This window comes from Sceloporus occidentalis, unplaced genomic scaffold (assembly GCF_023333645.1).
Source record: "Sceloporus occidentalis isolate IW3139 unplaced genomic scaffold, rSceOcc1.0.p SCAF_48, whole genome shotgun sequence".
In the NCBI taxonomy this organism is placed as follows: Eukaryota; Metazoa; Chordata; class Lepidosauria; order Squamata; family Phrynosomatidae; genus Sceloporus; species Sceloporus occidentalis.
In genome coordinates, this window is record NW_028317028.1 from 3,057,169 (window position 1) to 3,129,257 (window position 72,089).

At 38.7% G+C, this 72,089-nt stretch overlaps 2 protein-coding genes across 2 annotated transcripts in view; both read right to left on the reverse strand.

Moving 5' to 3' along the window:
• Positions 1 to 2,841: 2,841 nt before the first annotated feature.
• On the reverse strand, positions 2,842 to 43,663 carry LOC149289107 (CAP-Gly domain-containing linker protein 1-like). Its single transcript, XM_089491020.1, has 24 exons — positions 43,573 to 43,663; positions 42,748 to 43,289; positions 40,880 to 41,004; positions 40,106 to 40,331; positions 39,621 to 39,818; positions 39,363 to 39,466; positions 39,079 to 39,139; positions 35,800 to 35,904; positions 33,294 to 34,238; positions 32,174 to 32,290; positions 31,980 to 32,037; positions 31,463 to 31,546; positions 31,227 to 31,383; positions 29,989 to 30,151; positions 28,979 to 29,194; positions 23,935 to 24,072; positions 20,705 to 20,811; positions 18,660 to 18,780; positions 16,071 to 16,123; positions 12,342 to 12,459; positions 5,500 to 5,659; positions 4,570 to 4,625; positions 3,952 to 4,079; positions 2,842 to 3,070 (listed from the first exon to the last, which is right to left on the reverse strand). Exons 1-24 carry the CDS (start codon positions 43,661 to 43,663, stop codon positions 2,842 to 2,844), a joined length of 4,302 nt encoding a protein of 1,433 aa, XP_089347146.1.
• A 20,994-nt stretch (positions 43,664 to 64,657) lies between these two features.
• Positions 64,658 to 72,089, reverse strand: part of LOC149289108 (zinc finger CCHC domain-containing protein 8-like) — a 10,224-nt gene continuing 2,792 nt past the window's right edge. The window contains exons 7-14 of the mRNA XM_089491021.1: positions 71,264 to 71,329; positions 70,817 to 70,877; positions 69,631 to 69,767; positions 69,295 to 69,437; positions 69,026 to 69,147; positions 66,758 to 66,844; positions 65,909 to 66,032; positions 64,658 to 65,499 (exon numbers count right to left, since the gene is read on the reverse strand). Of these exons, the coding sequence (XP_089347147.1) occupies positions 64,658 to 65,499; positions 65,909 to 66,032; positions 66,758 to 66,844; positions 69,026 to 69,147; positions 69,295 to 69,437; positions 69,631 to 69,767; positions 70,817 to 70,877; positions 71,264 to 71,329 (1,582 nt within the window). The remainder of the gene's footprint in view (positions 65,500 to 65,908; positions 66,033 to 66,757; positions 66,845 to 69,025; positions 69,148 to 69,294; positions 69,438 to 69,630; positions 69,768 to 70,816; positions 70,878 to 71,263; positions 71,330 to 72,089) is intronic.

Sequence of the window (72,089 nt, forward strand, 5' to 3'; positions counted from 1 at the left end):
TGTAATCAGGATGTTGAAACTGTATGACTTCATTTGTCACTGTTATCTTGGCACTCTGACATCACGTTATAATAGCAGAATCCAAGGAATCCATGATTGATTCTTTTAGCTATGCCCTTCATCACATTTTTTATATAGCGCTTTACAATCAGAGTCGGTAGGATAATTTTAAAATCGCAAACCTTCCTGTTGTGTATATATAAAAAAAACCAAACCCTTGAAAACCCCAAAATTTATTTATAAATTTGCTCAAAATACATAACCTTGTATGTCAACATTAAATCTCATCTGCCACTTGGTTGCCCAGTCCTATCAGTCTCTTAGCGGTTCCATTTATGATAACCGCCATCACCCAATAAGAGATATCTTGGACATTTCACGTCAACTGCCTGTCCACTAATGAAATATAGATCATAGTTTTAAACCAAGTGCCTGTTTGATGATCTACAGTTTTAACAGCTTTTTGAGTGATTCTGACTGCACTCTCACACTGGAGAGTTCTGAAAAAAGTGCACTTTATTTTACACCTGGCAAACCTATCGGCTGATCACAGTGGCACAATTTCTTTAAGTTACAAATCCAGTAGTTATTCTGGTATTCAGCGATACCTGAACAACCCAAACGGCAAATCTGTGGCTCTAAGGGTAGAAGTACCATTTTGTATAGGATTTAAAAAAAAAATTAAAAAAATATATATATATATAAAAAAAATTCAACAGCAATTTGCTGGCAAAAACACACATGAACATATGTGCCCTAAGCACATGAAAGCGGCATGCAGGGCAATCAGATGTCCATTTGTTATATTGCCCCTGGTTTGTAATATTGCCCCTGGTTTGTAATATGACACAGAGTATCAGCATATGTGTTTATTAAATATAGCTTTTTATTACTAATTACAAAGTCATCCATGGAAAGCCAGGTACATAATTCTCAATATAAGAAAACCCACTTACAACATACATATTACAAGAACACCTAATATGTAGTGGATAACAATACATTATGCTGATCAGAAGGTTTTTCATGACTCATTTTAAACTTTATTTGGAGAATATGTATATTTACAATCATCCATTCTTACATCTACTATACATTTAATATGCATCACCCAATTCATATACATATTCAAATTAGTTCAAGTGTATCTAATTCAAATTAACTTGGGAACGTCCTCTATAAATATATTTTGTACAGTAATAGCATAAATTGTTAAGTACACCATTGGTATGATAAATATTGATATCTGTTACATAAGGGTTCGGGGGACATTGGTAAATTCAAGTTAAAAAGGGGAACCATTTACTGATACAAGTATGTAGCATTTCAATTCCAGTTACAAATGATACGGGGTTTAAAAATGTGGATTTTCTTTTTGTGGGGTCATAGGCACAAATGGAACTGGATTTTAGTGATTTTCCAGACAATTCAGGCGTTGGAACCCACTATGCACCCTGTAATTCCACTAGCTGATTGGAACGCAGAGTTGGAAGATTATGTATTTCGGGTAATGTGAGGCCTCAGAGGTAAGATGCTGATTGCTGATCTCGTAGTTACTAGGTTTCTTTCAAAGTTAATACTCATTTACCCCCTTAATAGGACACTAATGTGAAGTGACAGACATGCAGCGATTGTGAAAATCTATTATCCTAGAACATACATTTTCACCATTTTTATTCGCTTTTTCATAAGCTTGGAGTAAAATTCATGGCAGTCTGAACATTTAACTGCGGTATATGCAGATGGTTTATGGGAGAACTGAGTAACTGTATTGGTTTTCTTTTCATTAATACATACTATTGTCCTTTTAATCTATATATATTACAAAACTAGTTTTGTAAGCACCCAATATTGCTTTGCTAGAATTTTATCTTTAGAGCACCAGGCTGGCAAATAATGCAGAATGTCACGCTTGACATTCAGTCGTTGAATGAAGGTCTTCATGATACATGTGTTAACACGGGATAGAATACAGTTAAAACAAATATGTACATAGATTCCCAGGGAGATCTTACCCAGGACACTGGGATATTTAAATGAAAAAATAATACATTGTGGCTAAGTGTGTTGTCTGGCACAGATGGGTGCGGTAACTTATACTGTGTTCAGCGGCATAAAATATAGTGGCAGCAGTACTTGATGAAGCCAATATATTTAATAAAGTCGCGTCTTATCGAATAAATACAGTTTACTATATCAATAAAAACACAAAAATGATACCGTATGGTAGAGATTTAGTCAGTTCACTTTGGTGCAAAGAAATTTCAGAAAACTTTGCCTTGGATATGCCACACCACTAAACGCTCATCATATTACATCAGAATCCTTCGGTTCTCTTTACCTTTCGCAGCACCATTAATCTTCAGAGGCGTGTTTGTATTATTTGGTGGTACGATAATTGTCTTTTACTGTAATCGTGGTTTTGTAGTAATGAAACGTAAAACTAAACTGATATGTATAGTACATCCAGTGTCATGTTATCAAAAGGCATTGAAATGCGTAATTGCTAATTTATGTGCGAATATGAACCTTATGCTTAACGCACCTGAACAGATATCTGTTTTTTGTACAATAAATGTTAAGTTGCACAAAATGTCACGCTACTTATATCTTATTTCCTTACAAGCCCTTAATGGAATAATGAAGCAGCAGTTAATGCACAAAAACATTTGACTATATGGATTTATAGGTCAAGTCTGAATTCAGCCAATCCAGGTAATAAATGCATATTTCTCACTGGATGTGTAAACCTTTTTCTACAGTTTTCTGAAGCACGTGCACACAATGCTGGTGAGAGTTCAGTCATAAAACATAATGAGACAGTTGTAGAGAGAGATTCATTTAGAAGGTCTCATCGTCATTGCAGCTACTTGTCCAGTGGCCAAACACCTCACAAATATCACAGTAGGGACGTTCCTCTTTTCTGTTCCCGTGGAAGTTGGAGTGAGGTGGAGAGTCAGGCAGTTGAGTCTGGGTTGGACAATCCTCTGTGTCATGGAGATCGAAACAGTCACAGATATCACAGAAAAGGCGAGGGGGGACCTTCTTCTTGGCCCGAGTGCCATTCAAGCTGAAATGGAATTGGGAGGGGGGGAGGGGTGGAATTTTATTAACAATCACAGATTTGACAATGTTTTAATATCAAGACAGAGAGCTGCATTTTCGGCAGCCATGGAGCTCCAGTTTTTAGTACTCGAAAGCCTTGCTAACCCCTCTGCAGCCAATAAGAACCTCGCAGTCATGTGCCGTCTTAAGAAGCCAACATTGGTAGAATTAACAATTTTATCATATGTTATCCAATTGTTATGGACTATAAAAAAAAGTATGGATTTTTGTTTTTGTATAGGTAAAGAGTTATGAATATGTTGCTCCTACATATAAAGTTTAATAAAATAGTATTCTAACCAGCTGAAGCATCATACATTTGTTTTTGGAAATGGAGTGACTCTATGACCCCGGTTTTTTTTTACACTGGTATTCTTTTGTTTGGAGTTTAGAATGATTGATGGGTATAACGGGTTCACAGTGCTTCACAATAATAAAGTCTCTTGGCAATGCATGTATAAGCTGCTGTAAATGTGTTTAACAATCCTGTATACAGAAATTAATTTGTATTCTAAATATTAAAAAAAAACAAAACTGAGTGAGTCTTCATTTTATCTACACATTACTTATAATGCTCAACCACCAGAACCCTTGAAAAGAGTATCCTTTCTTTCCCAAAGTGTTGGGAAGTATGCAAAATGGTTAATGAAAATGTAGCATTTCCAAGACATTGGTAAGGCATCCCAGAAGTCCTTTAAATACTGCAAATAATAATTAGCCTTAGTCTAAAAAGAGCCCAGAGAGCATACATGTATATGCAGCACAGCAAGACAAGACCTTTGTACTTCCTTGGCAGTTAGAGTCCTAGACAAGGAAATTGCATACCAAACTAAAACTTCTAAATACCTGTCATGATTATCCATTTCTTCCACTGTATTGCCATTCAGTGATGCTTCAATCATCTTCTCTAACTTGAGCTTTAAATCATCATTCTTTTTTTGAAGGTCTACAATGACTGAATTGAGGAAATCAACCTACGGATAAAACAAAGAGCAGTTTAACTGACCCCAAAATAGCTGTTTTTTTAAACATATATTAACATAGTATATATCTGCAGATTCCACTAGTTAGCAGGTCATTTCCATATCTCCTTTTTTCATAGACTATTTAATCATAACATTTTACATAAAACGTATACTCTGATAACTTTGAGACTGGTAACATTTAGTGGTATCTAACCTCTAAAATTTCAACTCTTAAATAGATTTTTTTTCTACATGCTTACACATAGGACAAGGGAAACACAAAGTGGGCACAAAGTGAAAACTTTGATAACACATGGCTGGCCTACAACACAATACTGTTTTGCCTCTCTGTCACTCAACTTGACATACTGTTATTTGTGACACGCATTACTATACAACATATTGGGCCACATATATATATATATATATATATATATATACATACATACATATACACACACACACACATACATATACACACATATATATCAATTTGTACCTGGCTTTCCAGCGAAGCCTTTTCTTCTTGGGATTGGCTGTTAAAAGACGCGTCACCTTTAAAGTATATTTAAATACAGATTAGGTCGAGCACTGAAGCTGCCGCGCTACATGACAAGCTACAGGAAATAAGGGAAGCCAATAACAACTGGGAAAGGGGATTGGACAGCACATTAAAGGTGGGAAATGATGTAATACAAGGCAAAGCAGGAAGTACATAAAAAACATAGAATTTGATGACAGATAGTAACCATTCGGCCCTTCTAGTCTGTCCATTTTTTAAGGGGTTTAAACCGCTATAAGTCTTTGGTCAGGTCCTATAGTGAGGAAAGCTTTATGTCTACCCCATGCTCCACCACTGCTGCTGGGCGACTGTTCCACTTATCTACCAGCCTCTGAGTAAAGCAGCACCTTCTTACATTATATCTAAGCCTCTGCCCTTCAAGTTTTAGAAAACGACCTCTTGTTCTAACATTTTCCACCTTTCAAATAAGCTTGTCTATTTAAATGTTCCTATTGGATTCCCCCCCTCTCGTCTTTCCTTCAAGCTATACATTTTAACCACTTACCATTTTTGTAGCTATCCTCTTAACTCTCTACAATGTGTTTATATCCTTCTGGATACTGGGTCTCCAGAACTGTATGCAATACAAGCCATCCTTCTTGCTTTTTCAGATGCTTTACCGTGTTTTCTGCTTACCGTTAAGTCATTAGAAATAATTACTCCTAAGTCCCTCTCTTCCACTGTTACAAAACCACAAATGCTGTGTTCTGCCTTAAGATTTTTTCATCCCAAGTGCATTATTTTACATTTATTAATATTAAACTACTGCTGCTCCCCCTCTCGACCATTCTTTTGATGTACTTAATTCGCCATTTGAGTACGTGAGCCTGTTTTCACAGGTTGTTAAGGTTCAGTATGTGGATTTACCTGAAGAGTTAGAAATACTTCTCAGTTGTCTCCTGTTTTTATTGAGTTCCTGTTCTAAATTTTGCACTTTTTTCTCCAACTTCTCTTTTTCAGACTGTAATGACCTTACAATTGACTGTAAATTTCTTGCAGATTCATTTTCTCCCCGCAGCTCTGTAACCTGTTACCAAATGGGAAGGCAATGTTAGCATACAACCAAGCTATTTTACCAGGGCAGCTACAATGTCATCGACATTTACCTAGAGGCATGAACCCAAATGGAAGGTACAAGGTTTTCATAATCATATACATCTTTCCAAAACAACGTCCATTACTGCAACATAATTTCCCTTTCCAAAAAAAACATACACTGATAGGAACATAGTATTTCACAGCAGATAAGAACCATTCCTCCATTCTAGTCTGCCCCTTTTTTCTTGATGTATACCTCAGACCACAACCTCAGGTCTCAAGGTCAAACAGGCCAACATTTGGGAGCAACCCGGAGTTAGCACAGGAAAGGCATCTCAATTAAACACAACAGCAGCTTTCAATTAGAAACCCAAAATATTTAATTAAAAAAATGGTTGGGGTACAATCTGCAAACATTTGTTATATTTATATTAGATACGAACCTTTGCGTTAATTGCCATCATTACAAGTCGCTGCGTGTGGTTTGAAATGAAGTTACCCGGCTATCTCCTCTCTGTCTTCTCTGAACAGTACAAGTATTGATGAATGTAACTAATGCTCAAAGAGATTCTATGTGATGCCAAGGAGGTGGCTACCAAATGAATTTCACGATAAACAAATCATTGTATCTGCAGAATCTAAGCTGGATGCAGGGACTAGCTCATAGTAGACATTTAAGAAGACAAACATTTAATTTACATACCCTTCTTGCAACGAATGCACAAGAAAATATAAAGAACAAAATGTGGGCAAAATTATAATACTGGATGAAAATAATGTGTTTTATATGTGTGGAAAATATATAAAGAACAATGATAATCAGAACACATGTTAAAATGATGCCTTATATTCCATATGTGCTTTTATAATATGTTAAGTATGACTCTAGCTAGTGGAAAGCTCTAAGACCATTTTTTTACTTTTGGCTACAGTTACAAAACATATTCTAAACAAGAACTTTTACAAATATTATAGATGATGATCCATTTGAAAAATTCAACATTGTATAGTTTTATAAACTAACTTGTACAAACAAAAGTGTTATGAAAATCAACCTCTTCATTGATAGCGTATTGGTCCCATTACTCAAAAATCCAAGCTGACATGAATAATGGGTAGATCTTCAGACAGTAAAGAGGAAGGAAGAACTGACTCTAAACAGTTACTCATTTTTGTTGCTTTACCCTAAAGGGGTATCTGGGTTTAATTTTCTGGAATATCTTGAATGATAAACAGCCTGCAATATTATTCTGTAAGTTGGCAAATGTAGAGCTTTCAGAAAGCCATGTTTGGTACTGACACAGTGGCTATAGTTATACTTGTGCATTTGCATTCATAAGAAATTTTGCCAATTTCATTAATTTGTGTAAAAGCCTAAAAATGATGAGTGACCCTAATGAAACACAAAACGAAGCAGAGAGCTCTAAATCTCTATCTGCATTTTGTTGCTTTGGCACTAAAGCTTCCTGTCTCCCTCAATGGCTCCTGCCTTCTCCTCCAATCACTTCCATGTCTCTTCTCCTCTGTATCAACGCTGTTAATTTGGCCTTCCAGAACACTTCCGGAAAAAGGCGAAGCCACCATCACACCCCGTCCCCTGTACGGAGGAACAGAAGTACTCCGAGAGGCCAGAATAATAAACAAAAGAGGTGGAGTAAGAGGTGGTAAAACTCCACTCTTTCACAGCCGATCAGTCTGTATTATTCGAGTCATGGAAGTAGTCAGAGAAGAAGTCAGGAAGACATTGAGAGAGAGGGTTAGAGAGTGTGAATGACAACAAATTTGTCATTTGTGCGGAATATGAAAGGGCAGGAAATGAAACTCGCTGTCTGAAAATGAAAAAACTTGTCTGAATCGCTTTTGGTATATTTGTGTAAGTCCACCTACAATAGTAATTCTCCAATGAATCTGCAAGATTTTTTACGTACTACCTTTACCCCTTCACAGTAATTATGTCCTAATTTAAGGACATGTACCCTACATAACAAAAAACAGAACATGCGTGGGTCTTTTTTTTTGTTTTACGAGTGTGTCATAGGTCAGCAGTTCCATTTTCCTATATGACAAATGCCTTTGGCTAATGAATGTCAAGAAATTGTGCGGTTTAAACCAAAATGAAGCCCAAGCAAACCTGCATACTTTGCTACAAGCCCTCACAACCTGCAATACCCACCTTCATGTTCCCCACAATCAACTGAAGCCCAAGCAAACCTGCATACTTTGCTACAAGGTATACAGAGTGGACCAAGAGATCTCCTTTATTATCTGTTATTGTTTTCTGTATTGTTATTATCATTTTCCTGTTTCTGTGCCTGAATTGTCTATTACCCTTTTTTCTGTCTATCTATGCTTTATGGCCTAGGAATGCCCTTACTGGGAGTTGCAGCATTTTTCCACTGATTGTTTTATTTGTTTTTATTTGGTAAAATTTATGTCATGCCTGTCACTACTTAAGTGTGTTATATTTTACTTTCTATCTTTCTGCTCCACTAACCCCCCTTATCTCCTATATCTGCCCTCTTACTGCCCCCGTCCACTTTAACACTATTTAACACTCTCTATTACAGCCCTCACAACCTGCAATACCCACCTTCATGTTCCCCACAATCAACTGGGGTTTTTCGCCCGCCCGCCCTCCCTCACCCGCCCCAGTGGTGTTCTAATATATAGACAGTTAAGTACCAGCTCTATTGGAACACGCCAGTAGAGGGCACCAAACTGTAGATCCCTTTACTACCCACTACTCCCCATTAAAGCATTCCAGATCCTATTCCTCCCCATCTCTCTGCCGTCAAAGCTATCCCAGTACCTCTACACTAAACCTTTATATGTGAAACCTACCTATACTTGCTCTACTACTCCTGTCCCCCACATAGTCTTCCCTATTCCCATCACTCTTAACCAGCAAACTCAATCAACATGTGCAACCTAACCAATCTTATTCCTATCATCTCCAACCTTAAGCTACCTCCCGTCTTTAACTGTGCCCTATGGAATGCCCGCTCGGTATGCAACAAACTTGCTTGTATACATGACCTTTTTCTATCCAATGCTTTTAACCTCCTAGCTCTTACTGAAACCTGGATCCCCTCCCATGACACTACTGCTTCTGCTGCACTCTCCTTCGGAGGACTACACTTCAGCCACACTCCTAGGCCTGATGGCAGAAAGGGTGGTGGTGTAGGCATCCTTCTCTCACCTCACTGCACCTTCCAGAATATACCAAGCCCTCCCTCCCTCTCATTCTGTTCCTTTGAAGCTCACACAATCCGTCTTTTCTCTCCACTCTCTCTTCAAATTGCTGTCATATATCGCCCTCCAGGTCCTACCTCGCAGTTCTTTGACCACCTTTCTGTCTGACTCCCTTTCTTCCTCTCTCCTAATATCCCCTGTCTTATTCTGGGTGACTTTAACATTCCTTTAGATATATCTAACAACTCTGCTAGCTCCAAACTCCTCTCCCTGACATCCTCCTCTGGTCTCTCTCAATGGACTAATTCCCCTACGCACACCGAGGGACACTCACTTGACCTGGTTTTCTCCAGATCATGCTCCCTTTCAGACTTCTCCATCTACCCGTTCCCTCTGTCTGACCACCACCTTCTATCCTTTTCTCCAGTGCTAACCCCTAACAAGACATACTTACAGCGCTCACCTCATACTTGTAGGCCATTACCAGACAATACCATTACCCAACTGTCAGCCTCACTTGAACCTCTCTTACCTTCCATGTAAACCCTTTCCTGCCCAGACACAGCAGCCTCTTTTTATAACAACACACTTGCTTCATCCCTCGACACCATAGCTCCAATTACTACAAGTTACCCCCGACTAGTTAAACGCCAACCATGGCATACCAAAACCACACGGTTTCTTCAGAAGTGCTGCCGCACGGCTGAGCGTTACTTCAGAAAATCCAAATCCAGCGAAGACTTTAATCACTATAAATTCATGCTCCACACCTACAACTCTGCCCTCTCTCTCACCAAACAGCTCTACTTCTCCACTCTCATATCCTCTCTTTCTTCCAACCCACGACGCCTTTTTTCTACTTTCAACTCCCTTCTCTGTCCCACCACACCCACACCACAAACCTCTCTCACTGCCCAAGATCTTGCTACCCACTTCAAAGAGAAGATCGAGACTATTAGAAAAGACCTCTCTTCCTTACAACTCCCTCCTACACCACTCAACACCACTCTCTCCACTCCTACTATACTAACTGCCTTTTCCCCTACAACCGAAGAAGAGATAGCCACTCTTCTTTCTTCCTCTCACCCAACAACCTGTCCCCTCGACCCCATCCCTTCACACCTCACAAAGTCTCTATATCCATCCCTTGGTCCATCACTTACCCACCTATTTAATCTTTCTCTATCATCTGGAACTGTACCATCTGCCTTCAAGCATGCGCTAATCACACCAATTCTAAAGAATCCTTCCTCAGATCCCGTCTGTTTGACTAACTACCGCCCTATCTCTCTGCTTCCTTTTATCTCTAAGCTGCTTGAACGGATTGTGTACAACCGCCTCATTAACTTCCTCTCCTCTAATTCCCTCCTTGACCCTCTACAGTCTGGTTTCAAACCCCTTCACTCTACTGAAACAGCTCTAACAAAAGTCTCCAATGACTTGCTCTCTGCCAAAGCAAAAGGTCACTTCTCTATTCTAATTCTACTGGATCGCTCTGCTGCTTTCGATACGGTTGATCACCACCTTCTTCTACACTCACTTGCTTCTATAGGCATTCGAGATACAGCTCTCTCCTGGATCTCCTCATATCTGTCTAACCGTTCCTTCTCTGTCAACTTCTCTGGCAAGACATCATCACCCCTTCCACTTTCGGTTGGTGTCCCCCAAGGTTCAGTCCTTGGCCCTCTGCTGTTCTCTCTTTATACTTCCTCTCTTGGCAAACTAATCAACTCATTTGGCCTCCAGTATCACCTATATGCAGATGATACCCAAATCTACCTGTCTTCTCCTGATCTCTCTTCATCTCTCCTGTCCCGTATTACCAATTGCTTGTCTGCTATTTCTTCATGGATGTCACAACACTACCTGAAACTTCCCTCCCTCCATCTCCACTCCACTACCTGAATTCTCTATCACCATTAACAACACGACTATCTCTCCTACTAACCAGGCCCGATGCCTTGGGGTCATCCTTGACTCAAACCTCTCCTTCATCCCTCACATTCAGTCCCTCGCCAAATCCTGCCGCTTGCACCTAAAAAACATCTCTCGTATCCGCCCATTCCTCACCCAAGAATCCACAAAAACCCTCGTTCATTCCCTTATCATTTCCCGTCTTGACTACTGCAACACTCTTCTGGTTGGCACTCCACTGTCTCGACTCTCTCCTTTACAGTCTATCCTAAATGCCGCTGCTAGGCTCATCTTCCTTGCACGTCGCTCCTCTTCTGCTTCCCCCCTCTGTGAAACCCTCCACTGGCTCCCAATTACCTTTAGAATTAAATTTAAGATCCTGGTACTGACATATAAGGCCATCCATAATACTGCTCCTCCGTACATTTCTGACCTCATTAGCATATACTCTCCTACTCGATCCCTACGTTCCTCCCATGGGCTAAAGGCTCTCCTCCTCACTCATCACCTCTTCCTTTTCCCGTCTACAAGATTTCACTCGAGCTTCCCCATATCTCTGGAATCTACTCCCAAGGAACCTTCAGCATTCTCCCTCCCTCCCAACTTTCAAGAAACATCTAAAAACCCACTTCTTCAGAGAAGCATACCATTTTAGCTGCTAGAACTTCCTTGTCATCGATACAACCCCCACAATACCTCTCACCCTTTCTCTATGCCTTATGTTTGTCACCCCATTTCCCTCTAGATTGTAAGCTTGCGAGCAGGGCTCTCTCCACCAAATGTATCGGTTTGTCTTAGTCTGTCAATTCTTGTCTTGTCATATCCCTTGAATTTATGTATTGTATTAAGCGCTGCGTAAACTGTTGGCGCTATATAAATAAAGGATAATAATAATAATAATAATAATAATGTGTAAAGAGTTTGAAGTCCATTCTTTCAGTGCATGCAGGAGAGTAGATGGGGCAGGTAGGCCAGACAAGTGCAGACTGGTTCAGTTATAGTCCTTAGTCTCATCACTGTCAGCCAGAGTGCACCCCATCACCACAAGTATTGTAAGAGGAAGCGAGTATGCCACCACATCGCCACAAGTATTGTAAAACGGAGTGAGCGTGGCACCCCATCGCCACAAGTATTGTAAGGGGGAGCGAGTATGGCACCACATCTCCACAGGTATTGTAAGATGGAGTGAGTATGGCACCACATCGCCACAGGTATTGTAAGAGGGAGTGAGTATGGCACCCCATCGCCACAAGTATTGTAAGAGGGAGTGAGTATGGCACCCCATCGCCACAAGTATTGTAAGAGGGAGTGAGTGTGGCACCCCATCGCCACAAGTATTGTAAGAGGGAGTGAGTGTGGCACCCCATCGCCACAAGTATTGTAAGAGGGAGTGAGTATGGCACCACATCAAAGCAAGAAGATCCCCCAATGAATACTAGTCTCACTAACTTTGTTGGTTGCCTGCAATGCTTTTCCTGTCATTGTCCATTGGGGTTGCATTTTATTTTTTTTAAATCAATGGCACACAGTTTGATAACTAAACAAATACATGTCAAAGTTCTTACCTCATTTCTAAGCCTTTGCAGCTCTTTGTCCTTTTCAATGATCAAGGCACTAGTAGTGGCAAGAGTTTTCTGTAGAGAGGCCTTCGCGTCATCAAATTCTTTCTTTTTTAAGGTTTCTCTGCACAGAAATAAAGTCAGAAACCAAACAGGAAAAAAAACAAAAACTGGAGAACATATTTGAATAATGTATGCCTGCAATTAGGTTCTAACCATGAGCCTATAATCTACAATGCAAGATTTACAATGGCCAGAATTATGGGAAATGAGCCAATTACACTGAAATGACAGTTTGACTACAACTAATACTATGTGGATAAACATATTTAACATTTTTCACACAAGGGGCAATTAAAGGTTAAACGCAATACACATTTACTTTCAGATTTACAGTGTTTTTTGAACAGTTAACAATTACATGCAATACTTTACAAAGTTAACAGTCATCATGCAAAGCATTGGTTATGTTGATGGAATTATCAGTTGGTCCTCAAACAATGTGAAAGGTATGTTTAGCGGTTCTATATCTTGTCACTGAGGTTACATGCATACTATGTAATGCTCATAAAGAAGGGGAATCAGTTAATAGTGCATTTTCTTCTGTCATATTGGCCCAAGATTTAAAAAAAGAAAAAAAAATGGAGTCTTTCCTATCCGAGGAGACTTTGGAGATCTGAAAGTCAATGCAACTGCAAGCTCTCCTGGCAGTGTAGCTGGAATGTAGACCATAGCATAGATCTGTAGTGGGGAAAAGCGATGTATTTTGTATGGAACTAAAGACTAGTCTTTATAACACAATCTCTCTATAAATTATTGTGTTTCAGACCTTGGTATTAGAATATAAAAAGCAAGACCTTTGACTTCCAACACATGTAACACAATGCGATACTAAAACAAGCAAAAACCAAGATACTGAGGTGTAAGCACATTTATACGCTATGTACCAGAGAAAAAGAGAAGCAAATGGAGAATCTAGCCATTACTAAGTATCAGGGAACACTCTACCATATCATGGGTCAGATATGGCAAACGGTGCAGGGAATGAAGGCAAAATGTTACTGCAAAACTATAACTTGTTACGCTATTAGCAAGTTTAACCATATTTTTTTAAAATATGTATTATATAAAATAGTGTGTCTTTTAGCGCTTCAAATACCAATGTATTATAGTACTCCAAAAGCCCAACTGTTCAATCGCTGGCAGACCTTATGTGCCAGACTACTTCCGTATGACTGCATCAGTTCTGCGTAGATGGAGTAGAACCCCAAGTAAAGTAGCTGATAATGGTTACATTCCCATTAGTATACTAGGAGGTTTACTATTCTTCAAGTATTATCCAAATAAATTAAACAAGTACCTTATTGTTTTACTGGGCAAGCTTAAAAATGTAAAATAACAAAGACCACATGTTAGAAAACGCGACAGAATATTTGTGAAACACGGAAGAAAGTAAAAGACAACTGTATTTTTTGGGTGAGAGGGGAATGCTAGCTTAAAAAAAAAAAATATATATATATATAGATATACAAAAAAAATGAAAGCAAGACAGTTTGGGACATAAGCAGCCAAAATACGTACAACAATGCTGTACTATAAACAAAAAATATACAGATATGGAAAAATTATTTGTTGTAACGTGGATAGACTTTCTTCAGTCTTACCATTAAAGACACACAGATATAGCAAAGGAAGCAAAAGTAGAGAGGGAGAGAGGAATGGAATGAGCATTGATTAGCAGCACAAGCTGGAACACAGCATGCCAGCTAGCAATACACAAACAAGAATCGTTCTGCAGTTACAGGGAAATTTCTATTTCTTTTTAAATACCAATAATTCATAATGCCAAAGGATGGGTAACAACATACTATACATAGTAACCGTTCCAAAATCAAGAGAAACTTTTACCTAGGACATGAAAGCCTTTTAACATCAGATGCATTCACTTTTGGATTATTTTGGAGAACACGTAGTTATCAAGTTCAAAGACCGACTACTGGCAGTATAATATACATTCCCCTGGATGTGTGACATTTGCATTGCATTATTATTGAGTGGAATTGATCTTCTGGAACAAAGCAGCCAGGATTGAAGGCATGAATGTAAAAGGATCTAATTAAAGTGTCATATTTAAGGTGCAGGTCCAAACAGACATTATTTGAGCACAGAGGAAAAAATCCACAAAAATGTTCAAGAAATGTTTTCAGTTTCTATAGCAACAACCTATCAGTGCCTACTTTTGCACGATATGGCAATGAAGCATTAAGGGTTTGGGCATTGAGCTCTACTAAGAATGTTCTTTTTTTATACATCATATAGTTACAAATATGTTACATTCAGCAGAGGATCTTCAATCCAACATTTCCCTGCCCTTTTGCAGGCATTTTTTTATGTTAAGCAAAAACTTAAATAAATATATACAAAATAGATGTTTAAAAAAACATGACAAAAATGAAGGACTGTCATAGCCATTATGTTCAAATTCATATTTCTCTTTCCTAACACATTGATAATCTAAGATCCAAGACAGAAAAATATCCACAGATATCTGGGACACCGGTCAAGGAGAAAACTGCCCATCTTGCATTTCTTTCTAAAACCATCAGCCAGCTCTGGTTTCAAAAGTTGTCAAAAATTAGGTCTTAGAGAATGCTTGCCACGTAAGAAGTTCCTTAAAAAAAAACTTGAGCTAAGCATATTGAGGATTAAGTAACTCTCAATTCTAATCCAGAAAAACATGCTTGTTTTAAAAGCAAAGGATAATCAGTTTAAGTGTTATCCTGCATGGATCAGTAGCTACCAGTGTAGTTTTATTCCAGGACTATGTAGAGTAAAAGTATGAGTGTGTGTGCCTATTTATAAAAGCCACTAGAACGTATTTGGGGCAATAAAAAAAGCCCCAAGCACCAGTTATTTACATCATATACCTAAATAAGATAAGCCGTTTATTACCACGTGAAGACACACAAAATATATAAATATATGATAAATTACTAGGAAGTACGCATAATGAATATTAAGATGTTCATTACGCTTTGTAAGATGCACAATGTGGCTGGCTTGGGTGATAAAACGTCTAATTAAGGCACAGTTACATAGTAATCAGTGCTTCTGTTCTAGAATCCTACACGCTATTTAAATGGTTTTATAAAACATTATTCTGCACACATTTCTTTCAGTTTTGCGAGGAAATAGAGTAAATGTAGCATAACATTTTGTGTAGTAATTCTTTTGTTCTTTTTTGCACCAATCCATAACCTACTACTAAACTGAACAAGAACTGTAGTCAAGGAAACACAATGGGATTGTGGTAAAGGAATGGCATGTTTAGAAGTACTGTGATTGTAGGTACCAAACAATCAAACCGCAAAAGCCCTCCAAACAACTCAGCAGAAACTACACACACACACTTATTGATCCAGAATGTTAGCCCATACGAAAAAGATCAAGAACATGGCAAGTGCTTTCATCTTTAGCTAAGCGTTCATGGGATGTTACTATAATTTAGTTACACTTCTAACTTTGTTCAAGAAGTATGGAAACATAGTGTGTTTATACCCACAAGATTAAAGGGTATATGATATGGAACATATAGTATATGTTTAGCAAAGAACTTAAGTGCCACTGATAAAATGCAAATCGACGGCAACGTATACGTGCTCTCACGCTCAAAGTTTTAGTAAGATGCAGGGTTTCTCACAGATTATAAACGTGTAAGAGGGAAGACAAACATACCTTTTTTTCATCTCTAGCAACTGATTATTCAATACTGATCTCTCCTCTTCAAGCTAAAAGAAACAAAAGTAAATTGTTTTCTTCAGTGTAGGGCATTTTAAAGCTTGTGTTACATTGACCATTTCAGAGAGCTTGCAGTTTCTTTATTCACAGAACAAGGATCACTAGGGGGCGCTCGTGTATACCGGTTAAAAAATGAAAAGCAGAAAAAAACAATAATGGTGTAGTATTGTGCGCGAGTGGTGACACTGTATGTCAATGCTATGCACTCACAATATATATGTATGTTCAAGCTTCATAACCATCAAATCCTCCGGGTGGATGTATAGCAGGTATATGTAAGGAAGCAGAAAAACAGATAGGGACCACAACAGTGTGGTATCAAACGGTTGTTTCAGTACGCAAACGTGGAAACTATTGTGGTCCCTATCTGTTTTTCTGCTTCCTTACATATACCTGCCATACATCCACCCGGAGGACTTGATGGTTACGAAGCTTGGTTTTTTTTCTGTTTTTCATTTTTTCACCGATATACACGAGCGCCCCCTAGTGATCCTTGTTCTAATTTCCAAACACCCGGAGAGTGTTGTTTACGGGTTGCAGCTGGGTATCCGGTCCAGTGACACAAAGGAAAGTATATTGACTATTCTTTCTCTATATACCTTATTTCACACTGGTTTTCATCACTTTCTTTTGATACAGTTTCTTTATTCATGCCAAGCGAATCAAATATAACCCTTAAATCAATACAATAGTTATACAAACACTGACAACACAGCTTTTTCTTCTTCTGGTAAGTTTTCTTCACATTTTACTTAGTTTAATAGTAAAAAAGAACTCATTGACTTGCATTTAATATACTTGATGGATAACAGGTGAGGGGAAAGAGAACATAAAACATTTTTCATAAATGCATGTGATGAAAAGTTAACTTGAAGATGGGGCGAGTCATTTCGAGTCACTGCCTTCACCATGTATGAGATGAAACCAGATCTGATAAATCTTTTGTTTCCTTAAATGAAATAAAATGTAAAAAATGCAGGAGAGCTGAACATTTGAACCCCGTCATATCATTACGCATTATCCAAGGCAAAACTCAATGAGCTCCTCCTTCAAGAAGGTCAGAGTTTGTCCTGCATAATACACAGGTCATGTGGGGATTTGTTATTGAGGAAGAAGTCCATCAGATATGTATACGAACAGTTTCCACATATACAAACTTGATATCTGCTTGTAGGCAAAATACGAGCATCTCTGCACAGAATCAAAAATCTTCTCCGTACATCTGGACCTATACTTCTACAAATTTATGACATTTGCAAGGCAAAGAAATAAAAGCTATGTAATCCCGTTCCCAATGTGGGGGATTTCTGAAAACTCTTCTCACTGATTTAGCTATGCATAGGACAGGGCCAGCTCAGCCCCTCTGCGGAATACACTACAAAGATTAACTGATTCTGAACAAACAAAAACACGTCAGCTGTAAGGGCAAACAAACTCTTGATATGTTGTATACTGTATGTATAACGTATAAAAAAAACAAAAACCTGTTGGATTCTTGAAATTGCTGTTGTCACCTTTGTGGAGCTTGTCACAAGCCAAAAATAGCAATTCCATTCCAACAGCGTACACCCACACACAGGAGGACTGTAGAACCTATTCCTGCTATTTTGCCATAAAAAATCATTTCCAACGTTTAATTACAGATTTATCTCAAAGCATTTCCAGCATTTTGCTGTTTCTTTAGATTGCTTTGTCTTTTTAAATACAGATCTCAATATAGTAACCGATATTTCTACATATAAATCTATGATATTTCACATGCTCACAATGTTAATACTAATAAGGACTTTATGCATGTTATTTAAGACAGAATATCTAATTTCTACCTTCTATGCCAATCACCAACGATTCAGAGGCTGGGTACCTCTGAATACCTTTATCATGAATATGTTATATACACACATGCATTCATATACACACATACACATAGTATTTCAGCTCAAAGTACACACCATGTACAAGAATAAATTGAGTTAAGGATGCAGTAGGTGAAAAAACAAAAACATTTGCAAAGAATATATTCAAAACTGACATTTAACAAGATATTGTGGTCTAATTAACTATAGTATAAGATACTGTCTGTGTGCCATGTCTTTAAAAGGGAATCTCTGCATCCTGGACATTCAAATAAAATGGGCAGTTGCCATAGCGACAAATATTACAAAACCTCACCAAATATATATAAATTATAGAAAAGTGTAAATACGTTTATAAAAAGATACTGACAGTTAAATCCATGAAATGAAGGTGTACATTAGGTGTATTTTACATATGACATACAAGATAACCTCTGAAAAAAACCATTAACACGCACCTCTAAACATATACCATAACATTAGCCCACAAAGCACTTGAAGATTTAGATACCAAAATATTTGAAACATTTGAATTACTGATGCATGGGTAAGTTAGAGGCATTTAACAACATATGGTACACATGATTAGATTGGATGTTCTCAAGCACATATACACTCAAGCCAAACTTCCTAGCCAGGACTGTCATTTTTTAAGTGTGGTCCTACGAACCTTTTGGTTACTTGTCACCTCCTCCTTGCTCCTTCCAAGCTCCTCTGCAAGTTTGAGGTTCTCCTCCTGCAGAGCTGATAACTGCTGGGACTTGTGCTCAGCTGCCAGCCTCAGTTCTTCCCTATGAGTACAATGAGAACAGAGTTACTATGGAAACATGTCAGGCAAGAAAAACTGTGGGATTGAATCATGTTCACAGCTCAAAAAACACATCATTCCTCTGAATGTGTAATTATATACACACACACATATATATATATATATATATATATATATATACACACACACACATACATACATTATACACACACACACACGATATACAATATCGATAACATGTATAAGGCATTCAGGCTAGGTCTACTATATATTAACAGTACACAGAAAATGGTAAGCAGGACTGAATGGTAAGTGGGCCGCCCACCTGCCCACCTCTTAAAGTCCTGTGGTTTTCAGTAATATCAGAGACGGATGTGTATATTTCAATGTACATGTGCGTACACCGATCATCAATAACATTATGACAACCTGTCTAATATTGCGACGTTCCCTTTTTTTGGCACCAAAACAGCCCTAACCTACTGAGGGATGGACTCCACAAGACCTGTAAGTTGTGAGGTGGGGCCTCAATGGATGAATCCTGGTGCCACGTTTTCTCCCAGTAAGCGACGCACACGCAACCGGCCATCCACGTGATGTAAAAGAAAACCAGACCACCTTCTCCCATTGCTCAGTGGTCCACTTCTTATGCTCACATGCCCATTGTAGGCACCTTCAGCACTGGACAGGGGTCAGCATGGGCACCCTGACTGCGGCTACGCATCCCCATACGCAACAGATGCGTATACGATGTACTGTGGGTTCTGACACCTTTCTATCAGAACCAGCATTAACTTTTTCAGCAATTTGCGCTTCAGTAGCTCGTCTGTTAGATTTCACCAGACGTTCCAGCCTTCACCCCCATGTGCATCAATGAGCCTTGGCCGCCCAAGACCCTGTCGTTGGTTCACCACTTGGAACACTTTTGATAGGTATTGACCATTGCAGACCGCGAACATCTCACAAGAGCTGCGGTTTTGTAGATGCTCTGACCCAGTCGTCTAGTCATCACAATTTGGCCCTTGTCAAAGTTGCTCGGATCCTTATGCTTCCCATTTTTCCTGCTTCTAACATCCACTTAGAAGATGAAATGTTCACTTGCTGCCTAATATATCCCTCCACTGACAGGTGCCATGAAAATAAGATTATCAGTGTTATTCACTTCACCTGTCAGTGTTCATAATGTTATGGTTAATCCGTGTATATTATAATTAACTGTATGCTCCAGCAAGTAGCATCCTGCACACTTTCTGTCCTGCTTACAAAACTACGAAAACTCTTCAAAGTGCGGTTACAGGCCAGTACACACAAGCTGAAACGGCATCCCACAGTGGCAAGCAGACTCAAGTCACCGTTAAAATGATGGTCCATAGACTAAACTATTACTTACATTTTAACCCCAAATTTGCCCATAGTGTTTTGTTTATTATAAAATAATCCACAGATACATTTAAGGGACAGATAACAGATAGGAAACAATGCCAAGTACTAAAGTTGTTAGAGATGAGGTATCATCGCTGATAATCAAGAATTCCTCAAACCCTCCTTTTTAAATCTTACTCCTGTATGTACTGTATACAGGCTCCCTGGCCTATTGGCTACTCATCACGATAAAATAACAAGCGGCATTAATAATCTTGGAGAATGCGATTACAAGTTACAAGCATATGCATTTTGCGGTGACTGACCTATGAAACAAAGAATGTTTGCAATAACCAAACCTCTGCTTTATTACACAAGAAAGGATCCCAATCCACTGGGATTCCATCAACGAATCGATGCAAGAATTAAAAAGTAAATCTGTTCATTCAATACAAGCAAGTCAAATATAGTCATGAGATGCTACATGTTGCACTATTTGCTACATTTTGCGCAAATGTCAGGTTATTGTAATTACATTTTTAACGAATTGCATTGTTCATGTCTAACAAAACATACATACTTACACTTCTTTTTTGAGAGTTTCCGTTTTACAGCATTCTCCTTTTAGAAGCTCATTCGTCCTAATCATTTGCTCGCCTGCTGATTTATGCCGCACTTTAAGATCATCCAACTGGAAAAATATATATGTCAGAAGAAATAACTAAACAGGAGATCCCGTGGTGTCTGTTTTAATTCTGTAGTACAAAGAATTATCCATCTGCTTTAATCACTTTGTAATGAGAGGATTACCTTATATACGTAACTGATAATCCTGCATCAGACTAATAATGTGTGTCCGCAATACAATTTAGTAAACAAGTAGTCTCGTAAACAATCCCCCTGCTGGGCCTAGAATACTTTATCCGGCTGAATATTTGCCCTGCTCTTTTTATTAATATTAAAAATATGTGCGTTTCATGATTGGAAGCTTAACAAGCTACGATAAAATAGTAATTTTATTTCCAAAATGTTAGGGTGCAGCCTATTTTTAGGCCACAAATAATGTATTGCTTTCTGACTTTAACCCCTTCGTGACAAAGGCTGATTTTACTTTTTGTACCCTTCGTAACATTTCTGCGCTGCTCGTGTTTAGCTGTAATTTTCTTCTTTCCCGTTTACTGAACCCACACACATTAGATATTGTTTTTTTCAGGACAAGAAGGGCTTTCTTTAGATGACATTGTTTTGATTGTATCATATTATTTACTATTAAAAAAAGTATAAAATATGGTGAAAAATGACTGTTTCTAACTTTTAGTTGAAAAATCTTTTACTCATCTATAAAAGGTAATGAAAAAACCTGCTAAATAGATTCTACTATTTGTCCTGAGTTTAGAAATACCCAATGTTTTTATGTTTTTTTGCTTTTTTCTACACATTATGGGGCAATAAGTACAGGTAGCGTTTTGCTATTTCAAAGCCATTTTTTCCAAATCTGGTAATTCTTCCCCCCATGTGCCATTTCGGGTATCTTTGAAGCCAGCCAATGCAATTTACCCCATCAAGTCATATTTTTTAAAACTAGACAGCCCAGGGTATTCCAAATGCTAGTATTTTAACCCTTTCCAAGCACTAATTCTACCATCAGCCTTTCTCAAACTTTATGGTAGTAATGTTTTTTGTATTTGTTTTTCCACACACATTTTACTTTAGGTATGAATAAACAGGTTCTGGTATATGTCACTATCATAAAACACCCCAATATGTGTTCAGCAACATCTCCTGAGTACAGCGATACCTCACATGAATGATTTTGCCTGGCTGTTTGGGGGCAAAAGGGCCACATTTGGGACATGCGCATTTTTCAATGTTGAACTTTGGCATTTGGGGATCCACTGCCCATGCCCTATTTGGTACATCTTTGAGCCGGGCCATTTCAGTGTGCCCAACAAAACCATATATTTTTGAAAACTAGACACCCCAGGGTATTTTAAATGCTGGTATTTTAACTCTTTGTATGCACACATTTTACCACCAGAATTTTTTCAAAGTTTGCAGTAGTATTTTTTTGTGTGTATTTTTCCCCCACACACCTACTTTATGTATGAATTTACAGCTCCTGGTTTATGCCGCTGTCACACGACACCCCAATATGTGTTCAGCAACATCTCCTGGGCGCAATGATACCCCACATGCATGGGTTTGTCATTTTTGGGGGGAAGTAAAAGGCCACATTTGGTACGTGTGCATTTTTCTAATTGGAAATTAGATGTGTGGCCATCCTTCCCCCCGTGTTATTTGGGACATTGTTGAACCCGGCCAATTCAATTTACCCCATCAAATCATACAGTTTTTAAAAGTAGACACCCCATATGCCAGTATTTTAACTCTTTCCATGCGAGAATTGTTTTAAGCTAATATGCTAATTTTAGGACTTGCTCACAAAAATATATTTTTTCTATATATATATTTTTTTTGCCTTTTTTTAAAAACTTTTTTCAACTTGAAGGTTCCCCTGATAGTGACATCAGTGGGAACTTATTTTTACATTTTACTGTTTTTTTTACAATTTTTTTCTAATTATTATTAATTTTATTTTATTTTTTAATTTTTTACTAATCACACTGTGATTAGAAAGCTGGGCTCCATTGACTTGCATGGTTGAATGCAGTACCTGTATTCAACCTGCAAGTGGAGCCAGAGTTCTCTAGAGGGTCTGGAGACAATCTAGCGAACTTTTTCGTCTTTATTGTTTTTTTTCCCGAGCCGCCGCCATCTTGCTGATGGCAAAGATCACCGGCAGCTGCAGCTGTGACCGCTCTCCGGAGCAGTCACAGTCCATCCAGAGGTAAGTGTTTGGTGTCGCTGGATGCCTCCTGATCGAGGCATTCCAGCGACACCATTTAAGTTTAGGAGGCGAACGTTGATCGCCTCCTAAACGCTTTTAAAACGGGCGTCCGCCACCATACAAAGTATGGCGGATGTTGACGCCCTGGGGAGGGGCCAGAGATGGCCCCTTTGTGCCGATCATGGCGTTGCTGAATGCCTCGAGGTCGAGGAATTACAGCAACGGCGTTTAGGTGCAGAAAGCGAAAATAGATCGCTTTCTGCACCCGTTTAAAGACGTGCCGGTCCTGGCACGTCAATTGTCGTTAACGACTTGATTTTCCGTGACGTGCCCGGACCGGCAATTGTCATCAAGGGGTTAAAAAGATAACGGATTCATTTGAAATAAAAAGCAAAAAACTAAACCCCTACACAAGCAGGGGCAAAGCAACTGCAACATGCCTTCATTCCACCAGATGTCATACTGAACGTGAAACTTTACTGTGATGATCAGAATGTATTAACTCTTAGTCAACGAGACAATTGCAGGATTAAAAATAAATAAAACTTAAAGTAGGGATTGATAAAAAAAAATACATAGATAAGGAATGCATAAACCAGTTTCTCTGAAATAGTCTTATGAGGGGTTATACCAGACCACATTGCTTCAAACTTTTATAAATGCCAGAAATGAATATATATCATATATTGTATACAGATAGAATAGCTGCTCAATTAGTTGCCGTTTATGATAACCTAGCCGTTAGGGACTTAAATAGGTAAATATGCAAATATATTTCTACAGTTCCCAGGCGATGTGCTAATCATGTACCACATCATATTAACAGTGAGAAAACACAATCGTTGCTACTTGTAAACGTGTGCTGGGTTGTGATTGGATACATTGTACTCGGACGAAACCTACCAAAAACAAAGTTATTGTACCAAGATGTATGGGCCATAACAATTATATAACGGCATTACTTACTTCCTTTTGTACTTCTTTCTGCAACTTCTTGAGTTCTTCTACTGCTGTTACAGCCTCTGCCTTTTCTTTGATTAGCGTCGTTTTCTCCGCGGTTAACTGCTGAACTATTTGCAATGATTCTTCTGCCATCTGACTCACCTGTATTGATCAATATTCATTATTTTATAAAATACAGCAGCAAGCAACGTGGAAACTTAAACTCTAATGAATCATTTTACATATAAAATGACTATTTGTCCAGGAGAAACGTTATATTTGGGGCAGTAGCATTCAAGCTTTTGAATAAAGGAGTTTCTTGAATAGAAAGTAAGTAATCCTTTATGATTTGGTTGTTAACATGCACAAATTGAAAAGTATGTTTAATAAAGCTAATGCACTAGGAAAAGATATAAATATTAAAAAATGACAAGGTAAACTTTTCCCTTAGTGTGTTAAAGTGCACAAGTAGTACATTAGCGATACATTTCCATGCATTGGGAACAATGTTTCTATTGTTATTTTATTTCAATAGCAACTAATTCTACTGAATTAAAAAGCTTGTTGCCATTACCCACAATACCTTAAATTCATCGGTATCAGTCCATTGGTTGTCTTAAAATTATTTTTTTGATTACATGTGCAATTAGAATAATAAAACAAAGAATCAAAATGAGATCACACAAAGACATGCTGTGAAGTGCAAGACATGCAAGTGGAAGTAAAAATCTCATTAGTCCTGGAAATTAGTGCGCAGTGTTAGTATCTTAGTTGGGACTCCCTTAACAAGTTTGATACCTCTTTATTTTTCTGTTCGGCGTTGCTGCGAAGAGTCCGGAGGTCATTTAATTTCATTACCAGGTCTTCCTTTTCACTCATCAAAACTTTATACTTGTTCTCTATATCCCGAGCAAAGGATGAAACTTCATTGTTTTTTTTGGTTAAAACATCAGTTTCAAGGGAAAGCTTTTCAAAATTATTATTTATGGATTCCTTTTCTTTTAAGATATTGGCATTTGATGCTATTAGATTATCATGAGCTGATATTAACTCCATTTTTTCTTCAAGTATTTTCTTCAGTTGTGACTCGGTCACTTCATGTTCGCCACGAAGATCTTCCAATGCTTTGCAAACGCTGTTATACGAGTCCTGGAGCACCGCTTTTGATTTTGCCAGTGACTCAAGCTCACACTTAACTTGATTAATGCTGTCTAACAGATTGTTATAGTTCACTTCTAGAACGGCCTTTTCTTCCATTATGGAGTGCAAACTGTTCTCGACGTTTTCTTTTTGTTGAGCAAGGTTATGCATCTCAGTTTGAAGCTTTTCCTTCTGGATCTCCACCTGTTCCTTCTCCTCCACAGTCACATCGAGACGCTTTTGGAGATCAGCATTTTTCAACTTTTCAGTCTCGAAGAGTTCTCGTTCTTGTATCAACCTTTGCTCGAAACCTTGAAATCCCTTATTAAGTTCTTTGCACTTCTCCTCTAGTCCTTCTCTATCTTTCATCACCTTATCCATATCAGAGCTACATTTACTGAATTCATCAAGCAACGTTTGCTTTTCTAACAGTATATTACTACGTTCCAATTCCAAAAGGGATTTTTCTTGTAGCATCTGCTCCAATAATGCTGATAAATCATCTTTAGCTTTTGTCAGTTCTTCAATTTTCTTTGTTGCTTCAACCATTTTGGTGTTTATAGACTCAATATTTTCTAAGAGACTGTTCTTCTCTTGAGCTAGTAACATATTTGAAGACTCTGAAAGCTCACATTTAACCTTAAGTTCATTCATGAGCAGCTTGTCTTGAGACTCAAGCTCAGAGAACTTTTCTTTCATTGTAATTTTCTCTTCAGCAGCAGACTGCAGTTGTTTTTCTAACTCTGCCACTTTTAAGCCCAATGACACATTCTGATTTTTTAGATGATTTATCGCTTCTTTCATTTCGTTTTGAACCAACTCGGCCTCTCCCAATGACTTTTGGAGATCTGCCTTTTCCGCTAACAATTTCCTCTCCGATGAAAGCAGTTTTTCTTTATCTTGCAGCAAACCGACACGTTCAGAGTCAGTGGCACTACTGCTAGTTTTGATCTCTTCAAGGCAGTTGGATAGCCTCTCCTTAGCAGTCTGCAGTTCTTCGTTGTCCCTGATTGACCTGTCAAGTTGAGTTTTAATGGCACTCATTTCCGATACTAAATTATTATAATCTATGTTTATTTTGTCCTTTTCCTTAAGTGCGTCCCCTAATATGGAATTTAGCTCACCATGTTTAAATAAGAGTTCCTCGTTTTTAGATGATAAGTCCTTGTTGACTATCACAAAACCATCTCGCTCACCAGTTAAAACAACCAACCTATTTTCAAGGTCTGAAATTTTTACTAACATAGTTTCCCTTTCAGTCTCCAGAGCAGATATTTTATTAGTAAGGTTAAGCTGCTCTTTTGCCATGTCCTCCTTAGAGCCTGTGAGCACTTGGATAATACCATCTTTTTCATTACAAATAAAGAGGTTTTCCTCTTTCAGCATCTTTTTACACTCTTCCAATTGCTGCTTTTCTTCTTCTATTTTACCACACATGATAAGCAATGCGTCTTTACTACTAGAAAGCTCTTTATTTTCTTTCATGGATCTGTCCAGTTGCGCCTGCACAGCAGATAGTTCTGTTTTTAGTGCAACGTGCTCAGACTTTAAGGTCTCTTTTTCTTGAAGCACGTTTTCAAACTGTGTATTTAACTCCCTAAGCTTTACCAAAAGATGCTCTCTTTCAGATGTTACATCCGTTGAAGTTTTCATCAATCTCTCTTGCTCCGCTAATAAATCAGAAAGCTTGCGTTCAAGTTCTGACTGCTTGCATAGAGTAGTTTCTTTCTCTGCTTTAAGAAGAGCAAGTTCTTCCATAAGTGAATGGTGCTTACTATGCATGTCTTCTGTGGAGTTCTGAAGCATCTCAATAATTTCATCCTTTTCTTTGGCAAGCACAATTTTGTCTTCTGTAAGCTTCTTCTGAATCTCCTGCATTTCTTGCTTTTCTTTCTGAAGATCCAGATAATTTGTAACCATGGTATCATTGTTCTGCTTGAGATCTTTTATCTCCTTGTCCATTGTGGTCACAGTAGACTGCAAGTCTTCACTGTCAAAAGTAATCCTCAAAAGTTCCCGTTTCATACTTTCTAGATCAGACAGAAGTGTTTCTTTTTCCGTGGTCAGGGCATCAACATCAATAGTGCGAGTTACCGAAAGGTTTTCAAGTTCTTGTTTTTCATTTAAGATACGTTGGTTTGCAGCACTCAGTTCTTCTGTTAGAGACCTTAGTTGTCTTTGCTCTTGCTGTAATGTATCAACGCGGCATTCATAGTCTGTAAGTTTTAACTGCAGTGATTCCTTCCCTAGCTTTAAACTGTTTGCCTCTTGGGCCAGTGTGTCTCTTTCATCTTTCAAACCCCTCAGCTCTTCAGATATTATTTCAAACTCTTTCCTTGTAGATGCTAACACAGAGGTTAAAGACTATAGGGATAAAGTTGGGAAGAAGGAAACAAAAATGAAATCAAGCAGACAAATGGAAATGTGGGCTAAGCAGAGATACAGCAATTACATGTATGGGTTGACACATTCAATCTTATCATAAGTGAGTTGTGTGTGCTTTTTATTTATTAGAGGATAATAAGTCTGTTTAAAAATAAATGCCCAAAAACATTTAGTGTAGAAAATAGATATTTTTCTTATACTTAATTATATAGAAATGTTACAACTTTCCAAGTGAACCTTCAGAAATATGGAATATAATAGGGCCCAGACGGTTGTAAAAACCTGTAAAGCACTAAATATAACCATTTAATTAACCCTATTTGTATGTTAACCATCTAGAAAATGGCTCCATCAATTATTCTTTTAAAGACTAGTTTTGTTTTTTGAAACAAGCATCCGTATCATTGTTAAAGAATACAAAACCCTTCTGGCACCATCCGCACAATTTGCCACAGTCCATTTAAAAAGCCCCACCTTTACACTCCCGCTAGTGTGAATTTAAAAAAGAATGTGTCAATTCATACATTGTATACGGAAGCAATATAAAATTCTAAATCAAAAAGACACCAGGGAGGCAGCCCAAGGACAAAAAAAAATAGAACAAAGGGGGAGGAATTAATGGTTATGGAAATGACCAACCAAACATGTTAAATCTGACTAAAGAAAAAAAAAACCTTTGTGAGAATATTAAATGCGCAGTGGATATGAATGATGTGTGAGCTATTTGTGTGTATTATCCATTAGCTGATAAATAGGCATATGTTTTTGCCATGGGAAAAGTGACTCAACAGTTATTAGAAATAGCAGACATTTGTTTCCTCCTCATGGTGGGAGGGGGATATTGCATTCCAGGGAATAAGGGAAGTCTTAGTTCAAGGTAGGAATATCCTCAAGGCATTGGGTTTTAGGGTATTGGTTTAAGTTGGCTCCTATGCCAATACTAAAGTTGGCCCAGAAGATTTCATGATTTAACAAAAAACGGTTTCTGGAGATGAAACTTTTAAACAATGGGCACACCTGTATTATTAACCACTTAAATTTAACTATTGTCTCTGCTCTACTTGTGGGAACATTTACTAGAATCTTATAGATGGTAACCGGCTTTTCATTACTTGTTGGGCTGCAATTCCCAATACTTCGGCCAATAGACTACTGGGAAGTTTGACAGGACTCGGGGCCAAGTCACATTTTTCTCATTCTAATCCAGTAATATGGTTATTGCTAAACTCGACTTTTCTACCCAATTCTTTATTGGCCTAAACGTCAAACCTTATTTGGTCCTCGGTCTTATATTCAGTATAGCGTTATGGCTCTCCCATGCGCGTCTAAATTCCCTCACTGTATTTGATCTCTACCACATCTTCTGGATTTACATGTTTCATTTATCTACCACCCGCCTTAAGCTATGGACTCTAGTCAGAAAATGTATTGATGTTGCCCATCTTGCAACAGCACAGGAATGACCACACACACACACACACGAACCAGAGTGTCCCATAATAAATATTCATCAACAAAGGAAACAAAGTAATACAACAAATACCTTGGCTTGTTCAGCCTGTTGCTTCAGCTCCTCAAATTGTTTCACCATATCGGTCTGACCGGCTTGTGCGGCTTGCCACAGCTCCTCTTTAGCTTGCAGGTTATCTTTAAGCTCAGTTATCAATGTTTGGTGCTGAGAGACCAAATCAGCAATGGATTTCTCATGCATATTCTGTAGCTCCTTACATTCATTTTGGCTTTTTTCAGCTAATGATTTCTTAAAGTAAAAAAACAAATTTAACACACATCTGACAAAAATGTAAATCAGATTAAAATGTTTAAATACAAATGTATAACTGTTTTAGTACTGCAACACGGGCTCTCAGAAGCAAAGGACAGCACTGATTTCTACAGTAGTAACCCACATCAGGAGCAGTAATAGACTGTAAGGTAATAAAGGGGTGAATAAAAGAACAAATAACCTACATACGCACAAAAAGCCCAAAAACAGTGCTTTAGGTATGATAGTGTTTTGGAGATATTTAGATTAAAACGTTAACCACATGAAAACTAAAACCTGCATATTAGAATGCCTGCCTCTCTACATGTGCCGAGATGATTTCTTTTCCCCACCCAACCCTACAAATGTTACCTTACTCCATAGACAACAATCTAATAGGTCAGAGATAGCATAATTAAGATAAATTAGCATTGCATATCCCTAAAAAAGAAAGTTAAGATACCTTCCCTATGGGAATATATTCTCATATATTTCTCATTTTAATCTGTAAATGCAGATACATGGTTTTATTTAGTGTACAGAACTGATGTGAAGAAGCTACAAGCTACAAGTTCTGCAAAATCCCACAATGTGTTCATGTACAGATATCATAAAAACATACTTGTATGAAAGAATTAACAAATACAATGGGGATTGTGTATAATAAGAGATTCTCATGCATAGTTTGAGACCGGGAACAGTCCAGTGAAGTGATAAGGCCACTTTTAAAAAAAACTGGACTACAATCATATACATAATCCCTAAAAAAATAACATATTATACTTCCTTACCAAATCCTCTATCTGGGAAGCCATTTTCTTTATTTCAGCCTGATGAGACTGTTGAGCTTCTTCAGATGAAAGTTTGTTAGATTTGAATACGTCAATACTTTCACGAAGCTTTATTATCGTTTCTTTTGCTTTAAAAAGCTCCTTTTGTAGTTCTTCAGAATCCCTAAGCACATAAAACAAGCACAAATCACACATCTCCATACAATTAAAAAAGTCATACGTATACAGAGAATCCATTTTGTTTTAAGACAATATATAAAGTCAAATTAATCCAGTGGCACGTGCAACCCCATCTCGCTAATGTAGGTAGAGTCTACACCACTAGCAAAATGTGCATGCGCAATTCATTTTTTTTTCCCATGCTAAAACCACTTAGTCCTAATTACTAGCTACTACTACCTCTTTTCATCCCTCCTTTTTTTCAATTGCCCATCCTTAAGATGGTAAGCTCTCAAGAAGGGCCTGCAAAAGCCCACCATTACTGACTGGAACTTTGTATGAAAGTACCATAAGACTAGATGACAAGTTTATGGGCACGGTTCTCATCTGCTGATGTGTCTGTAGGTATTGTTGTGTGTGTTGTGTGTGTTGTGTGTGTTGACTGCCCCACTTAACTTGTACAGTGCTGGGTAATTTGTTGGCGCTTAATCAATAAAAGATTATGATGTGGTCATTCTGCCCCATGTCCTATTTGGGAAATCGTTGAAGCCAACCAATTAAATTTACCTTCATCAAACCATTTATGTTTGATGACTAGACACCCCAGAGTATTGAAATTGCTAGTATTTTAAACCTTTTCAGGCACTTTTTCTGCTACCAGCTGTTGTCAAAGTTTGTGGTAGTATTTTGTTTTTTTCCCCACACTCATAGTAGTTCAGGTGTGAATTTACAGCTCTTGGTATACGTCTCTGTCAAACACCCTCCAATATGTGTTCAGCAACATCTTTTCTGAAGAACTCCTATACATTTGCCTTCTATGCTTGCAGGAAATGCCTTCAGCCAAAACTAACAGAAAGCACTTCCATTGATTTAAACGAGGGCACTTTCCTGCCATTAATTGGCTGCTTCAAGCAACCATACCATGGAAAAGGGCTCTAGTGCTGCAGCATTTATTTCTCCTACAGGTTAAATAATGCATATTAAAGTTAATGTCACAGTGACTAAATTCAATATTTGCCCAATTAACCCAGTTAACATTAAGATACAAAATGAATAATACAGATTAAAACTCAAAATACCTTTCTCTGGACTGTAGTTCTTCATTTAATTTGTTAAGCTGAGAGGAGCTGTCCCCAGAAGACTGAATCATTTCTGATATCTGATTCTCTAATTTTGCTTTTGCTGTCAGCAATAGTTGTTCTTTTTCTTCACTTTCTTTCAACTTCTTCTCCAGGTCTGGCAAAATACAGTTTCCTTAATACAATACTGATCAAATAAAATAAAAAAGTGAGTATTTACAATTCTGTTAACTCACCAGTGCACTGCGGCTCCAGGTGCTCCATCTTTTTATACATTTCTACGCACTCTTCTTCTTTCTTCGTAAGCTTATCCAGAGTCTCTATTTGGGGGAAAGAAAACCTAAATATTTAAATAAGATCCTCGGATAACAGTGGGAACTAAAACACTCAGTTCTTAAGTTATGCTACATTACAGTCCACGTGTCTTGCATTAGTGTAGATTCACACATTTGGTACTGTACTTTTATTCACTGTTTGAACTTTGTGTCACTTTTCAACTATATTGCTTTATGTAAGTGTTGTCTGTGTATTCCAGCCAATTTTGCTACTGTCCATCCTCTTAAGCTCTTACTCATCCCAGTATTACAGTAACATCTGACATGAAAGGTTGGAGGTACCTCAAACTACACATATCTAGCTCATACGATTGCTCACATGTGCAAGTATTGCTCAGCTCACCTTAAGAATTTCGACAATGCTGCCATAAATTCCCAGTTTAAACCATAGAGATCACATGCAATGTTGATCACTTACCTTGCATAGTTTGTTTAACAATGTTTGCATCCTCAGTAGAGTTACTGACATTTTGTTTCTAGGGGGGGGAAAGGGATTAGGATTAGTTTAATGGGGTTTTTGGCTCCTGCCCTTCTGTATTCCAAAAACAATTAATGAATGCAAAGTCCTAGTTTCTATGTAATCAAATATAAATTACGATATGATGATCTTACCAATTCTTCTATTTCTTTCTCAAAGGAAGCCTTGACCTCAGTCAATGAACTTAATTTGCTCTCGAGGACAGCAAGTTTTTCATCACGTTTCAGCAACTCGTTAGTTAAGTTATTGGACTAATGAAGTTGTAAAAATTAAAAAGAAAAATAAATAACAATGGAACAAATAAATAGAATGGTAACGAACTCAAAATAAAAAAAAGGAACAAAAAAATATTGTGTGGACAAAATGAAGTTCTGTGCATTAATTTAATGAAATTGTTTAAAGATGAATTGCGTGTACTATAGCAACTTGCTAATCAATGTTATTTTCCCTTAGTTCAGAAAATATTTCTTAGTAAGCCTTCTTACCCCCAATTGCCCTAATTATTTTTAGCCTTTATAAAAATGATCAATGTAACCGGTTTTAAAACCAGAGGATGTTATAATAACTAATGTTTAATCACAACTTCTACACATAATTTGAGGTAGGGCATAATATCAGGAGCATATGTTTTTAAGGGTTTTTCATAGTTTTTATATTTCTATGCATTTTAATGGCGATTAAGTACTAATCAATATGTTGCAGTCAAAGCGATTTTACTCTGACATATCTTCAGGATCTTGGGTTCAGTGTGTAGACAAAGAGGAACAGCCAAGAATAGTAAAGATAGTGACTAATTGTAGAATGATAGCGATTTTAATAACAAATGCCCGTTTTACTTATTTCTACCTGCTGTGTGACCGGTAACCACAGTCTATAGGCTGTGATGTCCATCTGACGGCACAAATGAACCAGAAACAAGCAGCAGACTTCAATAATCTGGTTTCCTATAATATTTTAATATAGATAACACACTTAAGTGGAATGTTCTTCAATACCAATCAGCTTCTTCTAAAACAGGAAACATCAATACATGTGGTACTATAATAAAGTGTCAATTTTTTAGCTGGGTACCATGTATGTTTAAATATTGTAAGCTATGTGGAGATTTTGATGTGACTTTTGAATAGTTCTTATTGAATCCCAATACTACAACGCCTTCAGGAGAACGTGCGAGAACAGGTCATTAAAATTAATGCAAGTCTTCAAATGGGAAAACAAAAGAGGAATACAATAAACAAAAATAAATGTACAAACCTTAATACTTTCTGCAACCTTTTCACACTCAAGATTTTTTATTTGCATTTCTGCTGCCTCAATTTTTTCCTTAAATCTCAAAATGTCCTCTTTATATTCAGTTTCTATTTTCTGCCCTGCATCAAGACTCAACAGTCTCTCCTCTGTGTCTTTCACTTGGGCTGTTAATTTATCAATCGTAAGACTCTGGTCTCTGCATTGTGTTTGCAGAGCCTCTAACTCTTTTACCTTAATTTCAGTGTCATGTAGTTTGTTTAATGCATCTTCCATTTCTATCAGGTGCTGTTCTTCTGCACTCTCCAGCTTAGCTTTTAGGACATCGAGCTCAGATTCTTTTTCTTCATTAGACTCTTGCAGTTTCACCTTCAAGAGTTCTATTTCTCTCAGTCGATCAGCACGCTCTGCGTCTTGTTTAGATTTATGTTGTTCAGTCTCCTTCTGATACTCTAACCTGAGGTTCTCTATCTGCGCCTTGAGTTCAATTAAAGCAGAGTTATCTGTGCTGGGGCCTTTGCTAAATGAAATCTTCAGCTCCTCCATTGCTTGTTGATGGGAGCTGATCGCAGAGTCCAATTTGGATTTCCAAAGCTCTATGACTTCGGCATTTTCTTTATTTGCATGGTTGAGCTTTATTTTCAGCGTGTCGTTCTCCTTAGAAAACTTGTCCACGGATGCCTTGAGAGTAGCTACCTCCTTTTCACTGTTTTCTACACTTTGTAGTTTCTCTTTAAGAGAAGCTATTTCTTGCTCATGTTCCTTGTTCAAAACTGTTATGTTTTCCTGTAGTGAATTCACTTCTTGTAGTAGTGAAAGAGATGTGTCTACATCCCCGGTCTGCTTGGTACACTCCACTAGCTTCTGCCTTAGGTCCGCTACTTCTTTTGCCTTCTGAGCCAAGTCTCTTTCCAAGTCCATAATGCGAGATTTCTCAGAAACGGTTGCCACCTATGATTATAAAAGTTAGTACATGGAGACAAAGATCTCATATTCAAAGGTATGGCTGTATCCAGTCTTTAGACAATGACTATTGGAAGCAGGATGATATTTAATGTGGTAGTATCTGTGCAAAGGTAAACACAACCTTACATTCCTAATTCATTAACGAGTGTCCAGATGCAAAGCAGTACCGAAAATAAGAAGCCAATAACACAGGGTAAAGATTCACACCGGAGTAGGCACATCAAGCTAGTTATCATGCAAATGTCAGTCAGGTGCTCCTAAAGCCTAACACAGGGAAAGTTTTACCATAGAACACTAAATAAAATAAATATTAAGGTCCTGCATTCCATGAACTTAACACACTGGGCTATACTTAAATTAAAAGGTGTCCCGAGCTACCTGTAGAACAGTCTCCTTAGTGCATGGAATTGTCAGGAATTATATTTTAGCCAACCAATATTATGCACAAAAAAAATACACAATATAATCAAATCTGAACATAAACTTTGCAACTGCAAGAATCATGTTAACAAGCATTATTAACCCCTCAACACCAGACGAAAGTATCTGAAATATATGTCACTAGTGGCAAACGTCTAAGATGCTGTATATCATCCACATATGCTGCTGGTTTTCCTGACGCTTCATGTAATGACGTTAGACAATAACAGACCCAGAGCTACTCAATACCTACGCGATGAAAAAGCAAATATTAGTGCATCCCCTAACACCGCAAGCTGCAAACACAGATATGGTACCTGACATACACACAAATACTCACATTAAGGGATACTGGTCTTGTTATGGCCTGAAAGTAACAAGAAATTTCAAAATACGAAACACTTTCTTCAGTGGCCATACAGTGCTAAGATTAAGCAGAATCACATAGCCAGAGGTAATCTAGATATCGCCATGTGCACACAAACAGCCACAAACCGTTACTAAACAAATAACGGACACTTGCAATGTCAGAGATTGTGAGTTTGCAGGAAAGTTGAGGCAACATTAAACATTTCACCTCACATTTTCGGGCCACAATATCCCACAGCTGACAAGATAAAAGGTCAGATATACTTAATAGTGTGTTTTGCGGGTCATTATTTATAAAAGGAAGCAAGACTATGCAATGAGGACGCCACAAAGAGGCTCAAGTTGAATATGCTTGATGGGAGTTCTATTCTAAAGTTAGCTGATGTGCACATATTTTAGCCCAGAGATTGCCAATGGGATTTCGTTTATTACAGAAAATAAACAGACTGCACTGCTTGAAGCACATTTAAGAAAAGTGCATGCATATTAGATATCACACTAAATGTACAATTTTAATCACAGAGATCAAAACCATGGAATGTATTGAAGGAACCAATATTAGGAGGCTTTGAAAAGTAAAAACAAAAATGGGGAAAAAATATTGTTTCAAAACATTATTCTGACTTGCCCAAGTTCTTTCTTTTCCTTCTTAAGTCCACTAAGGGACCAACTTTTTTTTCTTGGGTCTACTAACCCATATTTAATATTTAAAACATAATTACCAGGAGAGTTTTCATCAAAAATTAAAAACCATTACCCTAGTATCTTCTAACTCTCGCTGAAGCTTGTCAGCTTTGGTCTTTTCAAAGAGCAGGCTCTGTTCAAGCTCCTTAATGCGGGCATGCTCCAGTTTGGTCTGCGTCTGTTAGTAAAAAGGGAGAGGAAGAGAACACAACAGTGCCACCATCACATGCCAGCACGAAAGGAAGGAGCGACATGCAGGCTGTGCTCCGGCACCACTGGACCATCGATGAGCAAAAGATGGAGTGGGGGGACAGAGGAATGAAAAGAAACAGATGACAGGGGATGGCTTGATGATGCTTGAATGAGGGTGATCAATAGGTAAAGGGATTAAATGATAGAAGACGCACAAGAAGAAAGGAAATAAACAGAAACATAAGCTAGGTGCATGCAGCAAGTATAAAATGTTTTGGGGTTTTTTTTTTCAGAAAAATAAGTAGTATGTTAGAGCATAATTTAGAAAGTTAATAATTGGACAAGCAATAAATCCCTTTTTAACATATTAATAAATTAAATCTCACATGAATATGTAAAAATTTCAGGGAGCTCAGAGCAGTTGCTTTATATAAAGCAGAGATTAAATTGAGTACAGATCCAGTGTAAAGTTTCTAGGCCTCTGTGTTGACGCACAAACAATAGTTTTGCCTAATATGATATAATTATGCCTGCGACATTTGTAAGAACAGCAGGTACACTGTCCAGCCAATGCTCACAATTTGCGAGTGTTTTATCCAATCACAGCGGGTCATTCAACCTTATAGGGATCATGTCCTGGTTTTTCCTATTTGCTTTAATGTGCAAAATTACATTGCCGACAATATCAAGGGAGCTAAAAAAACAGTATAATTAAATTTAGCGTTTAAATCAAAGGGATTTACTATACACAAATCTCACATTAATCATTAAAGGTAAATATGCTCGCAGGCTATAGCCTAGAGAGTGAGTGAATGTCAGCAGATAATAGGTGTTTATTCACTTGTGAGTTTGCAGGTGAGTTGGGCAACAGTAAACATTTCATCTCACCTAATTAAGGACGACCAACCCTTGCAAGTAGAGCTGAGTTGGCTCTGTACAATGCCTAGTTTAAGAGAAGGTTTCTCACCGACATGTATTATGCAGAGCTAACGCAGCCTTTTACGCAGTTAATGAGATGGTACATTTTCTCTCATCTTAACTTACGGTTCAGTAAATAAACCCATAAATGTTGTTCATACATCAGAGGAGCCTACAAAGTTTGCACTGCGGCAACTGAAGATATAATCTATGCGTGTCTGCCAAGATTTTTGTAGAGGCTCATGCTTCACATATTTTGAAGTTACTTAGCTTTACCTACTGTTTTTTTATGTTATACAAGAACAACCACCTATGGGTAAAATGTATGTTGCCTCTTAAGGACTCATAAGTACCCAGACTAAGAGAAAATAAAAATATGTCTATCAGATAAGGACATTTATAACTGATAGATATATATATATATATCTATCTATATCTATATATATAAAAAGAGCAACTGGTTAAAATTATATTATGCCTCACATGTCACTTTTTCTTTTATTAAATACCGTATTGGCTTGAATATAGGCCGCACTTTTTTCCCCCACTTTAAGTCTTTAAAGTGGGGGTGCGGCCTATATTCGGGGTCTAGCGGCCTATATTCGGGGTCTAGGGGGCGGCCTATATACGGGGGCGGCCTATATCCGAGCCAATACGGTATTTCTTAAAATATTTTACCATCTAAAAGTAATCTATTTTTAGAATTTGTAAAGGACGCATGGGAAAGTGTCTCTTTCATTGGAGTCATTTTAATGTTTCATTGTCTTCCATCCTACCATAAGAAAGGTAAATGTAAAAAAATAATGCTTAGGACATAAGTAATATTTACAAAAACTGCAAGATTTTTTTACGTTATCCCCCCCCCCTTTCTGTTGTAACCAAGGATGCTTCAAAAATACAAATGGCATGTATGAATATAATAGTCTTAAAAGGATTCCCCCTACACTGATCTTGTTATGGTTAGAAGCTTTTTTCCAGCTTCCCTGTGGCCTTTACCGATTCTACTAAGTCTTTATTATTAAAAAGTACATTATTAAACTAATTATTGCCTGGGACAGTCATTTACATGAAAGATAAAACCTAGTAAAGCAAAGACTAAGAGCATAACTATTACTGCCCCTTTAATAGCCATAACCTTGTATTTTACGCCATGGTATGGCACTGAAAAAAAGTTTCCGTAAAGCAAATTTGGATTGTTCTATTTAACACTGAATCCATGTTGCTAAAAGCTGGACAAGTGTTAAATGTTTTGTCATTACACGGGAGTAATATGTTTATGACTTGATTGTTAAGTGGTTATACATTTAGAATTTTGCTTAATTTGTTAATCGCATGCATCAGAGTGATTTGCAACATGCGCTAGTGATCTTATGCTCACGTTTTAAAAGTAGACTTTTAAATTAGTGTTTAGTAGAGTAGAGTATAAGTGTCAGGACTGCTCACTATCTTTTACTAAGCTAACCTATAAGGATTGTGAACAAAAACGGATCTGCAAAAAGATTACTGCCCAGGTAGGTGAAAAAAGAAAAAAAAAAAGGGGGGGGGTCATGGTAATAGCCTTAAAATTCTTTTGGAATCAGATGATAAAAAAAAAAAAAAAAATATGTATGGAAGTTGTTTTTTCATAATATGGAAGGAAATACTGAAATGCCATTATGGAAATAATGCATACAGGCAGTCAATATGTTTTCTTACTGTTCTTCGTTAAGGAATGGCTAATTTAGTGGTGTTTTTTTGTTGTTTTTAAAGCTAATAAATAACTGGAAATTACTAAATTAGCACCTTTTAAAAGGAAGCATTAAGGAAAGCATTTATCTTTTTCTATCAAGATATAGAAGGCATTGTTTGTAAAACTGGAAGTATAAAGCAAATCACCAAAAAGTGTTCATTGGACGTTGCTTTAAGATTACCAAGTTTTATAGATCTCCAAAAATTCACATAGGTTAATTTAGAATAAAGATAAAAGCAATAGCAAGCAAGAAGCGCAACCGACTAGAGAAGATGATGGAACCACTGAGTGTGTACATGGACTCTACATTGTTCTACATTAGCCTCGTTTTAGTGAGCTTCCGGAAGATAATATGGTTTATTTGTGGCTGTACAATGAACCAAAAGTAGTTGCCCAATAAGTTAACTCCTTCCTACCAAAAGCTTTCTTTTCCTTTAAAATTGTCCCTCAAATCAGAATACCTTTTAAACACAAACAGAAAGCAAACAACATACAAGTCCTGTAAGTTTTTACCTCTAAATCACCCTTAGTTATAGATTCTTCCTCGACACGGAACTGAAGATCTTCAACTTTCCTGCGAAATAAAAATGAAGTCACTTCCTTTAGGCTATGAGCTGGAAAAAGGTCATCACTTCAAAAAGAAAAAAAACATTAAGTTACTATTTCCAGTTATTGGAGAGCCTGGATCAGTGAACTCACAAATCAGATACAGACCAGCAAGAGAATTCTATCCATAATTTGAACATAACCGTGGAAACCACAAGCACTATGTACATATAAGTGACTATGGAAATTACCTCTTCTCTTCTTCCAGCTGGTTTAAAAGTTCCACCTTTTCTCTATCGGCTGCTTCTACTAAGGAACGCAACTGATCCATCTTTGCTTCCATTTCCATCACATACTATAGTTAGAAAAATTGCAAACTGTCAAGGTAATTCACGTATTTCGTTTAAGACGGATACCACTGTAAAAATAGTTGGTACTTTTTTTTTTTTTTTTTTTTATAACATTTTATACCGTCGTAAAACACAATAGTGTGCAGGCTAATATGTTACCTGATCATGTCCATCTCTTATGACTGCTAGCTCGTTTTCTACTTCTCCGACGTGGCTTGTTGCCTTTGCAACTTCTGCCCTTTCCATGTCCCTCTCAGCCAAAAGTTGTTCAATGTGCTGCTGCTTCTCTTTCAGCGCTTCCTGAAGAGCTGTTGTTCCAGAGATTTTCCTTGCATATCGGGACGATGTTTCTGTTAACTGCTCATAGACAATGAATACAAGGGGCAACATTTAGGATTAACGGATGATCGAAACAAAAGCACACAGTAAAGCAAAGTTTGCTAAATGTAAACCTACTGCATAAATGAAATAAGGATATGCTAAGTATGTAATGCAAATATACAATTAAAAAGCTCTCTTACCACCTAAGAATGTTAAAAGTGCTACAAGAGGTTTTTGTTTTTACAAGACAACCATCTTTGCAACAAAACGTTTGACTTAATTCTTCTATTAATTACTGTCCAGTGGTCATTATCTATACTTACCAGTCCGGTGCGACTTGGCTTGTTGCTTACAGAAGATGAAATTGAACTCATTGAGCTAATGGATGATGCACTAGGACTACGTTTTAAGGATGCCGGAGTACTTGGTGTTGCAGGTACTTTTCTTGCGGAGGTTTTGGCTTTGGCCGGGGTGGTTGACGGAAATCCAATCCGTGTAACTTTGTGCACAGGTGCAAATAATCCATATTTTGGCTGACACTGAAAATACCTAAACCAATGAAAACACAGCGTTTTAGCTCCTATTTAAATAGGACCATGCATGCTTTAAGGATGTTAATCCTTTCTATCTATTTCCATGCTTGGAAAATCTGTTTAAATTTCAATGACCAATGAAAAGTCCCTAGCAGGACAGAAAATGTCTAGCGGGAATTCCCAGCCCCGTCTGTATTAAATGGAACACAACATTTGCCATCAATAATTTCCGCTAAACTGCCTGTAGCTAACAGTTTTGTATTGGTTATATATTGATTATTACAAGAAAGCAGAGATGCGGCAATAGACTAGCATTGTATTTATTTTGTCAGAAACGCCTAAAAATGTGTCTTCTCGGATCTTAAAAAGCAGTCAGAACCAATCGGGCTCAGATACTTGGCAAAAGAAGAAGAATTAAGCTATAACGCAGTAAGCAAGGGTAAAATAGTTGTTCTTACAGAGGGCAAAATGGAAAAGACAAATTATGTTAAAATAGAAAATATATAGGTATAACAATTACTATTACAATGATATATATTAGTTAGTTCATGTTGCAAAGTTCACCTTGTTCCTGCAACTGCCCCATCATTCTTTCCTAAAGGTTCATCTAATTCAACACCGCACCATTCACCTTTGGCAAAATCTGTCTCCCCCAAGAAGCGGATTACTCCAGCTTTGGAACCACTTACCTAATATGAAACAGAAAGAAAAAACAAACTACTACTTCTTCTAAAAGGGAAGAGGGCAGAATTATTATTTTTAAAGAGCCTTTCCATCTGCTATATTACCGGTACTGTCCGACCAAACTGTCAGATGGAGTACAATTTCAAATTGTATATATATCAAATGTTTTACATTTTAGAAAGCTTTAAAAGTGAGCAAGAATATTTCTATGTAAAATACATATAAACAGATTTGCATTTAGGTTGCCTACATGGCTGCACATTCCCAAAATATTCAATTATTTAAAGGACCGTAGGGAAACAACATGAACCCCAAGTTCAACATTTCATATACTTCTGAACACACAAGAAGGAATTGTAGAGCTCATCAATATGAAAGCCATGGTTAAAATAATAGTTTTCCAGTCAGTGTAAATAGTAGGACATGCTTTGGTAGACGAGTTAGCCTCATTTCTTGTTCACTTTAGTTGTATCCTAAGAGGCACAGGGGATCAGCAACCCACAACCTGCTTCTGCTCTGTTTACCTGAACATTTTCGTCAACAGATTGCCATAAATAAGCCTCATTACCATTTCTAATGACTTGGGGTTTTTTTTAACATTCGGCCATTTTCACGAGCATTTAAATATTAGAAGTAATGCATCGAACACAAACACAAATCAGGATGGAGGAAAATTCCAAGGCAAGATGTGGCTAGTATAAATTTGGGATTAAAATAATATACAGGGGGAGGGCACCAGGAAGCAGACATTATTTGAAATGAATCAGCTGGGGATAATAAAATCAAGCTAAGGTGATGTTAAAATCTCCTCCACCCTTGTTTGTGCAGAAACACCCAGGCATCTACCTATAGTTGTCTGGGGTGTGGTAACATTACCCCGGCTTACGATAGAACCACATATATCACTCTGGCTTCGTTACTTCATTATAACCACATATATCACTCTGGCTTCGTTACTTCATTATAACCACATATATCACTCTGGCTTCGTTACTTCATTATAACCATTGTCTCCATTCTGTATATAGCATTCATACCACCAGCACATGCTTTGGATTTAATAGCCACAAACTGCATTATTTCCAATTTACTGGAGGTAACAGTCTAACATAGTGTTTTACTTATTTAATAATACAAAACAGATCCTTTTGGGGTATAACAGTAATATTAAAACAGGCTACTAATATAAAGATCAGATCCAACTCAAAATAAAACTGGGATCGACCATGTTGAATGTATAATAACTTATGCATCGTTTTTCTTTGCTAGGTTTACCTGGGTTAAGGTTATATTCTATTTCCTAGAAAGTAAGAAGACTTTAAATATAGGGCCTTATCTAAGCAACACAAACTGTTTTTATTCCTTTATAAAAAGGGCTCCATATTAATTTGAACCGCTGCCAAAAAAAAAAAAGAAAGAAAATCATATTCCCAAAATAATTATTTCCTAAAAATATAAATCCTTGCCTGTGTATTCTAGTACTCAGCTTGGCATTCATCTGTCTAAACTATTTCATGTTAAATTGGTTATTTTAGAAATACATACATAAAATAATTTAAGATGAATTTAGGAACATTACAACTTGTACCTGGAGCACTAAGCTACTTCAAGAATATCACCAAAATAGCAAACGAAACTAAACATAATAAAGCAACGTTTGTTTTAATTGAAGCAGGCACTACCTATGTTCCTTTCTCCAACACAAACGAAAGCAAACGTAATATGACCAATAATTACAAGCCACTTACCAAGACTCTGTCACCCAACTTGAGTTCTCTTTCCCCCTTTTTCACTGATCCAGCTTCCGATAGATTGGATATGGATTCACTTGCTGTTCGGGTCAGGTTGCTGTTTGGCGGTGTTGAGAACTCGTTGGCAGGAGTTGTTGTGCTTTTCAGAGGTGTTGGGGCAGACGGCAGTGGAGACAAATTAGAAGACACTGAGGTTGGCGAGGTAGCTCTAGTTGCAGCTGCAGATTGGGTGCCATTGCTCTCATCTTCCAAGGGTTTCCGTGACAACTTTGAGGGTCTTGTGAAAATTCCCCTTAAGGCTTCACATTGAAAGTATCGGACACCAGCAACAGCCCCATCATTTTTGCCTATTTGTTCATCTAGAACTATTCCAGCCCATTGTCCGGGAGCAAACTGGGTTTCACCAAGAAACTGAATAAATCCTGGTTTATTTCCATTTACCCAGACACGTTCTCCTACTCTGAAATCATCCACAAAACCTTCTGGAGCTTCTAAAGCTGGTGATGTGGCAGGTTTCTCTACAGCTTTTACAGGGGGAGCTACAAAAGAAATTATTGAATGTTAAAATCAATGCATATGTCATTAACAACATATAAATCTGATTAGGAACAAGGGCAATTAGTGATCACTAAAATAGACAACATAGAGTGTTCAGTCTGAGAAAATACAAGAAGATTGTATTAAATTACGTTCTCACTGTCAAACCTCATTGCAGTGCTCTTACTAGGTAACAAAATGAAGTTTAAAATGAAGATTTGATACACTAGCAAATCTTCGTCTTAGACCTCCTTATCATATAGGTGAAAATATACAGGTTCTTACTAGTTGCAGTAGCAGATGTTTTAGCAGCTACAGTTCCAGGCTTTGCTATCTTCGATGGCGCCTTAAGCCCACTTGGTTTAAGTGAACTCATTCTTCCTTTCAAGTCAATGACTTCCCACTAATTACTGCTATCTTTTTGTAACCATTGATAAAAAAAAAATGGTTCTCTTTGAAAAGGCCAAACCTAGAAAAAAAGAAAATGGGGGAGAAAAAGAAAAAAGTTTAAAATGTATACAAACATAACATAACATACTTCCTGACTAGTATACGAGGCATATTATTCCCCAAATGTAATGCACGAGGTGCTTAGGGTACCTAGAAAACTTCTCACTTGCCTGCTCATAGGTTAAATAGTTAAATGTAGAACCAGTAGCCTCAAACGATCAGTATCCGACACGTTTCCCTTCCACACGCTAACATTACATTCTTCATAAACTGAAGAAACATTTTGAAAAATTGCATTTATTTTTGTTACAACTGTACTGCTGATAATGACAGGTGTTTAACAATATACCAACCGGTAGTTTTCTCCACTAATAAAATATTTAAAAGTGACATTGCTGAGACGGCAGAGTTGAGTTTCAAAGATTGCACTTAAATGTATAATTAAATTGTGATGCGATGCTGCATTTCATTGTGTCACTTAGGCAGGTTTTAACATTATTGTAGTCTGTATTATCACACTAATACAGTGAGCAATATCACAGTCTACACCAAAAATTGTATAATATCTATAAATAATAAACAGTAAGTACTCTATATAATATTATCAAGTATAAATACATTTATTTGATTAGATTTTCTCGCAAAGTGGTAAAGCATTATTATTATTATTTTTTTTATGATTAGCCATTTTCATATTAGGAGATACAAAATTGTAAACTAGGTTTTTCTCCGTCTTATAGGCCAATAATGAAAAATACTGTTTCTTCCATTCTAAACAACGCAATCCAAGTCCCAACTACGAAAGGATCATTACCAGATATGGAATATTCCAAACCCTTACATTGCTAAAATTCTCGAGATGGGTTACATTTTTCATGTAAATATAACGAACAAGTGTATAAAAAAAATCCCGCTCTGTGAAACAAATTCTAAACTCTAGTCTTGCGTAAGTGATGTTTTATACACGTTAAATAATGTCGATATACGCTAGCTGTACATGAGATGCTTAGAACAGGCCGAGGTAACTAATAAGGGGGAAGGTGAATTTCTTAACTGAGCACACCTTGCGAAGGCCATGCTTTTGTGTCGAAGTATAGCATTGGATGTGGTGGTCCGAGTTCTCAACTTGGGCCGTATGTTGCCAGGGGGGCAGTTCAGCAATCCGTAGCGAGTCAATAACTCCTTGCCTTCTTTTGAGGAGCTTGGGTCATGTGCAGGAATTACTGGCGTGCACAAGGATAAATATCGGAGGACTTAGGCAAGGTTGAGAATTCCATGCATGTACGAGTATTGTACTGTGCAAAGGATGTGATGCTTCATGGAAAATGTATGGATAAATGGAGATTTCAGGTTATGTGCATGGGAGAGGATAGAGGGGTGAAAAAAGAGTTTGCATCAAAAATGTCATGCTTGTGAATGCATTGATCAAATAAACATTTATGGAACTGCTCTTCTCCTCAAGCCCTGGAAAAATGCTAAAACATCAAAAACAAACAAAGTGTAACCTTACAAGCAAGGCCCTCTACCCAACGTAACGGTGAGGCTTAGTCTGCCAATTCTAGTTTGTCATACCTTTTAAACGTACGTGCTGTAAGAAGTGCGGCGTAAATTGTTAGAAATATATAAATAAAAATAATAATCAAGGAACACATTCTGATACTAGCACTACAGCAACTTACAAAGCTTCAGAATTCCTATAGAATTGCACTCCATCACATCTGTATATCTGCCCACTTTCTCCTACTACTTAGACTAAGCTTTAGGGGGCAGGGACCTCCATCCCTAATGTATTCATACCTATTGCACTCCAAGGAAAGGGTCTGTAGACCACTGTACACAAGTCCCTTCCCTATTACACTGTCAAAACACTAAGGAAATCTGTTATCGCTTAAGAATATACATACACAAAATGAACAAAGGATAAGCATTTATGCTCTTATAGTATGACTTATGAATTAACAGTAAATTCCAATTTACTGGGATACTGTCTGATTAAGCAAGGTCCAGGACATTGGCAAAATATTGACCTTCTAGCTGTCAGTGGCCTACAACTCTCCCAGCGACAAAAGCAGTGAGTTTATTTTTCTCAGATATCCTCAGATATAACCTTTTCAGAATTGATTTAAACAATCTTTGCTTGTTTTCTTTTATTTTGCCGCAAGACAACTCATGTATTCCATGACCTGAAATGCTCCGTATGTAGCCAAGAAATAAAAGTGCTTCTTATAATAAGCAGCAGTTTTATGAAGAAGTACAAATGCATTTGTAGTCATCTTAAACAGTACAAAATATCAGGAAGAAAACAAGCAATCACTGGTAAGGTCTAAACGGCGAAGGCGTCAGTTAAGTAGAAATGCTCATAAGACGGGCGTTCGTATTTATCATTTATTTTGTTTACAGCTGGCATGTCCAACTTGTGAGGCAATGATCACATAGATTACACATCAAGAACCAATGTACATATAATTCTAAGATTTCAGTGAATTAGACAATTACTACTGTAGAAAGAAAGTGTGCGTCACCGTAAGCTTGCAGCAGGCAGTATCTAACACAGGTTTTTGGAAGAGCTGTAATCAATACGATGACCCCACACAATACTACTTGTGTTTGATCCTTTATTGAAACTAATAACTAATATTGAACAGGCAGAAAATGTTAATTACTTCTTAGCACTTTGCAAACACACTACTTTATAAAATATAATTAAAAAAATACGAACACATGATCAAAATCCATATTAACCAGAGGCCAAAAAAAATAATTGATTTGCAACACTCCTTGGTCCTCCGGCAGCAAAGATGATAAGCATAATTGCAACAATCATGTACAATGTCAAAATCTAACAAAAATCACAGTTCTGCATAAGCTTTAAGGAGGCAAGGCACTCAAACTCATCGCACTTTAATGGTATTAAAACGAATGTGTTAACCTGTTTAACCAAGAGATCAAAAATGCTGGGAGAACTTTGTTTTTAATTTATAATTTAAAAAAAAAAACTTTTTGACAGACTTACAACAGCATGTGAGCTTAACAAAGTGACGAAAACATTTTCATATAAAAGTATGGATCTATAAACTTTAAATTTCCATTGTTTTCTGGCTTATACCTGATGCCTTGGGGCCATCCTTGACTCAAATCTCCCTATCATCTCTCATAGTTAGTCCCTTGCAAGATCCTAAAAAACATTTCCCGCATCCGCACATTCCTCACCCAAGAATCCACAAAAACTCTGGTTCATTCACTTATTTCCCATCTTGACTACTGCAACACTCTTCTGGTTGGCACTCCACTGTCTTGACTCTCTCCTCTACAGTCTATCCTAAATGCCACTGCTAGGCTTATCTTCCGTGCACGCTTTAGAATTAAACTTAAAATCCTGGTACTAACATATCAGGCCCTCCATACATTTCTGCCCTCATAACCAGATATTACCCTAGTCAATCTTTACGTTCTTCTCATGGGCTATGGCTCTCCACCGTCTACAAGATTTAATTCGGGCTGCCCCATATCTCTGGAATCTACTTCCACCGAATCTTCACCTTTCACCCTCCCTCCCAACATTCAAGAGACATCTCAAAACCCACTGAGAAGCTGCACCATCTTAGCCGTTAGAACTTCCCTGTCACTGATACAACCATTACCTCTCACCCTTTCTCTGTGCCTTATGTTTGTCCTCATCCCCATTCCCTCAAGATTGTAAGCTTGCGGGCAGGGCTCTCTCCACCTAATGTATCAGTTTGTCTTAGTCTGTCAATACTAGTCTTGAATATATGTATTGTAAGAAGTTCTGCGTAAATTGTTGGCGCTATATAAATAAAAGATAATATCCACAAGAAAGGCTGTATAGATTTTAGTACATCCTTCCCCCAAAACAGCAGCAAGCTTGTATAAAGTCTAATACTAGGATCAGTTCATCAGGAGCACAATGAACTGGTGCAAAGAGTCCCACCGCTCAGGACTGCTGAAATATGCGTGTGTGGACCTCTTTTTACCAACAGACTATGTTCTCTGACCGATAGCAGTATTACAGCAGCTATGAAAATGCTCACAGGAATGGAAAGAATTCAGAAAGAAGCAAATATTGTTTTGCTTAGCATATCTATGCAATGTTAGAAGGGGAGGCTGGAAATTGACTACCCTGCAGTAAGAAATCCGAAGTATGACGGGTGAGGACTATGCTGCTGACAATCTTAAGGCGCGTCATGGGAAACTGGCACACCTGCATAAAATTTGACAACACAGCATTAGCTCATTCACAGGTCGTAAGTGAAAGGACGCTTAAGATGGATTTAAGCCAGTAATAAAATGTAAAAGCTCTACAGTTACACTTCTGTTCAAACAAAAACCACTGCAAGGATTTAACAATCAAATGCTGCGGCATAGCAATCATACTGGCCATTTTACAGCAAACCATAAATATTTTGCCAATCCAGAAATAGTAATTTATACACAATCAAGAGACTATGAGGTTTTGTTAAATGGTGAAATAAGAACTTCCAAGATTCAGCCAAATGCAGAATTTATGTGATTAAATTAAACGTTACTGGCCTCCAGAAAGTAACATGCGTTAAGAAATTCAATAATTACCAGTGTGTAATTCATTTTGCAATTAAACGTTATAAATATAAGGTTGTAACCAAAAAATGACTTGTGTTAGCGAGCAGAGATCTCAACGCCCGTGTCTGTCTAAACATACCATTGCATGTACAAACTCATTGTACAGCACTACAGAATCTGTTGATGCTATGCAAAAATAGTATTTCACAATGCAATAAAATGGAAAGGCACGCCACATATATATATATGTTAAAATTACAGGATAAGACAAACCGAGGTAAAAAGTTAAGATGAGACATCTACTGAAGGCGAGGGAGAAGTTCGACAACTGGTAAACATTCAAACATTTGGGTTTATTCACTAAAGGGAGGGTTTGCAGGAGAGCTGTAGTTCTTTGACTTCACTATTGTGAAGGGACACGGCCTGTATAATGTATCATTAAGTGAGATTTCATCACAGTCTCCTCACCCTTGAATTACATTATACAGGGCCAAATCAGCTCTTTAAGGGAAACTCCAGCCATCTTATGCACTTCAATGCATGGCCCCATTACATTTCCACAAAAGCATCAGCCCATTTCCCAGCACTACACAATCAAGAAACTACCTAGCGCTGGCTATTCGTGAAGCACAGAGAAGCGGGACTAAAACCACAACTCCTCTTAAACTCTCCCTTGAGTGAATAAACCCCATTGTCTCATTGAACACCACGACATAGGTTTATTTAACGTGAAGAACAGTAACGTTTACGAGGGGCAAAAAGTGGCAGTTAATGAGAAATGTTATGCATCTATATAATAAATCACTGAAAGACAGATGTGATTACAAACCAGATCTGTTACCCATTATAGATTCCAAATACAAGTTCCAAAAAAGAGATATTGTTTACAACGGAAACTACAAACATGTTCTCACAACAAACTAAGAAAATGTTTAAACTGAACGCCAGTTAAGCTTATCTTACATTTACTTGTTCAAACTGCTTGACAGGCTCATATGGGACATATTTAAATCGTTAGAAGCATTCCAGGAATAGTTCAAGGTGCTTTATGTATGATTACCTTGTAAAACCTGTACTGATACAGACACAGCATAACTCCGTGTCAACAAGATTTACAAACCACATACAGACAATAGCCAGCAATACTAAATATTTCCTGGGTGACCACACAAACACCTTTACAGCATTATATTGGGTGAAACGGCTCTAGAAAACAATCACATGACTTCTCAATATTGATTATCGTTTATTTATATAGCGCCAACAATGTATGCAGCGCTTTTTACAGCACATATAGTCAAAACTAGAACTGACAGACTGAGACAGCCAAATAGATGAGGTAAAGAGGGGCCTGATCACAAGCATACACCTCCTGGAGCAGCGTTAAGGAATCTAATCAATTGAGCAGCCAGCATGCCACATGTAAACAGCCAGGGGGTCTAATAGCTGCCGGGCTGCCCTGGCAGATACATCCTCCGGGACTGCTGCTACCTCTCAGGGCACCAGCTGCTGCTCAGTGCTTCGGAAGCCTATAGTCCGCTTTACACACGCACCCCCCCCCCCTTTCCCTTCCAGGTTTCCGTCCCGGCCGTTTCGGTATCTGCGTGCTCTGCAACGTTTAGCAGGCCTTTCCTCCCAGCCCCGAAGCTCGTCAGCGCTGCTGATACCTATCAAATTGTCATTGAACAACCCTGACACTTCAAGGTAATGGACGTGAACGTTAAGGTGACACAGCTGTCACTTACCTCCCCGGCTTCCCTCACACCAACAAACCGCCGCTCTCCAAAAAAATAAATAAAATAAAAAATCCACTATCCGGTCACCGAGCACCCTGCGCGCGCAGCCCCACCTCAAGCTCAGGCGCTGTAGGTTCCGAGAATCAGGCGCAAGGCAAGGGGCGGGCGCATACGTGACGTCATTAGCAGCGCGCCCCGGGATTGGCAGCCAGGCAGACTGGGTGTGCGGGAGTCAGCACTCTTGGCTGGAGTAGAGGGAACCTGCTGATCAGGACATTGTGCAATCAGTCGGTGGCGGCGTATGCTGGCGGTTCCCGCAGGAGGGACGCTTCCTCTGTTCTTACATGTAAAGGAATAATGCAGTGCGCATGAATGTGATGTCTTAGTGAGCAGTGCGCGACCATAGGTTTTAAAAAATTAAACTATTTGTAATTAAGTCGTCATCAGAAGTGTACCATAATATAATATTTGTATTTATTAAAGGCCACATAGGAGGGTTATTTTTAGGTAAATTAGCATTCCCTGGCCTGACCAAAGTTGTGCCCAGCTATGCAGGAACTTTATTCCAAGGAACTGGCAACAATTTTATATATATATATATATACACATCACCGGTATATATATATATATATATATAATTTTTCTTTATTTATACAGTGCCAACAATTTGCCCAGAGCAGTTTTTACTATACATACACTATATGACGAAAAATATGTTGACACCTGACCATCACACCTACTGTATATGAGCTTGTTGGACATTTTATTCCAAAACCATCAGCATTAATAGGGAGCCTCTACACTTCTGGGATTTTGGAGAGTTTCTGTGGGGATTTTTGTCTTTTTATCCAGTAGAGCATTGGTGAGGTCAGGCACTGATGTTGGACAAGAAGACCTGACTCTCCATCTCTGTTCCAGTTCATCCCAGATGTGTTTGTTAAGGTCTGGGACAAGAAAGGGTCTTCCCACAAGTTGTCCCCGCAAAGTTGGAAGTAGAGGACTGCATTTGGGATGCGGGTCCCGCCAAAAAACTTGCGGGCGGTCTTGCTGCTGGGAGGCAGGAGCGGCCGGTCAGACACTGTACCTGCGGGTCTCGGTAGTCCCGCAAGGCTGCCTTTGCGCTGCTCCCTTACAGTGTCTCTTCTTGCTCCACCAAGGAACACAGTGGAGTCACGTGATGTGACGTCACTTCTCGTGACTCCACTGTGTTCCTGGGCGGAAAAAGAAAAGAGACGCTGTGGCGGGAGCGGGCGGGATTGGAAACACATGTTGCGGGAGCGTGCAGGAGTGGAACACACGCGTTGCGGGAGCGTGCAGGAGTGGAACACGCGTTGCGGGAGCGGGCGGGATTGGACACAAAATCTGTGGGAGCGGGATTACAAAAGCAGTCCTGTTGGCTCTAGTTGGAAGCATACAGTTGTCTAAAATGTCTTGGTATGCTGTAGCATTAACACTACCCTTCATTGGAGCTTAGGACCCAAACCCTGAAAAACAGGGCTATTATCCCTTCTCCAGAAAACTTTACAGTAATCTTAAATCCAATTTGATCCTTCGACGCGTTTCGTCACGTTGGCTTCCTCAGGAGATCAATCGGTAAGTGATGACATCATGGGAAACAGACAATACGCGATGACATATACGGAAACGGCTACAAAAAAACTGGAAGACGGAACGAAATCACTTACCGATTGATCTCCTGAGGAAGTCAACGTGGCGAAACGCGTCGAAGGATCAAATTGGACTTTATTATATCCTACCTTTCGGTGGACTTTATACACACACGCCTGCATATGCCAACTGTGAGTGCATTTTTACCGGTAAATCCGATTTCAGTTTGTTTTTTAGATTCTACACGAAGATTATTAAAGAATTTATCATACTCCATTCTGATGGGTCTGTTTCATCTATTTCACTTGTGAGTGCAATACATCATTTTCATTTAATATTGATCAAACACTCTACACTATATTGTATTGTTTTCTTCCCTTCATATGTACCTGCGCCCCATATATTTTTGGTTCGTCAATCCCACTCTGGTCACCTGCAACCCATTGTTAACCCTGCCAACCCTCACTACCTTGCTTGAGTATTGCCAAGCTTTGGTGTCTCTATACAGTCACCAGTCTCCCTTTGCCTAGCTACAGCACGTTACCTTATTTGACCCAGTTCGGCCTTGTTTGACCCCCCAGCTTTTGACCTCTAGCTTGTTTCTGGATTATCCTGGCTATCGCCTTTCCTTGTTAACCAGTTGTGATCCTGTGCTGTCTGCCTTTAATCCCTGGACATTTGCTTTGTGAATGAACCAGAATTGTTTTTTAAAAGACAGGTATTGGTGGGCAAGAAACCGACTTAAGGAAGCCCATGGGTGAAACGCGTACCGTAGGACTCACAGGGACACTTAAATTGAGTATATTTTAAGATAGTGTTGTAATTTATGTAATAAAGTATTTATTCTACATTTTACATCACTTTTTATATTATATTTATATACATATACTCCATACACTCTGCTGGATCCACTCTGCTGTTCATCACCTTAAAGGGGGAGTACTGAGTCAGTACAGTGTTCTTTATCCCTGGAGCTAGGTTACAGGCTCTACGCAAGACATCTCCATTCAAGTACAATTGGGTGTGTGATCCCTAATCACACCAGGCGTTGATGATTTGAGTCAGTCTTTGTCTGACTCATCAGAATGTGTTTTTTTTAAAAAAAATTGCTATATTTTATCATACAGAGTGCACTATTAACCTTTTTTTTGTCATTTATTCTACATAACCCATTGGGGTGAGTTACGTTTATATTTACTTCTGTCACTTTGCTCACTGTTGGTGGGTTGCACCACCAATACCTGTCTTTTATCTTGTTGAAGTGTGGGAGAGTGGGATTCCTACAGAGTGTTGTAGCGCATGTACACTTTTATCTATTGTTCTTTTAATTCAGAATAGTTTTTTGTCCATTTGCACAAGTCCAGTAGGTGCTATCCTTTTTTAGTAGGTAGTGTTCTAGCGTCCGCCAAACCCAGCATTGTCTATCATTCATCAGATTTCCAGGTAGTGAAGATTGATTTATCACTCCAGAGTGTGCTTTACACCTCACTAGTCAACGCTTGGCATTGCACATAGTGATCTTTGGCTTGTGTGCAGCTGATCGGCCATGGAAACTCTTTCCAAGAAGCTCCCTGCACACAGCGCTTGTGTTCATGTTGCTTCCAGAGGCATTTTGACACTATGTAATGAGTGATACTACAGATGACCGGGAACTTTTATGCACTAACCGGTTCAGCACTCGGCAGCCCTGCTCTGTGAGTGTGGTGTTCTACTGCTTCATGGCTGAACTGTTGTTACTCATTAGAAGACCAGGACAGACCCAGGAAGGCAACATTTGTTGCCAAGGTTTAGACATTAATGGCTGTGTGTCGAGTTATTTTGAGGGGACAGCACATTTACACTGTTATACAGGCTGTACACTCACTACTTTACATTGTAGCAGAGTGTCATTTCTTCAGTGTCGTCACATGAAAAGATATAATAAAATATTTACAAAAATATGAGGGGTGTACTCACTTTTGTGAGATACTGTATATATATATATATTTTTTCAAATCTTTTGTGTTATTGATAATGTATAGATAATTTTAGAGTATTTTATGCAGAAGCGCTCTGGGAGGCTTGCATAATGGAGCTGATACCTAGGAGATCCTAAGCAGATAATGAAAGAGGAACACATAGAGGCAAGAGAAGAAGCAGAGTTGTGGAAAATGAGACAGGGACAGAAAAGTAGTCAGGAAGAAGTGATAACGAATTAGCAGGAACCATACTTTGGTTTTCATAATGATTGCTTCACATTTTAACAAATGTTATTAGGTTTTTTTAATAGCTTAATCCATCATCTTGTTTTTATTTTAGCAAACAGTTTTATTTATTGCAACAGTGAATTGCAAAATTTTGCAGAATATGATATTGTGATAATGTGATTTGACACAGGCAGGCTAGGGTATGATTGGTGAACAAAATATTGAGAGAGGACCATTATATTAAACGTGAATTTGGATTAGTATGAGTTTTTATTAAATTTGCCAACTTCGTTAATTCATACGAATGTCCGTAAATGAGGAGAAACCCCAACTTAACAAACGCAAAAGGAAGCAGAGAGCTCTGGATTTCCGTTTACATTTCGTTGCTTTTTCACGTTTACCCTCTTCTTTCCCCCCCACCTCTCTCAATCCCTAATCCCGCAAATCCGTCGGCATTATTCCGGCTCCTTGGAATACTTCCGCAAAAGGGCAGAGCCACGGCGCACCCCACGGGGACAGTCTCTCCCCTATTTCTCCAATCACCCTTCTGCAGAAGCGCTGAAAAATGCCTGGTTAACAAAGCTGATACCTGGAAGACCAGACGATTAATAAAGAGGAAAATAGAATCTGAGCTGCAGAAAAGGAGACAGGGATGCAGAAAGTCGGTTAAGAAGTGGCAACTAATTAGCAGGAACAATTCTTTTGTTTCCATAGTGATTGCTTCACATTTTAACACATTTTATTAGAACAGGTTTTTTTAATAGCGTAATGTATCAGCTTGGTTTTCTTTTAGTAAACTGTTTTTATTAGTTGCAAGAATGAATCTTTTGTAGAATATGATGTGATATTGTGGTATTGTGCATTTGTACGAATAAAAAAATAAATAAATTGGTAATTTAATTATTTTGTGCGAATGCCCAAAGATGAGGAAGGACTCCAACGAAACAAATGAAAAGGAAGCAGAGAGCTCTTAATTTTCATTTGCATTTTTGTTGCCTTTTCACTCTTTCTCTCTCGGAAATCTGTCTGCATTCTTCTGGCTTCTTGGGGCAGAGCCATGGTGCCCCCCTTAGGGACAGTCTCTCCCCCACTCCTCCAATCACCATTTTGCAGAAGCACTCCGAGAGGCCTGGTTATCGGAGCTGTTACCTGGGAGAAGCAGACAATGAAAGAAGAACAAAAAGAGGCCAGAGAAGAAGTTACGGAAAACGAGACAGGGACATGAAATTGGTTGGTGAAGATGGTAGGGAGACATTGATAGAGAGCGTGAGAGAAAGTGAATGAGAGCGTGAGAATGAAAGTGAATGAGAGACCGTTGGTGTGGTTGAGTGAGAACAAATTTAGTTTCTGAATGGAAAAAGCCCTCCAATTTTTTGGACTGAAAGGGCAGGAGCTGAAATTTGTTGTCCGAAAATTAATGGACCAAAAATGGAAAGAAAAACTATAATAGTTTTTGCTACATTTGCACAAGCCTACATTATATAGTATAACAGGCAAAATAATAAAATTGTCAACAATGCCTTGAATTCTTTGACTAAGTTAGCAAAAATATGATCGGGCTTCACGCTGAGATTTGTAATTTTTGAATGATCGGTGGGTCAGTTTTTCAGTGTTATGTACCATATTGGTAAGAGCATGTGGAGAAATCCCTATAGCAGTGGAGAGGTTCTGTAACTGTTGCTGTGATACAGTGTACACTAAACACAGACAGCATCATCTGTCATCATATTGTGTAACAGCTATATTTGTGGAATGGAATTTGGAACAATATGCCTTTTATAAAGACAGTTTATTTCAGGAAAACATCCTAGATATGTGTTCCCTTAAAACAATGCTCGATTATCCAGTATTGCATTTCTAAATGGAATAACACATCAAATGTTGTTTATATAAAGAGTTTAGACAGTAAATAGCCATGTTTCATCTACTCAAAGACAGGGAATACTGGGAAATACACTACAGCTTGTACTCTTTCAGGGAGGGTGCAGGGCAGGGTATATGAAGCTGGAACCCATCTTCTCTTTATACCCTTCTCCGTACCATTACACTTTAATCTTTTTTTTAATGGTTGCACAATTATCAGTCTTACCATGCACTCTGTATTTGTGGTATCATTCAAAAGAAAATTTACTTGAGGGCATATTACGGAATCATTTGGCTTGCAGTTCCTATTTTTATTTATAGGAATAAAAATATACATATTTTATAATACTGGTCTTAATCCAAACCTGCTGGTAAAGTACCTGCTGTATAGTTTAGTAAAGGTTACAGGGGACCTGCATCCTACTCCCCGATACGCTCAGACAGCCTCCCCTGCCAGCACTTTCCACGGGGGGGTGCCGGCACGGGAGGTTGTCTAAGCGCATTGTGCGGACGGTCACCGGCCGCGGAGGTTGTTTACCCGCATCGCCGCAGCCGGTGACCGTCCGCACGATGCATTTTACCTCTGCCCCCAAGACTTACCAGAGCAGACTCCCGGGTGTCTTGCGAGGGACATCTACGCAATACGCGTATACAACTTCCGGTGCCGGCACATCCGCTGAGTGCCGGCACCGGAAGTTGTATACGCGTATTGCGTAGATGTCCCCCGCCGGCCACCGCAAGACACCCGGGAGTCTGCTCTGGTAAGTCGGGGGGGGGCAGAGTGGCAGCATATCTCGGGGGGGGAGGAGGACAGTGGCAGCATATCTCGGGGGGGGACAGTGGCAGCATATCTCGGGGGGGGAGGAGGAGGAGGACAGTGGCACCATATCTCGGGGGGGAGGAGGACAGTGGCAGCCAGGGGCGTAACTAGACGCCTCAGGGCCCGGATGCGAGAATCTTTTAAGGGCCCCCCCACCCCCTCACCCCCCCACCCCCTCACCCCCCCCAAAAAAACATGATTTTTACCCAACAATTTTTTTTTCAACAAATTACATATCGAATAATATCTGTAAATTTTTTCAACTTACTTTATCTTCAACAATGCAGCATTCAGGACAGGTAAAAGGTGACACGTAACAGCCATTGATGGTGTGGTTCTGCAAATATAAAGCACAACCATTAATCAACCTGTTTTATACATTTAGTGAAGTTATTGTCAATGATGTATATTTCTATAAGAAAACCAAGAGAAATTCATGGCAATTATGGCAATGTTAGACAGGAACCAAAAGTGTTAAAAGGCCAAAATAAATAGCAGGGAATAGACAGAATATTAACTCCTCACCATCCATGTATGCTAGATAAAGATGACCTCAGAGCTCAGCAGATGTATGAGATAGAATCTTTTGTGATGGGATTGGGAGTACATCAATACACTAAAAAAGTAATGTTACATCCGAAGCCACAATTTAGTGCCACTAATAATTTTTAATAAAATATGCAGATTGAAATAGAGTAAATAACATAAAACCTTTACCTTTCTTCTCACTGATTTCAGGGCCTAGAATGTTTTGTCCACTGAAGTGACTACAAATTCAGAAATGGCGTTTTATCTCTGGATAAATAAAAATTACACAGTTCTATTTATTCCTACAGAAAGTAAAAAAAATGCCTAACATTAGGGTGCAGTCTTCCCTCCTTCTGACCCTGACCACGGTACTCTCCCCCCGTAATCATCCCCAGAGTCCCCTTGTCCCTCATTAACTAAACCATACCTCTCTTGCTTACTCCCTGTAGTTCATGTATAGATCAAATAAACAACACATGTAAACCGTACGTTCATGTATAGATCAACTGAATAAGACATAAAAACCCTGTATTTACAGGTATACATAAATAATGCTTAAGAAATATAGATCACTCTATCACGTGATATGTGTTCAAATTAAAAAGTGAAAATTAAAAGTAAAAATAATAATAAACAAGACTCCTCAAGCAATGCACTGCAGCAACCCGACAAAACACTCCTCAGGATGTTCAAGACCAGACGTAATCAAAGAAAAAGGGTCGCATGTACATAGGGCGAAATCAAAGAAAAAGGGTCGCATGTACATAGGGCGAAATCAAAGAAAAAGGGGCGCATGTACATAGGGCGAAATCAAAGAAAAAGGGGCGCATGTACAAAGGACATAATCAAAGAAAAAGGGGCGCATGTACATAGGGCCCCTTTTGTACATGCGCCCCTTTTTCTTTGAATACATAAATAATGTATGGAAACATAGCATAGCAGATATAGATCAACAGAATAACACACAAACCCAGCATTGCAGATATAGATCAAATAGAATTCACATAAAAACTCTGCATTAAAGGTATATTTAAAACCCCCTAAATTATAGGCATTGATCACAGGTTGCACACCCCAAAACCAGCCCTGGCCTCCACACTGCCCACATAGAACCTGGCCAGCACCCAGATAACACACGTAGGGTTTGCCATCTTTGTCCCCAAACAGCCCATCCTGTGCCTGGCTGGATGGGGACAAAGGTGACACTGGGGAGCTGAACTTGTGTGTCTAATCTATATATAAGTGTTTATATATGTATATCTATATAAAAATAAATCTAGAAATCTCCATTTTTTTAAGAAAAAAAAACTTTATGCGTTTTGTCCCCCTCCACAGACACACACATATATTTATTTTTATGTTTATAATTGAAATAATAATGAAATAATAATTAAATGCCATATACAATATTTTTTTTTTAAATACATTATTGTACCGACCTCCCTATTCCTTCCACTTTGGGGCCCTGATGAAGTGCTGATGGAGCGATAGCTCCAGCAGTCTGTGTGATGGGGCGGAGCTTTCAGCCCTCATGCAGCTCTTGTGGCACGATCCAGTGCTCCTGCAGTCTGTATGAGGGGGCGGAGCTTTCACCCCTCATGCTCTATGTGATCCGGTGATCCTACACTCTGAGCGTGAGGGGGCGGAGCTTTCGCCCCTCACGCTGCATCAATGATTAGGCGGCCGTCGCCAGCTCCGTGGCGCGGCTTGCCTTATTTAAAAAAAAAAACAAAAAACATAAAAAGGTATCGGGCGGCCCCTTGGCTTGGGCCCCCCTTCCACCGGGTCCCGATTTCGTGCGGCCCCTTGGCTTGGGCCCCCCTGCCGCCGGGGCCCGATTTCATGCGGCCCCTTTGCTTGGGCCCCTCTGCCGCCAGGCCCCGATTTCGTGCGGCCCCTTGGCTTGGGCCCCTCTGCCGCCGGGGCCCGATTTCGTGCGGCCCCTTGGCTTGGGGCCCTCTGCCGCCGGGGCCCGATTTCGTGCGGCCCCTTGGCTTGGGCCCCCCTGCCGCCGGGGCACGGTCGCAGTCGCGACCCCTGCGACCCCGGTAGGTACGCCACTGGTGGCAGCATATCTCGGGGGGGGAGGAGGACAGTGGCAGCATATCTCGGGGGGGAGGAGGACAGTGGCAGCATATCTCGGGGGGGAGGACAGTGGCAGCATATCTCGGGGGGGGAGGACAGTGGCAGCATATCTCGGGGGGGGGGGAGGACAGTGGCACCATATTTTGGGGGGGAGGAGGACAGTGGCAGCATATCTCGGGGGGGAGGACAGTGGCAGCATATCTCCGGGGGAGGAGGACAGTGGCAGCATATCTCGGGGGGGAGGACAGTGGCAGCATATCTCGGGGGGGGAGGACAGTGGCAGCATATCTCGGGGGGGGAGACAGAGTGGCAGCATGTTTTTTTTGGTGCTTTTTTAAAGAAAAAAACTTTTTCTTTAAAAAAGCACCAAACTTTTAGGGTGCGGCCTATATACGGGGGCGGCCTATATCCGAGCCAATACGGTATATATATACCGGTATATATATATATATATATATATATATATGATCAGCAATAAATGGTATGTCTTCCTATAACCACTCAAGTGTGAAAGCACAAATAAAAACAAACCAAAGTGTGGTTAAATGCAACAAATCTAAACATCTAAGAAATACCTTAACCTTTAGATATTTCTTGGAAAATATCTCTTGTATATGAACATTCAGCAATATAGGAAAAAAAGAGAAAATAAAAAATACAATAGTTTAATATTATCACAGTAAAGTGATGTTTTTGTGCTTTTTCTGCGCACTCACTTATTCAGCTTTACCAAATGCGGATCTCTTCCAGTTAAATCCAAGGATACAGAAAACAAGATTAATATAAAGTTTCTAAAAATATGTTTTCATAAATATAATATCTTACATATGAAGTAGATTGTCCCCCAAAGTAAAACCAAAGACCTTCATAAATCCAAAGCAAACCCTCTTCGGTGCTTCGACTGGGCGATATCATTACCACAAGGTTATCGCTGTTCTACACGTTACCTTGTTTCATGTTGAAATTATTACATCCGGTATCAAAACAGGGAGTGCAGATATCCTGTTTTATATATGCGTATCTCTTTAGTTGTGTGTCTATATAAATAAAAGATGTATAGGTATAAAGTCCTACAATTCATGCAGAACATAAAAAGGGTCTAGATCACTAGGTTCTATTCACAAGAAAAATAATTGACAAGAGATTGTGTTTCAAATCCTCGACTTCATTATATAGTACAAAGGTCCAACCGCAATGAGCTTTTGCTGTGGTGGGAGCTTGGCTGGCCCTGTATAATGTATTGTAAAATCAAACCTTCAAACCCTCCTCGCACATTGAATTATGCATCACATGCGGGCAGCTCAGCCCTTTGTGCTAGAGAAATTTGATAGGGATGGCCTTTGAATAGTGAAGTGGGAGCTTTAAATGACATCCCTCCTGCAAATTCTCCTGGGAACTGTCTCTTTAGTGAATAAACCCCATTGATGATATGTGCATGCATACAATCACGGAGGTCGGATGGGCCTCACCTCCTGGACACAGCTATGAATAACCGAGAAACTGCTGCTTCATGCTGACACTCATGCCTTTTCCTTAATAGAGTGTTGACGGTATCATCTTCTATAGTTAGACAGGGGACAGGGGGACAGCACTCGGAAACATTCACTCGCTCTGACGTAAACCTTTCCACTTATCTGTAACACGTAACTTTTTATATTCTGAATCCTAAAAAAAAGAAACAGGGCGCGCTTTTCTGCTTCATATGCAGTGCATCGGATGGAATCCTTGTGGAGAAGCTAATAATCATAATTATAATAGTGTACAAATTAATATAAAGCCCAAGCAGTCTATGGTAGGAGGAACTAAAACATGCGTTGGTTGCAATCTTTACTACAGATATCATTTGAGCAATGCCAGCAGCAAATGTTTTGATCTAATGAGGGAGGTTTTTTTTTCTAGGTATTAAGCTAAGCATTTATATCGACAAAAAATGAATAAGGCAAGACGTGTGTTAGTTGGAAGGTGTGTAGGACAGATTTTTCACTAAAGTAGAAGTTTTTCAGGAAAACTGAACTCTATGTAGACTAAATAGATACACAGATGGAATGGTAGCTAATAGATGGAAATGTACTATGGCTCATAATTGTTTGTCAGCATCTGGTATGGAACAGGATGGCTTTTGAACCGCAGGTGCAGAGATACAGATTGGAAATCCTGATCTAAATCATATAAAGGCACTGGAATTATTATTTTTTTTTTAAATACAAAGTTTACGTGATTGTCCGTTGCCACGCATGGTTTCATTTATGGGTAACTAAGTTTGGCGAGTAGCGGATCAGAGGAAGACTGACCATCAGGTAATGTAATCTGATTAAATTCTATAATCTTTTAAACACATCCAAGGTCACAACAGACACAGCAACTTTCAGAGTCCACATGGTCTCACAGTACGATTCTAGTTCATGACAGCGGTCAACAGACCCGGACTGGGACAAAAAATAGGCCCGGGCATTTAAGCCCGAGCAGCCCATATTTATTTATTTATTTATTGTTAAAGCCAACCCTTCATGTACCATCTTTGCATTTACTCATTCACACAAATCATTAACACATTCATTAATGCAGTCTCACAAATCATTCAAGCAATTCATCCACACATGAATTCATTAATTGTCATACGCATTCAAACAATTCATCCACACATTTATTAATTCATTCATTCTCATACGCATTCACACTACCCCTTCTCCCCATCTTATCTGCCCCTTCTCACTATGTTCCCCCTTTTCACTATGTACCCCCTCTCACTATCTATCCCCTCTCCCCATTTCTCACTATCTAACCCCCCTCCCTCACCCTACAGGACCGGACTGACTGGGCCTATGCGGCCGCATTAACGCACCTGCCCCTTAAGCCCGCCGCAACTGCGACCGGGTCCGCCACTCTAAGGAGCCGGGAAGCCCCCACCAGGGCCGGCCTTAGGGGTCTGCGGCCGCACAGGGCTTACATTAAAACATCGGGGGGGGTTTTTTAACTTTATTTAACATCCTCCATGTTAAATAAAGTTAACAAAAACTTTATTTAACATGGAGGATGTTAAATAAAGTAAAAAAAAACAAACCCCGATGTTTTAAGTTAAACCCTGTACGGCCGCACACCCGTAAGGCCGGCCCTGGTGGGGGCTTCCTGACCCCTTAGAGTGGCGGACCCGCTCGCAGTTGCGGCGGGCTTAAGGGGCAGGTGCCCCTTATGCCCTGCGTTAATGCGGCCGTAGAGGCCCAGTCAGTTCGGTCCTGACTGGGCCTATTTTAAGGTAGGGGCCTGGAGCTGCAGCTCCATCAGCCCCTAAGTCAATCCGGCCCGGCCCACCGGGCAAATGCCCGGTTTGCCCGATGGCCAGTCAGGGCCTGGCGGTCAATATTGAACGTATGTATGACATTGTATAGGTAATAGTGTATTAAAATCCAGACCCTGTGAAACACAATGACTTGGGTCCCATAAAAATAAAGTCAATAAAAGAAACACACATTAACAACCTGCTTTTACAATCTACTAGTCTGTAGGTGGCAAGTTAGAACAATCTTTTTTTGCAGTTAAGGATCTGTAAAAGTAAAAAGTGTCACTGGACTGTTGTCTGGAAGGCTTGCTTTAGCCAGACGCAACAATGTCTGCTAGTTCAAGAAGGGCCTAAATAAATAACGTAATGGTTATTTGCCATTACAGTATTCTTCAAACTCTCCTCACAAGTACCTAATACCGTTGAGTATTATATTTTTGTGAATTTTGTATAGACGATCAGAACCTTCATTCATTACACCATATTGATTTTTTATTTGCTGTGGATTTAAAGCTTGTAGAAGATTTTCATTTTGCAAACCTGTTTTTGAAATTAAAGAGGAAATGCTTAAGAGTGGTGTGTTTCCAACGTATAAGCAGACATCTCTACCACCATCCCAGAACACAAATAATTAGCAGTAGAGTATCAAATTATGGAATATCCTAGAGATGCTGTATATGGAACATTGCTATTGTACTTATCTCTTCAGTTAAATATGTTGCTACTTAAATCTGGCATTTTTATATTTTGTGCATTGTCATTTTATTTCACTCATGGATCAGCCTCAGACACTACATGGTACACAATCTGAAGTCTTATTATGCACCCAAAGTATTGGCAAGCCCAATCCACTGTTTAAAAAAAACAAAACAAACAAAAAAAAGTATACAGGAAGGCCACTGCTGTTTGGTAGGTTCTCTGCACCCGCTGTGGGCTCACGTCCTGTTTTTTTTTTTTTATGGGTTTGCCCCTTCTCCTTTGTTTTGTCTTTCAATTTTCCACTGTCCTTGCAACTCTTATATGTTGTCTGTTCACTCTTATTGGCCATCAGTGTTGAACGGTGTTTTTTTTTTTGTTTGTTTTATTTATTTTTTGTATTGTATGTACTTTTGTTGCCTGTTCACAATGTTGGATTTGAAATTTACTGTATATCTTTATTGTAAACCCAATAAACTTTAAGTGACAAAAAGAAAAGATGGCATTTTTTGGTTTTAAAGCATTTACATCATTCGTGGATATTTGTACTACCAAACACAGCTATGTTTGTAGAACCATCCCCCACATCAAGGAAAACAAAAAAAACTTGAGTGAAGATTTTTCATATAAGTATTCATTGTACCGTGTTACTTAAAATGTTCTTTAACCTTAGGTATATTAATGAATTCTTACCCAACCAAATGTTTTGTATAAAGTCAACAAGACACGCATTCATAATAAATCTCATTTATTAAACCTCTGTACACAAAGGGCAAAATATCAGTACAGCAAGTTCATGAGAATGATCTTAGAAAAGGGTGGAAGTGACATTAAAAACGGAAAAGCTGGCTGAAAACTTGGGTATAAAAATATCTTTAACAGTGACAATAACACTGAATTGTTAATATGCTCTGACAGTCTGAAACCAGAGTAAAAGTCTGACTGTTAAAAACACTGAATATATTAATCCGTTTCATGGCATGGGTCAGAAGACAAAACTCAAAATAAATTTACAAAGAAAAAAGACAGGTTAAAAAGAAAATAAATTCCGCCCTACTAAATTACAGAAAACTTAAAACTGCAAAGGGGTTTATGAATGAAATGCCCAGAAGAGGTTACCCTGCATTTACATTCTCTGACATCTCCACTTAAAGCACACATCTTTGCCAATATGGAGTATATAATAAAAAAAAAATTAAAAACCCTTATACATCGTGCTAGGCGATAAGCTTGCAAATGTACGATTGAGAAGACGCTAGCTATTCCACCAGCTCCGTGTATAACCAAAATGTTATACTTTACCTGAAGCCAGTCTGGTCATTCTAACATTTTTTGTAGGGCAGGCCACATTAAATAAATTAGGTGGTTAGAGGCAGAAAAATCAAAGAATATATGCCATCATTATATTTGTAGGTTTTTTTTGTCTTTTACAGCAGATTTGATTCGTTTTCTGTGTTTTGAGGCATTACATTAACCTAAATGAAAACAGAATACATACTAGAAATAAAAAAGTAATAAAAAAAGATAACTTCCCCTTGCAACCACCATATGCGTGGAAACGTTTCTAAATATTTTTGCCTCTCTGTTGGTTTCTAGGGGAGTTCTTCAGCACATTTCTAAGTCGCAAGTACACACCAGTTGACTCAGCCATATTATCGTATTCAAACGGTGTGATCCCTGCAGCAAACTTGCTCATATCTGGAATGCCTGAGTTAGGGGTGGATGGGACAGAGCAGGCTTCCTCTTCTGTTGGCTCTTCGTTAAATTCTGATCCCTCCTTGTTAATACTTACTGTTGATCCTTTGCCCTCTATGACTTTGCAGTCAATGTTATTGTCTTTCTTTGATGGCTCATCATCATCATCATCATCTTCAGGTGTTAATGGAGTGCTTTTGTCATCAGGTTTTTCTGCAATAGCCTCCAGAAAAGCATCAGAACTTCTACCAGGCTTTTGAATGCTACCCTCGCCCTCTGTGACATGTTCTAACTCAGTCCTAGTAGGAGAAGATGGGGCAGAATTTACAGTTAATGGTGTGTGGACATCTGAATCGCTGTTTGCGCTCTCAGCATTTTCAAGAGCCGCCCATATTAAACGTTGTTGCTCTTCCAGCTCTTCTAGAGTCAATGTGTCTTCGTCCATGGAGTCCACCACTTGCGGCTGTGTACTACAGCCACCCCTGCCCTGAGCCATTGGAGAAGCTCCTGTGGGGGTGGGTGGAGGTGTGCCTTTAGGAAGAGGCGGTGGAGTAGGTGTTGGTGGAGGGGGCGGAATAAAGTTGGGTGGTGTAGATGGCGGTGTTCCACGTGGCAAAGGGGGTGGAGTACCAAATGATGGAGATCCAGGTGGAAGAGGGGGCTGAAACTTGAAACCTTTGTGAGGAGGAGAGCCATAGCTCATGTCCACATCTGTAAAAAAAAAAATAAAACATTATTTGCAGAAATCTCACAAGGAGAAAACAAAAGATGTGGTATTATTGTTGTGACCACTGTCCCTATAACAGTTTTTAGCCAGCTATAGCATTTGCTTTATTTCAATCACTGTAGGTTTGAGGTACTTAAATGTTTACGTGGGGGACAACATGAACTAATCAATTTCCAGTCCTTAAGTTGATGATAGTTGTTGACTTGGGCATCTTTTGTAAGGTACAAAGAGAAAACTTAATGCAGAATAATCACACAAAACTGTGAGAACTGGATGTTTAGTACACTGATATATGTATAAGGTGGGTTTCTAAAAAAGTAAAAACAATATTGTGCGAGTTTATTTAGTGTCTAGGATTTGGGGAAAGTGACTTCACGTTAAAAACACAACTACCTGACTCTACATCCATATCCACTGGGGATTCTTCTGTGCGATTTCCAGAACTCTTTGCCTTTTTTCTTCTTGAGGACCCAGTCCGAGAGGAAGATTCTCTTTTGTGGTTACTATTTCGGCTTTCCTAAACGAAAAAGAAGAAAAGCGTCACTACGAGTTGGCGTTGCATTTCATGTTTGTACATCAGCATCAATATTACAAACAGACAGAGTAAACAAATCCTGGTTAAGATACAGAAAGTTTTTATTTATTTATAAAAGTCATGTTTTAATGAATTTTAGCCAACATTAATTACAGGATTACAGCTTTAAATATGATCATCTATGAAATATAGGGTCTTTGTGCTGAACTCTTAAAAGGAATACGGAAAACATTCCAAAAAATTATTCAAGAATTTTTTTCCTGCATGTAGTATATTTTTATTGTCAGTGGAGTACCTAGCATTTTGTGCCAAGAACAAACCAAGCCTAGTGGGGTAGCACTATGGGGCAGTACCAGCCTGTGCCGATATACACGAAGCCGGATTTATTCTCACAAATAGATATTTTTTCAACAGTGCACAACTCGCCAGTACGTGATGCCATTTGTGGCTAAATCATTTAGCCAGGTCTAGAATGTGCACACGTGGCAAAGTCGTGTGCTCTGTTCTGATCTCGGAGATGCTTCCATGCTGCAAAAAACAACTTCTCAAGAAGCATAGGATCAGGGGCAGCATTGACATGAAACAAATACACGATACTACTTGATGATTTTTGTTACATACGTAGTCCTTGCAGCCATAGGATGATAACACAAGGATATAAATATGACAGTAGTATGCATTTAATTTAGTGCTCAATAATTACTTACTGCAGAAAAGTTGTGTGTCAGGTACTTTGCAAAAGCCTCTTTGTGATGAGCCGGCTGCATAGGGATCGAGCCAAAACTTTGCCAGTCCTGAAAACGTGAACATGTGTGAATAGCGCAAAATGTTTCAGAATTTTACAATCCATTATAGTGGATATAGCACAGCGCCCACAGTGCAGGGCTAGCTCCTCCATTTGTAGAGACAGCTCAATGGGATGGCCGTACAAGCCGTAAGTCAATGGGCTTCTGGCACTAGAGGGCCGTCAGGGGAGTTTCCATGAGTTATTGTCGCCACTTCACTATTCATTACGAAGGGCCAACACTAGCAGGCTTCTCCACCAAGATGGGATGAGATGGCCCTGCTTAATGCATAATTTAATGGGCGAAAAGAAATTACAGTATTTCAATCTATGAGATTTCTTTATACGCTATACAGAGTCAAAGCTCTCTTTGTTTGGACCGTCAAAATGTATAGGGGAGGAATTTGAACCAGAGTGCCCCCCTTTAGTCAACAGACCCCAGTGAGTGTAATCTTACTTAGAAACAAACCTGGAAATCCCGTTCATATTAACCTCTTCATGACCGTTTGGCTGTTTTTCAAATTTTGTATGCTTTCTACAGTGTGTGTGTTTGTCATTTTATTGTACCCATTAACTGTACCCACACTATATACCGTATTTGCTCAATTATAAGACAACCCCCCAAAATCAAAATATTAATTTAGGAAAAAAACAAAATGCCTGAATATAAGACTACCCTATAGGAAAAAATGTTTACTAGTAAATATTAATTCATGTAAACAATTTTTTCATATTTAATAAAAGCTATGATTGAGAATATATTTTTTTAAATTTCCTTTTATTTGCCAACCAACCCCCCCCCCCCTCAGTTATGCACATCTGCCCCCAGGCTTGCCAATCTGCCCCCAGAAATGCCTTATACCCCCTTATTTGCCACTCTGCCCCATGATGTGCCTTTTAACCCCCTATATGCCCCTCTGCCCCATGATATGCCTTATACCCCTATATGCCACTCTGGCATATAGGGGGTTAAAAGGCATATCATGGGGCTGAGTGGCATATAGGGGGTTAAAATGCATTTCTGGAGATAGCAGTTATAACTGCTAACAGCAATCACACTCCTATCAAGCCAAGGCAGCCAGTACATGCTGGAACCTGGGGATGATAGTAGTGTGATTACAGCCTCCCTATGCCATACTACAACCCCCACCCCCCTTACACATCCATGCTATCACACACACTCATTCACAAACATTTAAATACTCATTCATTCCATTAATCACACATACTTACCCAAAAACCCTCCCCCACTCCCTTACCTGAACTGCAGATCTCCCACTCGCAGACTTCTGCAGGGGCCCGGCTGTGCGAGCAACTTCTCTGGCCCCGCCCCCAGAGGAAGGAGGGGGGAGGTAGAGTTATGTGAGGATTGTGCTAGCTTCCTGTTCTCCTGCTGCTAGAAGCAGAGACGCTGCTCGCGACCAAAGCCCGGTAAGCAGCCTGGCCCCAGCGGACATTTTTTGAGGTCTGATTAGAAGCATTTGCTCTGGAAAAAACCTTGTCTTATAATCGAGCAAATACGGTATATTGTTTTTTTTGGAGGACAAGGACTTTGAGATACATTTTATGATATGATAAAAATAATGGTATTAAAAAATAAAGAATGGTGAAAATTTTAAGAAAGAAAGAAACAAACAAAAAAAAAAGTTACTCCTCTACAAAAATAATGAAAAACCTGATAAATTCTAATATCTAATAGAGTTTAGAAATGCCCAATGTGTGTGTCATAGGGCAATAAATACAAGTTGCATATTGCTTCTTAATTTGGTTGTTAAAATGACTAACATTCGACTTTTTTTTTTTTTTTAATGTTCGTACTTTGGGGGCAAGTAGTATGTTTATAATAAAAAAATAAATAGTTCTAGCAGGAAGGGCACGAGGTGTTTGGGCACCTATTTTTTGACATTTTGTTGGAGCTGGATGGTTCCCCCTTTGATGTCATAGTTAGATCACTGAGGTCTGTTTTTAAAATCAATGGACAGACCCTATTGAACCTTTTTCTCTGAAAGCAGAAAGGGGCCACCAATTCACTGCCTTTCAATATAGCACTTGTGATCACTCCAGAGAGCGACAACGCAGCAAGCTGTTTTTTGATTTATTTTTTTAAATAATGCCTTCATAGCAGTGAAACTATTGCAAACCTAAGCGGCATCTCAGAACAGCACAACATGTAGAAAAAACAAAAACTTACATCAGCCATCCAGTGAGGAGCAGGTGTATTAAAACCAGGGTAGCTAATTAATTTAGAGACATCATAAGACAGATGTTTATTTCTTTGAGACTCTCCGTCCTCTAACTCGCCATCACTACAGCCTACAGAAAGGAAAGATGATATACATTGATCTACGAATCGTACACAACAAGGGGGACTTAATGCTCGTGTAAATAAAAAAAGCAAAGAACAACAAAGTATATTGAAGACTCATACAACCAAAAAAAAAAAGAATAAAAAGAAAATACCTTTTCCATCGTAAAGGGAAATCCCAGAATGCTCCATTTCGGATTCCTTTAGCCATCCTGGAGGGTAACCTAACTGACGCATCCGATATATAAACGGGGGCAGGCAGCTCTCAGATATACCAAGGGCCTCTCGAAGTTCATCACTAAAATACATAGGGCATTAACTCACATGTGTGCCATCAGCACCTCCATTTACAGATCAAACCATAAAGAACTGTTTAAGAACACAAATGGAAATAAGGTTTTTTCATATAAACCCCCCCAAACTAAACTTAAGCTGTACATTCATTAACATATAACTCAACAAGTGCTGATGAATTAAAGATAAATATTTACCTAATGACTCCAGGTTTATATTTCCCAAACCTCTCCTCATCAGCATGATACCGCTGCTGTTGGTTCTGGCTGCCAGAGTCTCCGCATGCATCCATGAACTCTTTTCTCTTCATGTTGATGTGGGCAAGATCGCGTGGCTGAAAAATCATCAGTTATTACTTATTGTGCAAGTTAAGAACACGCTTAAGGATTTATTCACTAAACCAGGTTAAACACCTAAAGCCAGAGGTATCTTTCTAAGGAAGATGCATATAGTCCGATTGGTCCAAGTGAAGATGGAGCCTTTAGTTCAGGCATGTCCAAACTTTTTTCGAAGAGTGCCAGATTTGATGAAGTGCACATGTGCGAGGGCCGACCATTTTGCCTGACATTCTTTGAACCATTAAAATTAAATGCAAATTAACTATTTTATGCAAAGTTTATTGAAAACGGCATACTTTTCATTTTGTGCCTTGGATGACAAATCTAAACAGGTGTTAAATCACTCTGCCTTTAATATAAAAAAAAACCCAGATCTATATTTGGGCAACTTATCTGTGGGGCCTTATCAGTCCGGAACGCGGGCCGCAATTGGCCCTCGGGCCAGACTTTGGACATGCCTGCTTTAGTTGAAGGCAATACTGTTTATAGGGCCAATGCCGAAATAAACGTAAAGGCACACGCCTTTAAGAGATCAGAAATCTGTTCTTGAATGGAAAGCACAGCCCCTGATAAAATGCATCACCTTTGACTAAACACTCCAGTAATATTGATAAATCTTTTGGTTTCATTTGCTAAACACTGAAATATCTGCAAAATGATTCCGCTGCAGTATCTGTTGTATAAAACAAGTTAATGTTATGCCGACTTTTATTTACTATAAACCCCAAGCTTTCCAGTATGTGGATAATAAACAGCTTAAATGTGACTTATTTGGCTAAAGAAAAATGTCAGATTTTCAAGATGCTTCAGAGGTTCAAACGTATAGTGCGTGCAATCTGCCAATCCTAACAGTCCACAGCGGCATTTACTTTATCTTTACGGTTTGGAACTAGAAGCCTTTTTGCTGGGACATTTGCTATTTGCTCATTTGCTATTCAAGCATTTTAATCCATTGGAAGTTGAATTCTCCAAATCGAATAGGGTCCCGTTACCATACATTGTAAGCACCATCAACATTATTGAGAAGTAGGATGATATCCCTTACTTTTGAGCAGTCCCTCATCTGATGATCCTCTGAACCACAATTGAAGCAGCATGGTTTTGGTCTAATCAACAAAACAAAACGGAGTTGCATTAAAAGCTAAAGGTATGGAAAACGTATATTTATAATATGTATCATCAGAAGCAGCTTCCTACTGCATTAAAAATACCAAATGGCAAAATTGTCCACTAAGATTAACATCACAGATTCTTAGACTTCTGACCGATTGATCTCATACCGGCTACAAGCGTACATTTTTGGTATTTTGGTTCTTTATTTACTCCTCGTAAACCCTTTACATTTAAACAGGAGAATTTCAACTTAAAGTATTTTAAAAGAAGAATGCACTCGTACAGTCAGTCTCCATATCACTGTGCACATTTTTTTTCCACATTTTTAAAATCAAATTAAACATCAGGCTAGTTCGGGGGGGGGGAGCAATTTACAAACCTTTTTGCCTTGACTTGTACTTCTTGCCCATCAAGAGAGACAATCTGAGTAAAAACTTGCTGGTATCTTTATTGGAATATATTAAGGGCTCTTAAAGAATATTGAAAATATATTCATACAAAAAAATGCAGCAATGAAAGCCAGAGAATATTAAATACTTAACTGATGAAAACAAACTCATTAGATCATTAAGGATGGGACAGAGAACATCCAAAGAATGAGCTACTGGAAAAATAGATTTGATATCGGGATGGGGTAGAAGGTGAAGAGAGACATACACAGCAATGATCAGAAGGCATGCAGCGGAGGGAGGCAAGGCTCTAGTACTTGGCAAGAGGCTTTATTCATCATATAGATTACACGAGAGTACTTTAGAACATACTTATAGTTTTCTTCTATTGATATGTATTTTGGGGGTATGTGTACTGTTTTTGAAGTAGCTTCCTAAAGGGGGACTCCCACTTGCCTTTATTAAAGCATTGAGTATGTAAATAATACCTAATGCTTTAAGCTTTTTTTTTTATTTTTATTATTATTACTTTTTCTTTTTGAAAGTGGATCTATAACTTTAACACTAATACACACATGATGCTGAGACTCACTCTTCGGAGTCCCCCCATGTGCTCAGAACACTGCAGCAATGACGTGTCACACAAGGTAGCATGTGACATCACGTAGGTACGGAGGCCCCATGTTCCAGAAAAGGCCCCAAATTTGCTCATTTTTGACTTATTAGTGTTTGTGTGATCAACGGTGCCAGCTATACTGCAAGCCCCCTCTGGCAAAGAATATGCTAAGCAGAATTATGGGACAATGAAAAAAAAAT

Excerpts from the sequence above, each read along its gene's own strand:
- LOC149289107 (XM_089491020.1), bottom strand. The coding sequence starts at position 43,663 with ATGAGTTCACTTAAACCAAGTGGGCTTAAGGCGCCATCGAAGATAGCA. Across the intron at positions 5,660-12,341 it reads TGCAAAGGCTTAGAAATGAG|GTTACAGAGCTGCGGGGAGA; the intron begins GTAAGAACTTTG and ends ATTTGGTAACAG. Across the intron at positions 4,626-5,499 it reads AAGTATTTCTAACTCTTCAG|GTGACGCGTCTTTTAACAGC; the intron begins GTAAATCCACAT and ends TATACTTTAAAG.